The 66,113-nt window shown below is 44.8% G+C and overlaps 4 protein-coding genes across 6 annotated transcripts; 1 reads left to right on the top strand and 3 right to left on the bottom strand.

The window, feature by feature from the left end:
- Positions 1–1,865: 1,865 nt before the first annotated feature.
- Positions 1,866–2,627, bottom strand: LOC306937241 (nuclear transcription factor Y subunit gamma-like; the record flags this gene model as incomplete). Its single annotated transcript, XM_079520909.1, has 1 exon — positions 1,866–2,627. One exon carries the CDS (start codon positions 2,625–2,627, stop codon positions 1,866–1,868), a length of 762 nt encoding a protein of 253 aa, XP_079377035.1.
- A 4,109-nt stretch (positions 2,628–6,736) lies between these two features.
- adap2 (ArfGAP with dual PH domains 2) lies at positions 6,737–25,704 on the bottom strand. The gene is made up of 11 exons (XM_079521080.1): positions 25,134–25,704; positions 23,860–23,984; positions 23,232–23,323; positions 22,386–22,474; positions 20,916–21,028; positions 13,359–13,508; positions 11,767–11,850; positions 11,147–11,209; positions 10,145–10,222; positions 8,390–8,618; positions 6,737–7,465 (listed from the first exon to the last, which is right to left on the bottom strand). The coding sequence occupies exons 1-11, from the start codon at positions 25,219–25,221 to the stop codon at positions 7,437–7,439; spliced, it is 1,140 nt and encodes a 379-aa protein (XP_079377206.1). The 5' UTR covers positions 25,222–25,704; the 3' UTR covers positions 6,737–7,436.
- Positions 25,705–27,005: 1,301 nt separating this feature from the next.
- atad5a (ATPase family AAA domain containing 5a) lies at positions 27,006–49,267 on the bottom strand. Of its 3 annotated transcripts, none has more exons than XM_079520674.1 (22): positions 49,114–49,267; positions 48,061–48,124; positions 45,156–46,981; positions 44,682–44,766; positions 44,413–44,574; positions 44,136–44,274; positions 43,769–44,035; positions 43,022–43,185; positions 41,808–41,961; positions 40,776–41,108; positions 40,359–40,455; positions 39,941–40,023; positions 38,951–39,078; positions 38,379–38,547; positions 37,636–37,803; positions 35,988–36,248; positions 35,812–35,876; positions 34,244–34,487; positions 32,933–33,084; positions 30,453–31,423; positions 29,691–29,849; positions 27,006–28,367 (listed from the first exon to the last, which is right to left on the bottom strand). In XM_079520674.1, exons 2-22 carry the CDS (start codon positions 48,109–48,111, stop codon positions 28,289–28,291), a joined length of 5,757 nt encoding a protein of 1,918 aa, XP_079376800.1. In that variant the 5' UTR covers positions 48,112–48,124; positions 49,114–49,267; the 3' UTR covers positions 27,006–28,288. The 3 variants fall into 3 exon arrangements, with proteins under 3 accessions (XP_079376800.1, XP_079376802.1, XP_079376801.1); XM_079520676.1 differs by having other exon boundaries at positions 34,253–34,487; XM_079520675.1 differs by having other exon boundaries at positions 40,776–41,105.
- A 6,954-nt stretch (positions 49,268–56,221) lies between these two features.
- On the top strand, positions 56,222–62,423 carry LOC306937240 (uncharacterized protein; the record flags this gene model as incomplete). Its single annotated transcript, XM_079520908.1, has 6 exons — positions 56,222–56,252; positions 58,602–58,745; positions 59,470–60,023; positions 60,987–61,212; positions 61,416–61,622; positions 62,386–62,423. The coding sequence occupies 6 exons, from the start codon at positions 56,222–56,224 to the stop codon at positions 62,421–62,423; spliced, it is 1,200 nt and encodes a 399-aa protein (XP_079377034.1).
- Positions 62,424–66,113: the final 3,690 nt, after the last annotated feature.

The following is a 66,113-nucleotide window of genomic DNA, read 5'->3' as shown; positions in this document are numbered from 1 at the left end:
CCGAAGAAACAATGTGGGGTCACTGCAATCCAAAATATTGTAGGCCTACTATAATGCAGTCAAGGTCCCCACAAAAACATACTACAGTATGTTCTGCTCCATTCTCAACATCTTTTGGTTTCCAAAAACACTAACTTATTGTAAGTAAACCAAAACAGTAAAAAGCAGTTTCATGTGTGCTTATTTTAAATTACTTTAATTTGCTTTGATGTGAAAATCAAATACAACAAATAATAATAATACCCATCTGTTAATACATGTGAAGGGCACAATACTGGGTTTAAAAACACAGCTGAAACATGAAGTGGAGTCTGTCAAATCTCGCAATTTCCTTCTTCCCATTGCGCTGCAACGGAACTAGGATGAGCCGCCCGAAGGGCGGCGAAATTCTAGTGTTATACAAAGAGGTAACACCGAAAAGGTCTAGGAAGCCGAAGCTTATTTTGCCTAGCCTTTTTCAAGCCTTTGTTAGCATTTTTTCGACTTTGTGTGTCATGACATGTCACAAAGCTGTGCTAGGAGGCCTTCAAAAAGAAGATTGCATGAAATACAATATGAAATAAAATTGCAATAAAAGTATTAAAAATCACACCCATGTGAAGTGAGGGGCGCTCTTATCATTATACATCATCTCATGAACAACTGCATTTATGTGATTGGTTGGTTAAATGTACGTCATATTTGGCGGACATTTGACCTCATTTCTCCTTTCATTGTCAATGGGAAATATTGAGACGTGTGGGGACAAAAGCCGTATATAGGAGAGGCTAGCGCCCCTCAAAAAAATCACACTTGTGTGAAGTGAGTGGCGTTTTTACCATCATACATCACATTCCGTGCTCAGCCAATCAGCTGGGCACATTACGTGCTCATGCAGACACACAAAGCTGTGCATATGCAGGAGCAGCTAGTGCCGCTCAAATACTATAAGACAGAGAGAGGCAAACATGCCTCTGTCATGCCTCTGTCTAACAAGCTGATCTACAAGCACTGTGAGCTTGTAGATCGGCTATTTTCACAATATTTATCTGCGAAACCGAGTCAAACTAAATGTAATGCCTCAACTCCTTTTTCTTTTGGGAGGTCCTCAGTTGTTTTGGGGGGTCCCTAGTTCAAATATGAGGGGGTTGTGGCCCGAAAAGGCAGAGAACCATATTGCACTAAACTGAGTGGGGCTCTGTCAACACAAAGTCCTACTCTACAATGAACTCGAACCGGTAGAACTCCTGTTACGAAACATTTGATGTGATGGAGGACAGGTCCAAGTGGGTGAAGCCTCCGGCGCGCACACACACAGATCAACTACATGGTGACGGCCCACCAGGGGTCCAAATGGAGCCGCAAGAGCTATACATTTTGGGGATCCCAGACATATCCAAGGGTATCAAACGGGGGTCCGTGGCCTAATGGGGCGGCAGTGACTCAGGGATAGAGTGGCCAGGAAGAGCAGCCGGGTGGGAACCGTGAGGTTCCAAGTTCGATCCCGGGCTCCCCCAGAGTTAGCGTCGAAGTGTCCTTGAGCAAGACTGGTTGGTGCCTTGCATGGTTTCCTCGGCCATTGGTGTATGAATGGGTGAATGTAATGCACAATCGGTGTAAAGCACTTTGGATTGAAGCGCTATATAAATGCACCATTTACCGCTTTGAATGCATATCAAATTGGGGGTAATTCAAATCAAAAGGGTTGAGAATCATGCAAACTGTTCTTAGAAGGCCTCCACTCTACTGGGTCTTTCGGTTCGTTCAAACATCACTGAAGTGACCCAGCTGTTTCACTGACAACCTGTGTCACTTTTGCCCATCCGCCTTCTGGCTGGCAGACTGAATGATCATGGACCGGATCAGCTCCTGCCCCGCTGGCATCGTCACTTGTAGTTCTGCCAGAAGTGCTGGCCTTGTTGATCTGTCTGCGTGATCTGCTGCATGGTGTTGGCGGGCTTCTGGATTTGTCCTCGGAGGTACTGCAGCTGGCCCAAGGCGTTGTGCGGCATAGGAATGTGCTGATACTGCTGGCCTTCACCCACCGGAGCGCTCGTGTGTGTGCCCTGTGACAAGTGCTGTCCAATGATCACCTGTCCAGGTTGGACGGTTGTGGCTGCTGGCATGTTGACCTGTTGACCCTGGTGTTGGCCGTGAAGCGGCGGCATAGCCCCGTGCTGCTGGCCGTGACCCGGCACAGCCCCGGGCTGCTGGCCCAGACTGAAGAGGTACTGGGTCAGTTCTGCAGACTGACGAGGCTGCCCCTGCTGTTTGGGGGGCTTCAGCTCGTATGAGGGAACAAAGTCGATCAGGAAGTCAAACTGGTCAAACTTTGTTATTGCCATGGCAATGTCACTCCTCTGCATTGTGCGCCTCCTGCTGTCCTCTGTGTGGATCCAGGATCTGAGGGTGAGCTCGGTGATGAAGATCTCAGCGGCCTTGGCAAACATCATCGGAACTTCGGCACTGACCAGCCTGACATTGTCGTCCATCTTCATGATTTTCTTGATGCGTGCAAGAGGTAACTCCTGCGGCTCTCTGAAATAATCCGGGGAGATGTTTTGGATCTCCTCCGTGACATTGGGCCAGAAGGACTGAAGGGTCTGCTGGGCTTTGGATTCCCGGGTTTTGACCACATCTGAGGCCATCTTAGTTGATCTCACACCTGTGGTCAGCGGCCTCCTTTATACTTTCTATTAACCATGGGTGTGATGTCACCTGTGATGCTGTCCCACGGTCATCTTCTCTTTTCCTGCGAGGTGACAGTCAAAAAGAACCCCATCAATGGTTATGACTGAGTCATGGTAACATGAGTGTGACGTCATTATGTCCGCTCGCCAGTCCTCCCATAAGCCAATTTTAATATAGGATAATCTAGAATGTATGGGTCATGCATGTCAACATGCAGCTTGTGTTTGTGTCTGACGTCAGACCAAAGCTCTTGTATAAAAGCAGTCTTCTCTGGTACAAATCTATTCTGAAAAGACGTCACAGATCCTATAGAGCTTTTAAAACCAGTTGAAATGGTTACAATTAGTTCTTCGGATGGAATTGACATCTTTGAAGACCTGAAGACGTATTTTTCTCACGCAGAGTGGAACCAGCTGGCTGACGCTGAGAAAATCAGATACAACAACATCATGAAGAACCATTTATTTACGACTTCCATAGATACGAAGTCTGTCACTCCAGATTTTATGAGGAGAGGCAAGACAAGTGAGGGAGTGAAGGAGGAGAAGGGAGGCGAGGTGAGGACTCCCCCTCTGTCCGGTGGTCACATTGAAACAGTAGCAGTGCATCCTGGTGACAGAAAGTCCAGAGGACAACCCAGAATTGATAACAAAGAACAAACAGGGACAGCCGACCACCGCTACTCCCGAACGCCATCCAGAACCGATACCACAGAACAGATCGTGCCAGAAGACCGCCACTATTGTGATCAGTGTGAGCAGTTCTCTTCAGAGGAATGCAAGGTCCATCATGGACCTCCGGTGTCCATGGCTCTCGGAACCATGGCTGACAAGACCCCGCCTCCTACATTTGAGATTAGACAGTCAGGTATTCAAGATGGTGGTCTAGGGATGTTTTCAGAGATTTCTGTCAGGACTGACATTGGTCCGTATGAAGGAGTGAAGACAGACAGAGATGTAGCTATACAGAGTGGTTACTCCTGGGTGGTCAATGAGGACTGTGCTAATAATGAAACTGGACAGAACCTGATGGCATTCCAGTGTATAGGCGTGGGAGAGTTGCTACTCGTCTCACGTGGCGATGAATACGCGAATGACTTGGCAATCGTTTTTGATACGCAGCAGTGGGACAACAGTAGCTCCGCTCAAGGACTGGTGCCTCAGTCCTACCCGAATAAGGTCTTCTCCTGTTCCGAGTGTCAATATTCCTTCACTTCTCAGGACTACCTCCATAAACACATGAAGAGCAGGCACAATGACCTCTACTTCCAAATGCTAAAGAATGGAGAGATCCCCCAGTCAGCCCAGCGAACCACCAGCTCTGGAACCAGGCAGAAACAGGGGTCTCCTTGTTTATGGCTGGTTACAGATGAAGCAGGCACTTACGGTCATCAACTGTTCACCAACACTTTAACTCAAGCAGAAGTAAAGACACACGGGGTGCCTTACCCAGAAAAGAAAACCTTCTACTGTAAACAGTGTGACAGGGCCTTCCTTCAGCAAGGCGATCTGAACAGACACCGGCGCATCCACACGGGAGAAAAGCCCTACCGGTGCACGGAGTGCGACAAGAGTTTCAGTCAGCTGAGTAACCTCAGGCGACACGAGGACCTCCACACTGGAGAGAGACGTTTCCACTGCAAACAGTGCGGCAGGAGTTTCAACCTCCTGGGTCACCTGAAGACGCACCTGCGCACCCACACCGGGGAGAAGCCATACCGCTGCAAACACTGCTACAAATGTTTCAGTCAGTCGGGCGACCTAAAGAAGCACCAGCGCGGCCACACAGGAGAGAAGCCCTTCCACTGCAAGCAGTGCGACAAGAGCTTCAACCGACTGGACACGCTGAAGACGCACCAGCGCATCCACACGGGGGAAAAGCCGTTCCCCTGCAAGCAGTGCGACAAGAGCTTCAGTCAGTTGGCCAATCTGAAGTCGCACGAGCGCCTCCACACGGGGGAGAAACCCTTCCACTGCAAACTGTGTGACAGGAGTTTCAGCCAGCTGGGCGTCCTGAACAGACACCAGCGCAGAGAGCTGGCGAGGGGGATGGGATGACATGGAATAAACTCTCGGGTCAGATACGGACCCAATGCAGGAAGGGCACAGCCTTCTGAAGTCGTACGAGCGCCTCCACACGGGGGAGAAACCCTTCCACTGCAAACTGTGTGACAGGAGTTTCAGCCAGCTGGGCGTCCTGAACAGACACCAGCGCAGAGAGCTGGCGAGGGGGATGGGATGACATGGAATAAACTCTCGGGTCAGTTACGACGGACCAGATGCAGGAAGGACTATATAGCCTTATTATGTGGTTTGTGGCCTTTGTTTTGTTTTTTTACGTTTTCTAGAAATGCATTGTGATACACACATACATGCACACAGGCCCGTATAGGCTCCATTCTATACTGTAGGAGCAAAGTAAAAAACATTCCCTTCCTCTTTTTTCTCCTTTTTTTTCCATCAGACAGCTGCTGGGCAAGAGACGCTCAGCCAGAGACACTCGTCCGCCAGACTCCAGAGGACCTTCTGGTGGTTCTGAAGGCTGAGGAAAAGTTCCTTCACCGCAGAGCACAAGCTTGAAGCTGTGGAGGAACGAAACATGCTTCTTTAACGGAAGGCAATCGATTGAATCTCAGGAATGACATGGCTGCCAAGGAGTGCACATGTGCTACAGTAGCATGAGGAGGGAAAGGAACACGTTTTGTTTTTGTTTGTTTATATAGTCCTACTCAAATAAAGTAGATGATGTTGTCTTTCTTGTCTGAAATATCTCCCCAAGGGATAGAACGAGGATCTCTAGTACTCTCCTCCCTTGACAAGTCAATAAATGTATTTAATGTAGCACATGCATATAGTTACATTACATCAATATGACTTAGAAGAAGCGTATTCTGTGAACACCTGTTCACTGCATGCCTTGTTGACCTAGTTTAAGTTACCATGGTTAACAAGTGTATATATTGCTGTTATTTAATTGCTTTAAGTCTTACCTTTTAAAAGTGCACTGCTGCATTTCCAGTGTGCTGTTGTTTACTGCTAACGTCCAGTGACTAAACAGAAAGAAGCTCAGTGATCTGGAAGTTACAGGGGTGTCGTTGTCTTTATATCACCCTGGCTAGTGCATGGCTCCACTTCAGAGCATACCTATTTACACCAATAGAGGGTATATGCATGCATAAAGTGAATGGGAAATCGAGTGGCAAATCGAGTGGCAAAGTGAGTTCAACATTGTTTAATGTTGTTTAATGCAATTAGATATGACTTTTATTGAAAAAAACGACAAGGTTTCGGTCATACCTGACGGAGATCCATTAAGATCGATACGTTGTCGTTTTTCCAATAAAGTAATCCTTTACCAAAAGAATGGTGTGCGGGCCCTGCCTCCTTCCCGAATCAGAAAAATCACACCCGTGTGAACTGAGTGGTGCAAGGTCTTATATAGCCTGATCAGCTGTGGTCTGACGTAATGTCAGTGACCATAGTAACCATGCTCATTCATTTGGGCCCCACGTACAGGTACAAACATAGAAACATAGATACAGACAAAGCTGGTTATTGGAGTGGTTTGCACCACTCAAAAATATAACAATTTAACAAATATTTGAGTTTAACAACAAAACAAAAAATCACACCTGTGTGAAGTGAGGGGCACTCTTATCATCGTACATCATCCTGCATCATCTCATACTGGCCAATCAGAATGCATGTTGCCTGTGATTGGTTAGCTGATTTGGCCGTTTACATATGACGTAAATCTTCCCTTCAATGTCAATGGCGTTTAATGTTTCATTTACGGAATTCTGACGTCATTTCTACGTTCATTGTCAATGGCAAATCTTGAGACGTGCTAACGCCCCTTAATACAAAAATCTATGGATAGACCACCATGTAATGTACACTCAGTATCATTGGTTAAGATGAAGGAGAAATGTGCATATTACTGATTTAGTAATACGAATACAAAATAAATGCATTCATCTTTTGTCAGGAATATTATACATATAACCTATATATACTGTATATGTATGTGCATGTGTGACTTAAATTACAATAATGCTGAGATGATGTGCTTTACTCAAAATATAATGTTTTGTTTATTGTAATAGGATACCATCACTACACACCAGAGCATACAGTGCCCATATAGTTCTTACATTATTATTATTATACAGTACTTTTCAGTGTCTATCTTCTAACAAAACTAAATAGTTTTTTCCCTCCAGGTTCAGACACATTGCTGTCAGGTATAGGCTACAAGTGAGAAATGGACAACACACACTAGGGCTGGGATATGAGAATTAAGAAATATTACACGAGAGGGTGTGCTTCACCGTCATTAATTAACACATCAACTCAATTTCATTAGAACTATAAGATATTTGCTATAAAATCACATTTTTTTTAATGACATATTTAGCCAGTACCACTACGACCGAAAATGTCCCCAGAAAATCGCTATAGCCTAGTAGCAACCCTCTCTGGGAGAGCAGCGTGGAATCAGCACAGCTGATTTTTATGTTTTGATTAGGCGTTCCATGACTTCCCCATCATGCTCGTTTAAGCACGGCTAGATGGCTATTTCAACAATCAGATCGCTTCCTCGAAACACCCTGTTGTACAATAGACATTTGTCATGATGTAAATGTTGTCTTTTCTGTCTTTTCCAGATCCATGGTCCAACATCGAGGAGACTGTCTGTTCTGTAGTGACCCAGTCACTTGGGCTCTGGAACATTGCAGTACTTTTGCTGGTGGTAGTTCATATAGTTCATCTTTTCCTTCTGATGTTGGCTTCAACTGGAATAAGAGCAAAGTATAGTGATCTGTCTGTCTGTCTGTCTGTCTGTCTGTGACTGCGTGCGTGCGTGCGTGCGTGCGTGCGTGCGTGCGTGCGTGCGTGCGTGCGTGCGTGCGTGCGTGCGTGCTTGCTTGCTTGCTTGCTTGCTTGCGTGCGTCTGTAAAACCACGGTCTGTCTCAAGTATATAAATCTGCTATTTTGTATCTTTCAATGTTAATCACATAGCCTGGCATGGCCAGACTAATATCATTGTGTAGCTATTAATCTGGAACTTCGTTGTGGAAGATTAATTTCCAAGGGGCGGTTACAAACAGATTCCGACGTCAAAAAAGCAAAAAAAGTCTTATTTAGATTAGTGGTCTCTGATTGGTCACCCACAACTCCGGGGTGAGTGAAATGTAATTCAAACTGAGGAGTGTGCAGACCTAACCTGACTCCGCCAGATGGGGCAGCAGAGAGTACACTGGGTTCCCCCCTCCTGCTCCCATCTGGGAACTCTCAGGCAGACTTGATGCCCGGCCACAAAACGGCCTGGCCAATCAGCAGCAGCTTCTAGCAGCTTCTAGCAGCAGCTTCTAGCTTCTAGCTGCTGCTGATTGGCCAGGCCGTTTTGTGGCCGGGCATCAAGTCTGCCTGAGAGTTCCCAGATGGGAGCAGGAGGAGTGTACTCTCTGCTGCCCCATCTGGCGGAGTCAGGTTAGTGCAGACCAACCTCCCCAGGGATTATATTTTTTTCCCTGTGGCAGTTTTGTTTGGTTTCCAGGCTAATAATCACAGGATTGGGAGGCCAGCTTGGAAGTGGTTAATCCATTCTGGACCGGAACCCCTTTTGGTGTTTTAACTAAGCATCATGTTATACTTTTAGCTATTGAAAAATAGTCGGGTTAACGCTTGTGCGTATAAAGTCAAGTCATGCACTTACTTGTGTAGTCCTGCGGCGACATGGGCCTGGAGATGACCTGCCTGAAAGCCTCCAACCACTCCCGCTGCTCCCTCTCCTGTTCACACATGAAGACGAACTGGCGGTCGGGGGTCTCCACCGCGAGGCCGCACTTGAACTTGTTGCCCCGCGCGCTCTTCGGAACGCACGTCTTCACGGAGTAGCCGTTGCTCTCCGTACCAACGAACACTACCCCCAGCTCCTCTGCATCCTGGGTTAAAAAATCACACCCGTGTGAAGTGAGGAGGCGCTCTAATCAATTATTGACCATATACCGACCTTGAAACATACCTTAGTTATACGTCAGCAAGAATGGTGGTCCCTTATTGGCCAAGGGTTTCCACCGACATATATACCGACAGACATACCGACATGCCGATTTTGCTCAGACACAGGACATAAATGCTCCATTCACCGTTAATGGCATTTAATGTGTGTGTTAAGACAGAATCTACACTATAGCTGTTTATAGGAGGGGCTAGCACCCCTCAATAATGTAGAATAACAGTTGTTATAGAGCAGCTTCAAGCCTCATTTATACTTTGTTGCGCTGATTTCTTACGTGGTAAAAATAAAATGGTAAATGGTGCATTTATATTGCACCTTTATCCAAGGTGCTTTACAGAGATTGTGCATTACATTCACCCATTCATACACCGATGGCAACGGAAACCATGCAAGGCACCAACTAGCACATCGGGAGCAATTAGGGGTTCAGTGTCTTGCTCAAGGACACTTCGGCAGTAACTCTGGGGGAGCCCGGGTTTGAACTGGCAACCTTGCGGTTACCATCCAGGCACTCTACCCCTGAACCACCGCCGCCCCCATGGTCGTGCATGAGTGTCGTGCCCCTATATATAGAATAGCCTATCTACAAGGTCACTGGGGGCCAATTCGAAACTGCCCCCCGTAAAATCCCATGCCTTTTACACCTCACTGTATATGTTTTTCCCCCTTTTCACCTCCTTTATGATGATTTCCTGTTTTTGGCTATATAGAAGTGTATATTTGTACGTCTCTAAATGTTATGATGAATTGAAAACGGTGGACCCTCTTGTAAACAAGTGTAATGCTTTATGGTGTCGTCCACTCACAGTTAACAGTTTTTATATTGAGTTGTGCTTGAAATGTACTGTAATTCTGCAAACTGTTAATATATATTTCAATCAATACTTAAATCAATCAATCAATCACAACTCAGCGGATCGCCACACGTTGTGAGCTTATGGATCTGCCATTGTCGGCGCGCGACACCTTGGTGCAACAAAGTACAACATCGCCATCAGTGGTGCAAAACTTAGTACATTTACTTTACTAGTATTCCCATTGCCAATACTTTTACTTCTACCCCACTACATATCAGAGGCGAATATTGTACTTTTAGTACTTTCAGTAGAAAACTTTAGTTACTTTGTAGATTTTGATTATTATTACCGAACATACCATAACCACTTCAGAACTATATACATTTCGGCCATTTGAAAATAGCAAATGTGACGCATTGTGAGCTTGTAGATCTGCTATTTTCAAAAGATTTGAAAACTTGAAATGGGACATTCTGCATAATGAGTACTTTAAGTACATTTTGATGCCACTACCTTTGTACTTTTACTCAACTATATTTTGAATTCCAGACATTTACTTGTAACGGAGTAATTCTACATTGCAGTATTGATACTTTTAAATGCGAGTACTTTTTCCACCACTAGGGGCAGTCAGAGAGGGGTTGTTGCTCACCAGCTGGCCTTTGAAATACAGCAGCTTCCTTTCTTGGGAATCCAAGATGAACCACCTCTTCTTGAATGGCTCCCTCTGCTGTTGAAAACATAATTCAACATGGAACCTGAATCATTAACCTGAAAGTAGTGGGACGAGTTACAAAAGGGGCAACCGTACCTGTTATACCTTCATGATGTCCCACTCCCAGTTCTGGGATTTGAACCTGTGTCTCCCTTATGAACACATTCCTACCACCGCCAATAAGGCATAACCCATGGATTAAAGCAAAATAAAATATCACCACTGAAAAAGTCCTGCACTCCACTGGACATGTCATATATTATTTTATTTCGTTAAATGGGGATTTTGTTCCACCGGAAAAAAATACTTTTAGTTACTCCACTGCGCCTTCTACCAATATTGCAAAGAAAATTGCCTCAGAGAGAATATTCTTCCTCCGGTGAAAAAAAATCCCTTTCTGGCCAAATAGCTCTAAATGCAACGCATTAGAGCTATGGACCAGAGCTAGTAGATAGGCTGCTTTCGTGCACAACATGCTTCCGTAGAAGACACGCTGGCTAATCCAAATGACTGAAATCAGTCGTGGCGACTGAGAACTTTAATCCATGCATAACCACTGGGTCTGGGGTTATTATATTATATTATATTATATTATATTATATTATATTATATTATATTATATTATATTATATTATATTATATTATATTATATTATATTATATTATATTATATTATTGATCTACGAACTCACAACAATGCTGTGAGCTTCTAGGTGAGATATCTTCGCTATTTAAAGATTTATAATAATAATACATTGAGAATTGTTTTAAAGATTTTGGAAAAAGTGCCCAAAATATGGTTGTTTAAATGTGGTTAACATGCATTCTTAATTAAATTGTAAAAATGTCATATTATTATCAAACCATCCCCCCCCCCCCCCCCCCCCCACCCAACAAATCAAACCTGGATCATTACTATATATAGGATCTATCAACCCACCATAGGACCTGTCTTTTCCATGAACCCCTCTTTGAGGTAGTTCCTTGTTATCTTTGGTCTTAGCTGCATGGGAAAGAGACAAAAACAGCATTTTAAAAAGCAAAGTTCATGACAATCAAGAGGGGTTTATCCGTCATTCACTCGTACAGGTAGAAGCAGCAAGATGTTAATTAAGCGATATTACACGAGAGGGTGTGGTTACGTGATTATTGCCACGACAGGGATGCGGTCAGGAACGAGACGAAGTCGAGTTCCGCAAGTGTCACTGAAGTGGCAATAATCACGTTAAACCACACCCTCGAGTGTAATATTGCAATTATACAACAGTTACCCTTAAAACTAAGAAAATCGCTGAAAGAATATATTCTTTTAATGACAGATGTAGTCACTACGACCACAAATGTCCCAAGAAACTAGCTAGCCTAGCCACCGAGTTTTCTAGCACTCTGGAAGAACAGAGCAGCTGAATTATTTGTTTTAATTAGGTGGTGAATGGTGCTGGTTTAACCCACGGCTAGAAGGCTGTTTCAACCAATCAGATTGCTTCCTCGAAACGACCTGTGGTATAAAGATTCTCGTACTGTAGCTGCAATTATCCCCAAAAAGTATAGAATTCTTACCTCTTTGTCGCTTCCAGTTGGGTATGCCGTCTTCAGGTAGGCATAGCGAGCAGCACGGATTGCATTATACCAAGTGACTATCTCCTGGGATGGGGAACAAAAACAGAATGTGTGATTTACAGTACTTTCTTGGTTGCGCATCATGTTGCTCACCGAAAGTAGGCGATCTACAAGCTCACATAGTGAGCACAGGTCGCAGATTACTATAAAAACCTGCAAAACCTGTCAGTCCGTCCGTCCGTCGATCACGCATTGTGACACGTCACGCCACCATATATGGTCGTCAGTCTGTCATGCCTCTTGACACGCTCCATATATGGCCGTCTCATACTGTATATGAAGATCACGACACTGACCTCATCAAACCCTGGATAGCCATACATGGAGAAGACTGGATCATCACCTATAGATCTGCATATATGGAGCCGGCCAGCAACTCTACATCTGACCTCAAACCTCAAACCCTAGATCTCCATATATGGAGCTGACCTGTTCTGACATTCCCTATGTTGAGCCCTCCCCACCCGGCATTCCTCTTTGATGTCTCCCTTTTGGCCCATCTACAAACTGTAGATGGGCCTGCCCAAATGTTATTAGTGCAGCGGCGCCCGGCAGCCGGCGAAAACCTGAGTGGAATAGTAAGAGAGTGGCGACATGCTTTGATGTCGCCGCAAAGCGGGTGATAGAATGAGCACTTCCGCATTCCATTGTTACAGTGGGAGTCAACGCTAGTGTCGCCACTTCTCTTACTATTCCACTCAGCCCTAACTGGGCTGGCCTGAGGCCCCCCCTGGCCTTACATTTTACGGCCTACCAGGCCCGAAAACGTCAATTAAAACAAATACCAGTATGGGCATTCCCAGACCTGTTGTTTTAGCGCGACCTCGCCCACAGGTCTTACTGGTTATTATTACAAAGCATGCATTAACCACTTTATACCATACTTTGGCTAGTTTCAAAAGGTTTTACAACATTCTGCATAATGAGTACTTTAAGTACATTTTGATGCCTTTTGTACTTTTGCTCAAGTAGCCCACATTTTGCACGCAGATTGCAGTATTGATACTTTTACTTATAAGTAAAACATTTCAGTACTCTTTTGTTTCCACCACTGTAATCATCATCAGCAGTGAGATGAAAGCGTGGCCCCACCTCAGCACTCTGATGGTACAGTAAGTAGATCAGTGGTTCCCAAACTTTTTCATGTCAAGGAACCCTAAATCGACATTGATTAGCCCCCATTTGAAGAGATATGCCAGGGACCCCCATAAGAGAAGATTTTTACGGCTCTAGCAGTGACTCTCAACCATTTTAATGCACAGGACGCCCAGTTTGACATGCCTATTAGTCTACAGAGTACAGACCCCCATTTAATGGCATTTCTATCTCTGGGAATTTATATTGTAAAATTAATGTTAATTTAACTCTGAGAGTGTACAAATGGACACTCTCAGAGTTACAGACCCATAAGGATCCATTTGGTTCCAAACTATCGGTTAGCTGGGGACCCGCTGGAACTCCCTCAAGGACCCCTGGGGTGTCCCCGGACCCCACTTTGGGAACCACGGACGTAGATGACAGCGTGGCCCCACCTCAGCTCTCTCGTGGTGAACGTAGATGCTCCTGGTGTGGTCCTCGTCCAGGTATGTGAGCTGCAGGCCGTGGGCGTGGCCAATCTTGTCAGGTTCAAAGGTGGCGTTCAGGTCCTTGATGGGGATCACAGCCTTGGGGCCTTTGGACTCCTGCGTCGTGAAGAAGTATAATTTATATGTGTAGTTTCATTATACAGATATTCCACTGTTACGCCCTTAGCTTACATGTTCATTTTCATGAACTACTTTTTATGTATGTGATGTAATGCCATGCTTTTTGTCTTTTTTGCTTATTGTAAATCGCTCTGGATTAAGAGTGTCTGCTAAATGCCTAAATTGTAAATTGTAAATTGAAGAACAGATTGGGTTTTGGCGTATAATCTGTGGATTTCAAACGACTAATATCCCTGCTTTCATGAATAATCGCATTTAAAGATGGCTACTATCTATGTAACCTGACTCCGCCAGATGGGGCAGCAGAGAGTACACTGGGTTCCCCCCTCCTGCGAGAAGCGTCTGACTGCAGAGTCCGCTCAGGGGACCAGGAAGTGCTGCAAGGGGGGGGGGGGGCGGGGGGAAGTCCGCTTCAGGGAGCATCTGCCAGAGGAAAGGAAACAGAAAAGCGGAAACGGAAACAGATAAACGGAAACAGAAAAGGGGCGTTCCCTTGTTCCCTTCAGTCCGCCGTCCCGGACGCGCTCCCGGGGGTCTCGTGCCCAGGTGGGGGTCCGCGGGGGTCCGCGGGGTATCTCGGCCGTCCCTGGGCCGTTTCGTACGGGGGGAATCTCGTTCGAACCGGGCCGCCGTCCCGGACGCGCTCCCGGGGGTCTCGTGCCCAGGTGGGGGTCCGCGGGGGTCCGCGGGGTATCTCGGCCGTCCCTGGGCCGTTTCGTACGGGGGGAATCTCGTTCGAACCGGGCCGCCGTCCCGGACGCGCTCCCGGGGGTCTCGTGCCCAGGTGGGGGTCCGCGGGGGTCCGCGGGGTATCTCGGCCGTCCCTGGGCCGTTTCGTACGGGGGGAATCTCGTTTGAACCGGGCCGCCGTCCCGGATGCGCTCCCGGTGGCCTCGTGCCCAGGTGGGGTCCGCGGGGGTCCGCGGGGTATGCACGCACACGCACACGCACGCGCGCACGCCGCACACACACGCGTGTGTATAGAGGGAGGGCAGGGGGTCTCAAGGTTCGGGGACCCCTGTCTCGTGCCCAGGTGGGGGTCCGCGGGGGTCCGCGGGGTATGCACACACACGCACGCGCGCACGCCGCACACACACGCGTGTGTATAGAGGGAGGGCAGGGGGTCTCAAGGTTCGGGGACCCCTGTCTCGTGCCCAGGTGGGGGTCCGCGGGGGTCCGCGGGGTATGCACACACACGCACGCGCGCACGCCGCACACACACGCGTGTGTATAGAGGGAGGGCGGGGGTCTCAAGGTTCGGGGACCCCTGTCTCGTGCCCAGGTGGGGGTCCGCGGGGGTCCGCGGGGTATCTCTTTCATTTCTCAACCATTTTGTACGGGGGTGGGTTCGTTGGAATCGTGTCACCCCCCTGGGGGAGCTTTTGGGGGTCTCAAGGTTCGGGGACCCCTAGGGACCCCCAGGGACCCCCCAGGGACCCCCACATGGTAACTCTCTCATTTCTCTACCATTTTGGACGGGGGTGGGTTCGTTGGAATCGTGTCGCCCCCCTGGGTGCGTTTTTGGGGGTCTCAAGGTTCGGGGACCCCTAGGGACCCCCCAGGGACCCCCACATGGTAACTCTCATTTCTCTACCATTTTGGACGGGGGTGGGTTCGTTGGAATCGTGTCACCCCCCTGGGGGAGTTTTTGGGGGTCTCAAGGTTCGGGGACCCCTAGGGACCCCCAGGGACCCCCACATGGTAACTCTCTCATTTCTCTACCATTTTGGACGGGGGTGGGTTCGTTGGAATCGTGTCGCCCCCTGGGGGTGTCTTTGGGGGTCTCAAGGTTCGGGGACCCCTAGGGACCCCCAGGGACCCCCCAGGGACCCCCACATGGTAACTCTCTCATTTCTCTACCATTTTGGACGGGGGTGGGTTCGTTGGAATCGTGTCGCCCCCCTTTGGGGTTCTCAAGGTACCTATGTAGACTCACTTTTTGACGCTGCATCCAATGCACATATTGCTGTTGCTGTGCGACGTCTAGAAAGTGGTGAAATAGCAGACGGAAGGGGAAACACATAGTATAAAAATGAACATGTACTTATCTAGACTTACTTTTCGACGCTGAATCCAGATATCATAATGTTGAGACTGTCTGATCCCAGGAAAGTGGTCAAAAATGGCACCAAGGTTTTGTAAAAGTGTCACAAATGCACCCAGAAACGATATATTTCCAATGTTTTAAAATAATCAAGGGGTATGTATCCCCACTTACTATTTCGACCCGATTCCAACGGTGGTGGTCTTATCTCTCTACGATGTCAGAAAGTGGGTGTAAACGCCTCCTATCGGTCCCTTGCCCTCGAAACACGTCTGGGAAAAAGTGAGACAATTTTCGGACTCAGCACGACAAGCTGAACACGCTGATATGTGTTTCCCAGCACACAGACTTACGGTTCTCTTAATTGGCTAGTGTTAGGGTTAGTTTTCAACGCGCGATAGCTCGGGAACGATAGGTCCGTCAGCCAAGTAATTCACATGGGCGCGTACAGCTCTCCAAGATCTACGCTCCGATAGGTCCGCCATTCTCGTGCGAAACCCGTAGCAAGAGTTCGCCAACTCTGACCTGTAATCCACAAGCCATAAAGACATGATAAACCGTACATTGTATTGAATGGTAAAATGCTAACCCTAATTTTGAGAACCACACGTCCGTGCGCGGGGAGACACATATTGGCGCGTTCGTCTCATGGATAGCTATGCGTGGATGTAAAGCACGCCCATTTTCGACCTTTGTGGGAGGAGCTATCGCGCATCAAAGTCCCAACCCTAGTTTTCTGAACCACATGACCTTGTGTGGAGAAACACATATCAGATTGTTCGTCCTGACAAGCTATATAACATACTAAAAGATGGGCCCCTAATATCCAATGGTTTTTGACTTAGAGGCCTTAGAGAGGCTAGGAAAATAACAAAACATTATTGTTCAACGGGACCAATTCCATTAAATCCAGCGTGAAAAAGTGAGTTAGACTAAGTAGTTTTTGTAAAAAAAAATATATATATTTGTGTTTGTGGGGTCCAAAAAACGTGTCTAAAAAAATATCTAAAATATTTAGAAGTGTCGTAGAGACTTGAAACCAATTCCATTGGAGTCCCTGTGCTTCAGACATGGATAAACACCCTTTGTTTTAGAAAAAATGGTTATTCCCTGTCGATTATAGCCTTAAAGGGCCTCGACGCCATACAAAGGTCACGGGCGTGACCATTGATAGTTAGAAGTGTCGTAGAGACTCAGGACCAAGTTCATTGGATTCAGCTGGATGAGAAGAAGAAAAAATTTGCCTGCTCAAAACAAACGGACACATTTTGGATTTTTAATTGATTTTAACGCGTTGGAGGCCACTAAAAATCAATTTTTTTAAGGATTCCTCTAAATACACTTCCCCCCCCTATGTCAAGTAAGGGAAATCTAATGGTGTTAGTTTTAACTGTCTAGAATACTTAGAAATGGGTCAAATTGCTGTTTGAAAGTTTAAAAAATCATATTTTCTCGAATTTTAGTCAGTTTGCTCCAAAACTCCTTCTACCCCCACTAAACCAATGGCGCTGAATCAGAAGTGCCTTAATTGGCCCTTAGTTGGCTAATTATACAGTTCGATTTCGCCTCAGATTGTTCATCTCGACGAGCTCTATAACATATCCAAAGATGGGCTTCTAATATCATTTCCCCATGGAGATATAGCCCCTAGAAGGTTTACAAAATAGCCGATCTACAAGTCCTAGAAGAATTGCACTAGGACAGCCAGGATTTTGGCTACCCCCCCCCCTAAATCAAGTGCACTGAGTTCGATGGATCTGACAAACCGGTCAAACTGGTTCTCAAGGTATTTTGAGGATGGACATTCAACATTTTAAAGTTCATAGAATGTCAGTTATTTAATCATGATGCATTTTCTTTGTTTAACAACATTTTAAAAATCAAATCCTCTCAAAGATAATTTAGACTAATTGTCAAGGCAAAATTGTGTTCATATTTATTTATATATTTAAAAATCACACCCGTGTGAACTGAGTGGTGTAAGGTTTTATATAGCATGATCAGCTGTGGTCTGACGTAATGTCTGACGTAATGAAATCATTATTATTATATAAGGTAAGGTATTATATAGCCTGATCAGCTCTGATCTGACGTAATGAAATCACACCCGGATGTGATTTCACAACTGGCCTTTTTTGTGCAGAAAAAATGACCATGGTTGCTACGGTCATCCAGTTCACCCGGGTGTGATTTAATTACGTCAGAAATTATTTTGAACATAGCAACCATGCTCATTTTTTTCTGCACACAAAAGCCAGTTGTAGGAGTGGTTTACACCACTCAAAAATATGTGGGGGTCCCTGGGGGTCCCTAGGGGTCCCCGAACCTTGAGACCCCCAAAAACGCACCCAGGGGGGCGACACGATTCCAACGAACCCACCCCCGTCCAAAATGGTAGAGAAATGAGAGAGTTACCATGTGGGGGTCCCTGGGGGGTCCCTGGGGGTCCCTAGGGGTCCCCGAACCTTGAGACCCCCAAAAACTCCCCCAGGGGGGTGACACGATTCCAACGAACCCACCCCCGTCCAAAATGGTAGAGAAATGAGAGAGTTACCATGTGGGGGTCCCTGGGGGGTCCCTGGGGGTCCCTAGGGGTCCCCGAACCTTGAGACCCCCAAAAACGCACCCAGGGGGGCGACACGATTCCAACGAACCCACCCCCGTCCAAAATGGTAGAGAAATGAGAGAGTTACCATGTGGGGGTCCCTGGGGGTCCCTAGGGGTCCCCGAACCTTGAGACCCCCAAAAACTCCCCCAGGGGGGTGACACGATTCCAACGAACCCACCCCCGTCCAAAATGGTAGAGAAATGAGAGAGTTACCATGTGGGGGTCCCTGGGGGGTCCCTGGGGGTCCCTAGGGGTCCCCGAACCTTGAGACCCCCAAAAACGCACCGAGGGGGGCGACACGATTCCAACGAACCCACCCCCGTCCAAAATGGTAGAGAAATGAGAGAGTTACCATGTGGGGGTCCCTGGGGGGTCCCTGGGGGTCCCTAGGGGTCCCCGAACCTTGAGACCCCCAAAAACTCCCCCAGGGGGGTGACACGATTCCAACGAACCCACCCCCGTACAAAATGGTTGAGAAATGAAAGAGATACCCCGCGGACCCCCGCGGACCCCCACCTGGGCACGAGACAGGGGTCCCCGAACCTTGAGACCCCCGCCCTCCCTCTATACACACGCGTGTGTGTGCGGCGTGCGCGCGTGCGTGTGTGTGCATACCCCCGCGGACCCCCACCTGGGCACGAGACAGGGGTCCCCGAACCTTGAGACCCCCTGCCCTCCCTCTATACACACGCGTGTGTGTGCGGCGTGCGCGCGTGCGTGTGTGTGCATACCCCGCGGACCCCCGCGGACCCCCGCGGACCCCCGCGGACCCCCACCTGGGCACGAGACAGGGGTCCCCGAACCTTGAGACCCCCTGCCCTCCCTCTATACACACGCGTGTGTGTGCGGCGTGCGCGCGTGCGTGTGTGTGCATACCCCGCGGACCACCGCGGACCCCCGCGGACCCCCGCGGACCCCCACCTGGGCACGAGACAGGGGTCCCCGAACCTTGAGACCCCCGCCCTCCCTCTATACACACGCGTGTGTGTGCGGCGTGCGCGCGTGCGTGTGTGTGCATACCCCGCGGACCCCCGCGGACCCCCGCGGACCCCCACCTGGGCACGAGACCACCGGGAGCGCGTCCGGGACGGCGGCCCGGTTCGAACGAGATTCCCCCCGTACGAAACGGCCCAGGGACGGCCGAGATACCCCGCGGACCCCCGCGGACCCCCACCTGGGCACGAGACCCCCGGGAGCGCGTCCGGGACGGCGGCCCGGTTCGAACGAGATTCCCCCCGTACGAAACGGCCCAGGGACGGCCGAGATACCCCGCGGACCCCCACGGACCCCCACCTGGGCACGAGACCCCCGGGAGCGCGTCCGGGACGGCGGACTGAAGGGAACAAGGGAACGCCCCTTTTCTGTTTCCGTTTATCTGTTTCCGTTTCCGCTTTTCTGTTTCCTTTCCTCTGGCAGATGCTCCCTGAAGCGGACTTCCCCCCGCCCCCCCCTTGCAGCACTTCCTGGTCCCCTGAGCGGACTCTGCAGTCAGACACTCTTGGGCCTCCTGCTCCCATCTGGGAACTCTCAGGCAGACTTGATGCCTGGCCACAAAACGGCCTGGCCAATCAGCAGCAGCTAGAGGCGGGATAGCTGCTGCTGATTGGCCAGGCCGTTTTGTGGCCGGGGCATCGAGTCTGCCTGAGAGTTCCCAGATGGGAGCAGGAGGGGGGAACCCAGTGTACTCTCTGCTGCCCCATCTGGCGGAGTCAGGTTACTATCTATGGCCCTTTATAAAAAAAGGACCTGGGAAATGTCTGCCAGCCAATGTACCAAAGGACATGTCAAAATGCGTTACTGAACACACACTCTAGCAATGACAGTCTGCTATCAGAATATTGTGTGTGTGTGTGTGTGTGTGTGTGTGTGTGTGTGTGTGTGTGTGTGTGTGTGTGTGTGTGTGTGTGTGTGTGTGTGTGTGTGTGTGTTAGTTAATCAAACTAATCGATTTAATCAATTATCAATCAATCATAATCAATCATTTAATAACATAATTGATTAATCTATCTCTACTTTAGGCTTGTCACTATAGGTGACTATAGGTGGCGTTATGAACTTTTATATGTTTTATTTTTTATTTGAAGACTTGCTTCTCGATTCTTGGTAAATGGTGCATTTATATAGTGCATTTATCCAAAGCACTTTTACTGTGGCGACTGTGGCTCAAGAGGTAGAGCAGGTCGTCCAATGATCCATGGGTCGGCGGTTCGAATCCCGGCTCCTCCTGGCTACATGTCGAAGTGTCCTTGGGCAAGACACTGAACCCCAAATTGCTCCCGATGTGCTGGTTGGTACCTTGCATGGCTTCCGCCGCCATCGGTGTATGAATGTGTGTGTGAATGGGTGAATGTAATGCACAATCTATGTAAAGCGCCTTGGATAAAAGGCGCTATATAAATGCACCATTTACCATTTTACCATTTACTTTTACATAGATTGTGCATTACATTCACCCATTAACACACACATTCATACACTGATGGTGGAGGAAACCATGCAAGGCACTAACCTGCACATCGGGGGCAATTAGGGGTTCAGAGTCTTGCTCAAGGACACTTCGACACTAACTCTGGGGGAGCTGAGGATCGAAACTGGGAACCTTGCGGTTCCCACCCGGCCGCTCTACCCCTGAGCCACTGCCGCCCCCTCAAAACAGTGAGCGATAATCGATGGGCGTGGCCCTATACTCTGTGCATCATTAAGTTGGGTTTAGAATGACAGGTTGACTCACATCATCCTTGTTGTAGTAAATCAGGGTGAATTCTCTCTCTGACAGAACAAACTTCCGTTTATGAAAGTGTCCATTATCCTTCCCTTTCTTCCACAGAATCCCTTCATAGAAACCTGGAGACGACCAAAGACATGCGCTCAGTCACATTTCCTTCAACACACAGCAGGCCAAGCACGTCTACGTCATTTGCCAAGGTGTGCGAAACACAATATAGTCTTTCATTAGTGTGCTTTTTGGGTACAGAGAACAGGTTGTACCTGTATAGCCTGTGGGGAATGAGGAACTGTACTGTTAATGTGAGAGTTTGAGTGTGGCGCAATCCGGTGATTCTTCAAAGCTTTATGTATTTCATTTTTTATGAAAATGATGATGATGAACCACTTTCATTTTGGGCATGGCATTATAGATAGAAAAAAAAAAGATTCAAAGAGATTCAAAGAGATAGTTACATATGAATTGGCAAATACCCTGAATAATAATCTATCTATAAATACACCATGTCTGGTTGTCTGTCCATGTGTACGTCTGTAATGCACGTAACTCGAGAACCGTTCGCCCCACCGACAATCAAATTTGACATGCGCGCTCCACACCCCCACAGGGAATGCAGTGCCCGGTGTCGAGTCGGTCGGACCCACGGTTGTCCGCCACAAAAGGCCTCTCCCCGGGCTCTGGACAGCCATCTAATAGAAGAGTTACGATATAGAGGGGGCAGAAACTGAGAGCTCAAGTGCTGTTCATGCAGCCTGAACTGAGACAAGCTGGAGTTGGAAGTATACATTGTAAATAAGAGCTATTTTAAGCATGTGTGCAACATGACAACTGTTTTAAAGTATTGTACAGTAACAACTAAAGTCTCTTTAATGTTTATGTTGTACTATTACCACAAAACAATCTAAAATAAAGGGATTAAACCTGGGCTGTTGCCTGAGTCCAATGCATTTCTCGATTTCTGCCTACTTCCGGTCCCAGTTGTCCCCATTCTCAATAGAAGTCTATGTAGGAGAGCAGCCATTGGACTGGCCCCATGAAGTGAGCCCAGTTTGCGTAACTCTGTCTATATCTAAGGCTCTGGACAGGGCCCCTGCCCAGTGTCCATATATGGAGCTGGCCTGTTCTGACATCACAACACTCCATATTTGGGCATGTCTGACACAGAACTCCATATATAGGAATAAAGGGACACAGAGAGACAGATACAGAAATCTCCAGAACCGCCTCTGCCCGGGCTCTGGACAGGGCCCCTGCCCAGGCTCCATATAAGGAGCTGGCCTGTTCTGACATCACAAATATGTTCTGACATCTGCATAGACTCCATATTTGGGCATGCCTGACAAAGAACTCCATATGTGGGCATAAAAGGGACGCATACATAACTGGGTGGGGCATGCATGTCCAACTTGCATCGTTCCAAGTAGGCCAGTGCCCAATGGGCACCGCTTTATTAAAATAAAATGAAAGTCACTTCACCTGTAGTGTAGCCAAGTGGAGGGTACTTGGTTTCTCCTGTAAACTCCATCCTCTCATATTTAGATCGTATCCACTGCTCTCTCAAGACACTTGGATAAAGAGAAGGGTAACCAAGTTAATGAACGTTTAGTTAGTGAACAACACAGGGTCTTGGCGAGTGCATGGGTCCAAAGGGACATGGAATTATTATAGGTTTATCTTTTTTGTTTGTTTGATTACGTGTTTGTTTATCATGCTCAAATTGGGCAGTATAGCCTACTGGACGATCCTAAACCAAGCATATGCTTTAACTTTAACTTTTATTTTCTCTCTCTCGATTTTGTGGCATCAAACGATTTATTCCGTTTGTGCTCCTATAGTTCCACTTCTCTCTATTCAATTTCCTTCCCCTTCACGCTGCCTACTGTGCCTAGTGGCGATAGCCTTCTGACTTCTCAAAAACCTTGACAATGATTCCAACACGTGGATGGCTGAGCATAAAAACAACATGAATGCAATAACATGAACTGTTCTGATTTCTGAAGAGATCACATAAGTGGCGCAACAATAAACTGAATTGCTGGGTCTTTTTGAAGGTCATCATCAGTGAATGAAAAAGCTAATAAAATACGCTCATCTCTTAGTAGAGGTGCTGGGTTCAAAAGTGACATCAGAAAAAGAAAAAATAACCCGCACACTCATCTGCTCCAAAAGTTATACTTTATTGACGACGTTTCGAGCCAATGCTCTTCATCTGGTCAAACTCCGGCCAAGAGTTTGACCAGATGAAGAGCCTTTGGCAGATGAGTGTGCAGGTTCTTTTCTTTTTTTCCATCAGTGAGTGAAGGAATGGACATTAACACTTACGCACAGTCATCTTGCTGGGGCCGATAATAGTACGCTGGGACAGCTTTCTCGTAGTGAGTGCGGGCGACGGCGTTGCCATTGGATTTCATGAACTTCAGAGGATGCATGTGACATGTCCCAGAAAGACACAAATACACAGTTACTGTATGCTGTGACTGTGAGTGTATAGTCAAATCCTGGCTTCAGCATAAGTTATTATTTGGTGTCTGAAAAGGGACACATGAGTGCAAACAAGGATGTTTTCAAGCAGTCCTGCTTAGATGTTAGACTAGGTCAGTGCATGGTTGTCAAGTGGAGTCCATGGGGACCCTCAGGGTGCATAGCAAATCATGTTGCTAATATTATACAGCAACACAATTTATTTATTTTATTTTATTTGAATAAAAAATAGAAGATTTTCTGAAAACAGATTAGGAATTATAGAAGGCATTTTTTATTATTATTTTGGCCTCAGGTCTAAATGGGTTAAAATGTTTGAGAACCACTACTGGAGTAGTAGCCCCGATACGTTCCCTCAGTCCCTACGCTCAGAATGAGCGTATAGGGACTGAGGGAACATGGAATACTGGAATAGGTGTTAACATGAAGAACATATATGATTATTACAGTTGTCCGACTCCATACACACCTCAACCAGCTCATCCTCCCAGAAGTCCAGCTTTATGGATTTGACACGGCTGGAGAGGTTGCGATGCACACCAGAGCAGTTCAGACACAAAAACACACCCAGGTTGTAGGAGGCCCAGTCTGGGTCTGGGGGTGTGAAGAGGACATTCCAAAACAGAGCAATTCACTAAACTACTGAGGGCTTAGTTGTGGTCAACACTACATAGGTCATTTGAGACGGCTCTTAATGGGATAGTTCAGATTTTTTGAACTTAAGTTGTATGAAATACTTGCCATTAATATAGTGGTTGCAACTGTATTAATTGATTGCCCGAGTCCTGTGGTGGGAGTTCTGCTCTGGTTTTGGTCAATATTAAGTAGTTCCGGTCATTTTGTGGGGGGCACTGGGGCCACGCAGTAAAAGTAAATTAATCCACAAAACGAACGTAATTTGTATTGTTGACCTATTTCTAAAATATTAGCGCGACTTTCGTTCAACTTTGACCCCTCTATCACATGGAACTATTTTTTGGGCGTAGTGATATGGACACAAAAAACATAGTTCTGTGTGATAGAGGGGTAAAAAAGAACGGAAGTTGCACTAATATTTTAGAAATAGGTCAACAATACAAATGACGTTAGTTTTGTGGATTCATTTACTTTTACTGCGTGGCCCCCAGTGCCCCCCACAAAATGACCGGAACTACTTGATATTTCACCAAAACCAGAGCAGAACTCCCACCACAGGACTCGGGCAATCAATTAATACAGTTGCAACCACTATATTAATGGCAAGTATTTCATACAACTTAAGTTCAAAAAATCTGAACTATCCCTTTAAAACGTCAGTGACATATTGGTGTCCACTGTCCAGTGAAATCAAACTGATTCCATTACCATGACTTCAGTTGTTCTCAAAGTGGGATAAGGGGACCCCCCAGCCCAAGGGGGTCAATGAGGGGGAAAATTCATAATAGGGCTATAGCATCAAAATAAGTTGAACAATTTTAGCATACTGCCATTTTCAAAATATTATTTATTTTTGGTTTATTTATTTTTAGGCAAATTTAGGGGGTACGTTTGGGAGTCATACATTGACAACATGAACACATTTGAGAAACATTGGCCTAAATGAAGAAGTAGCATGAATTGCAATGACTTTTCCACCAAGAAGGTATATTAAAATGCAATGTCGCAGTACTAGTAGTAGGCGCCAAGTAGGCTACAGCATCAATTGTTTCAGGGTTGAATAAATAGGCAGCGGCTTTATAAATATAAAATCCAGTGAACTCTTACCAGACGCGCAACAATCTGCACATCGATTATTGTCCGGCTGTTTCACCAGTTCCAGCAGAATCTTTTTGTTTCGCTCCCGGTTTGCCATTGTGTTGTTTACTGCAGTAACGCTATCCAACACTCGCGAACTTTTGACTGCCTATGAATGTATAGTATCCACTGTATCCTCGTGTTCTCTAAAAAATAAATATTCGCGGAACTCACCATGGTGGTGCTCGCACATTTCACTCGAGGCGAAATACCTAAGCGTGTCAAAAAAAAGGGATGACACGTAAAACTGGAACTTGTGACATGATGGAGTGTTTATGTCCCCACACCACAGTGACCACACACATCTGACTGTCTACTGTCACACTGTGACCTCCCACTGCCGCGACCGCGTCCACACACACACACACACACACACACACACACACAGTAGACTGCTACTCATCTAAAATAATGTTAAAACACACAAATATAAAAGTAACTTAATTGTCTCCACCAGGCCGAAGGCATGGGGAGAGAGTATGTTTTGCACTCCGTCCGTGTGTGTGTCCGTGTGTGTGTCCGTCCGTCCTTCCGTCCGTCTGTTACCAGCTAATCTCCGCCACCGTTAACCCGGTCGATGCCAAACTTTGCACACACACTCCCTGGATGCCAACGATGAACCTCTGCCCCACATTTTCCAGAACGGCCTGTTATAGCGCCACCATGAGGCAGCTTTTCACATGTTTTACCTAAAACTGCACCGATCTGCGTGAAACATTGCATGCACACTCCCTAGAGGCCAAGGACAAACCTTTGCCCTGCATTTTCCGCATCTGCCTTTTATAGTGCCACCAGGAGGCCGACTTTTGTAAAACACATTTTTTTATATTACTCCTCCAGATTCTGTCCAAAAATCTCACAAATCGTTACACAGTATCTCTATGGTCATGTGCGCAAGTCGGATCTGTCCGATATTTCATATTCCATCCTAATTGGCTATAATTGGCTTTCACAGTTTGCAAGATTGCCCCGTTTTGAACAAAAGCCTCAAATCATGAACGCAGCGTGCAATTTACGTGAAATCTTTCACACATTTTCTTACTAGGCTGAGGAATATATCCCACCCTTTTCACATTGGCCTGTTATAGCACCAACAACAGGTTGATTTTTGCAAAACGCATTTATGGAACAAAATGCCTCAAATCATCCAATTGCCATCAAAAGCGTATGAAGAAATGGCACCCTTTTCACATTGGCCTATTATAGCGCCACCAGGAGGCCACAACCTGCCCTGGTGGAGACCTGTGCCCCGAGGGGCACTTTTTCTAGTTTCTTATTATATTGTAATATGTAGTCTAGTTCTAGGCTACTATAGGCCTAATTATATATTCAATACGCCTCATTAGGCTGCTAATCCGCCTTAAAAAATAACTCAATATATATTGTAAGTTAATTTCTTAGCTTATTATATCGTATAATACTGTATATTACTAGTCTATCAATAATATAATGAATATGCCTCACAAAGATGCTACTCCTCATATATTAATGTAACTTATTTTTGAGTGGTGTAAACCACTCCTACAACTGGCTTTGTTAGTTTACGTGTCTGTCTGTCTGTGCTCAAAAAATGAGCACGGTTGCTATGGTCACCCAGTTCACACGGGTGTGATTTCATTACGTCAGACATTACGTCAGACCACAGCTGATCAGTCTATATAAGACCTTACACCACTCAGTTCATACGGGTGTGATTTTTGTATTATAGCCTACCTACTGCATATAAGTCTATTATGAAATATAATCAACAACACAACCCCAAGTTGCATTTCCCAGTTACAGGTAGGTAAACACTGACTGATAGCATCTCTCAAAAATACACAATAATGTATAATGAAAACCTTTTTGTTACAAACCTTTATTTAGGGGGGAGAGAGAAAAAGAAAAACCTAAACACCCGCTGAAATTAACGTGGCAGTGGTTTGTGAACAAAAACAGTGTACATTGTGGACCAGGAAGTCGTTTTCAAAAGCTGTGCCTGCTTTTGGTGTGTTTTTATTAATTTATTTTTAGAACAGAGATGCTCCTCCATGCAGGACACTCTGAAAGGTGTAATTGAACAGCCTGTGTGTGTGTGTACATAATTAAAATCAAAGTGTATTTTACAGGTTACACAAGTGTTATCAACGATACACAATTTCTCTCCAAAAGCAATTTACCATTTATAAAAAATGCTTTGCACGCTTCAAAGCAAAAATGTAGCTACAAATCTCACTGAACTTAAAATTATTTTACAATACACGCATACCATTTTATATTACAAACCTAGATGAAGCAGTAATAATTACAGCGATCTATCGAAGCACCAGAAAGATCGTATCAAAAAGGTGTTATCATAGGGAACAGAATAAAAGCCAAACATTGAGTGAACCCTTGTTTGTTTGTCTGTCTGTCTTTCGACCACTGAAGGCCCACTGTATACGACCAAGAGTGAAAAAAGCAGATCTGCAAGTCCACTCCACAAAGCATCACATACAGGTTTCTTATACATCAATTTGGTATTCTTTTGAAAATGTTTCCATTTTTATAAAATGTGTTGTACGATACTAAGCAATGGAGGGGTTTCAGATCGGGAAGAATCTGTACAACTTGGCATACGCAATAATGGTTTGGACTAAACCCTCGGTTAGCATGACTGGTGGCTATACACAGAAATGCATGGATCCATCCAACTCACCTGATGCCAAGGTCTGGTTCACAACACAAACATTGTATATTCAGGGCTATATCTTGCGCCCTTATCCCTTAACTTATTTTCATTTTCTTTTACTATTTTTTATCTATTTTAAAATAGTTCAAATAGTCGATCTACAAGTTCACAACGTGTCAATGGAGATTGGCTAGTTCAACTATTTTATAAGGTTTTTCAAAATGGTAAAAAAATGGCAAATACGTTTAGGGATAAGGGGTAAGGGGTGGCACAAGACAGGGCCCACAGTCTGTAGTTGTATCTTTAATAGCCTCGTAAACCATCCCAGTGGCAGAATTTTCATTCAGCTGTTGTACTTTATGCCAGTTCGCAATGTTTGTTCATGAGAGGAGCGGACCCTCAAACACATGAGGACACAGAAAGGCCCAAGTCTCACTTAGGGTTTCTGTATGATTGACTACAAAGACAATGGTGTTCAGGGGAAGTCCTCAGCCAGGAGCTGGACTGTGCTCTTGGGAAGACCCAGGTGGATGCCATCCAGGTAGTGCAGGAACCTGCAGGAACAGAAAATGTTCATCAACTGAATTTTGTGTAATTTAACCCATTTTGACCTGAGATTCTAAAAATGTCTTCTACATCCTGACAGTTTTCTGAAAAAGCTATGTTTCTATGTCAGTCGTTAAAAAATAGCAGACCTACAAGCTCGTAGCGCGCCACTCGGTGGCGCGCTATGAGCTTGTAGATCTGCTATTTTTCAATAGCTAAAGCATAACATAATGCTAACACCCCTTTTGGTGTTAGCATTATGTTATGCTTCCCGCCCAAAATGGGTTAAACAGACTGCCTCTGTGTCCTTTAAAGAGGTGTGTGTGTGTGTGTGTGTGTGTGTGTGTGTGTGTGTGTGTGTGTGCGCCCGTCCGTGCCCAATGAATTGAATATGAAGATGAAGGACCCCAATGGAAACAAGCCATAGTGCTTTCTTGGGTTTTAAATCCTTTCATTAGCAGACTGAACTGTACTTTCCTGTGCTTTTATTTCTGCAAACTGTTAATAACGCCCGACGCCCAGGACGAAGTATTGTCCAAAAGACGAAGTTTATTGATACGAGAACAGATCGCATGGCTGTATAGCCCAGACGCGCCTCCTGGGCTCTCCTCTGTGACGCGCAAGAGTGAGACGTCATCGAAAAACTCCCTCCTCTGTTTAGCTGATGAAAACGAAAATCTTAAAACGTTCATAACTCGCAATCTAAATCATCCCGTCTTTTTATGAAAAAAAGATCCTGTGTTAGACGGCACTCCGCGGTCCAGTCGCTAGTCTCGATAGATTTATTCTTGTCTCCCGTTGTTGTCGATCGACTCTAGAGTGGTGTGGCTATTGTTAGCTGCTACACACACATCATCAACTTCCGCCGGTCCGTCCGGAAAAGGCGTCCGTGTTTATAAATCGACTGGGCGCATGAATTTAATGGATTAAATAGTTCCGAGAAATTAATGTGTTAATAAAGTATTCAACCATTCAATCAATGTGTCAATACAACTTCAGTTGTTGTAGTTGCCTGGCCTACTTGCTCTTTTAGTGAGAAATCCAGATCCTGTGGCCATGTAGGATCACTAATGTTTGACATTAGGTATCGCATGAAGGCTAAACGGGGCTTTCCACTATAACGCAATAGTGGAAATGTCAACGCTCGCATACGGAACCTGTGTCATGACCTGCAAAATCACTGTTGCACTGTGACATATTTTCATACACACATCGTCTTATGATTCAACCAGCGCCCGCTAACAAAGACGATCCGGCCCGCAGTGCAACGCAACACAATACCTTCATACACCCCTTCCACAAGATGTGGTGTTCTGTGTGCTGCTGCTCACCTCCGTTTCACCTTGTCCTGTTCTTTCCGTTGTTCTGATCTGCATATGGCGCGTAGGACGGGTAGGTACTCCACTGCAGCGGCAGGCCTGTTGCCCAGAGTGCCGAACGCTCCTCTGGAAAGCAGGCATTCCATCAGCTCCCTCCTCTTCTGGAGCTTGCTGGAACGCAGAACAGCCAACAGCTCTTGGGTTAAAATGGCCAATGTGTTGTTCGACTGCCATATTAAAATGGCCAATGTGTTGTTCGACTGCCATATTAAAATGGCCAATGTGTTGTTCGACTGCCATATTAAAATGGCCAATGTGTTGTTCGACTGCCATATTAAAATGGCCAATGTGTTGTTCGACTACCATATTAAAATGGCCAATGTGTTGTTCGACTGCCGTATTAACGGTTACTCATCTCATCTAAGGTTAAGTCGGACACACACTTCAACAGATTATTGATCCCATGTGTGATCGGGGTAAAGCAAGCATCAGCTACTACTCTTAAACACGATGACTGCGCCGAAAATTACATTAAATGTTTGTTTTTTTTTGGCAATCAATCTTCAATGTCGTTTCAATGGTCCTAAAAATAGCATTAGAACCTTCTGTTACTATTGCAATATTCTACAAAACATTCTCTTTATGGCTTATCAAATTGAACCATATATATATATATACCTAGTTGACGTGAGTCGCCCACCTTTCTGCCTCTACATAAAATGCCTTTGCCGAAAATAGCCCACCTACAACAAAGCAAATAAATAAAAGACTCACTTGGGCTGACAAGGGCTGTCCTGAGTGAGGCTGAAGCCCTCTCGGTGTGGAGCCACGGGCAGCGTGAGCTCTGCTGCAGCCTCCTTCCCAAGCTCTCCACCCAGCTCCTGGGCTTCCCTCCACGCCTCCGCCACCCCGCTTTGGCACCTCCGGAAGCTCAGCGCTTCCACGGCGGCCTGGACCTCTAGCGTCCGCTCTCCCTCCACCCAGCTGTCAATCTCCACCCGGGGCTCGTCCGTCATGCCGGCCTTCACTTCGGCGGCGCAGGCCGGGAGGCCGAGCATCCTCCTGTGAGTCTCGACGCCCTCCAACGTGTGGCGGGACAGGCAGGAGTCGAGGTAGGACATGTCGTCTAGGAACTCGGCTATGGAGCCCAGACAGCAGGAGATTGGCACGGCCTTCCTCTTCTCATCGGGCGTCAGCGGCACCCTCTTCACCGCCACCCTCTTCACCGGGGACGATTGCGTGTCGCTCACATCTGGAACGGCCGGCTCTGGTTCCTCGCATGCCTGTTCCGTCTGAGAAGCGTCCTGCGGTTTGCGGCGCAAAGAGAGGAAGCCATCCTCAGAGTCAGAGTCGGAGTCCAGCGGGTCCTGTTTTTGCAGACAGTGCTGTTGCCTCTTGTTCTTCATCCTGTTGGACACTTTGACCGGACTCGCGTCGTCCAAACCGTCGGAGGACTCCGACGCCTGCAGTAGCCTGCCGCCGGACGGTGGGTCCAACTCCCGCGGCTCGACGCTAGCCTGGTCTCGAGCGGCAGAGGCCGTGGCCTGGTCTCGAGCGGCAGAGGCCGTGGCCTGGTCTTGAGCTGGTCTTGAGGCCGACTGCTGTGGTCCATGGGTGCGGGGGGTGAGCTGTGACAGGGGCAGGGGCAGAAGGGTCTCCATGTTGGAGCGGAGCAGATCCACCGCTCTCCGTTTACTGTCCATTAGCAGTTCACAGCAGAGAGACGCCTCGTCTGAACACGGACTCTGTGGATGCAGAACACGGCGGTTGAATTAGAATAGAGTAGACATTTGTAAAGTAGAAGAAAAACAAGAAGAAAAAGAGGCTTACACAAACATTTATGTTCTTACACAATAACTACAATCTGAGGTTTACCATCGTAATTGCAACAACGTTCCATTTTCGATTACGATCGTGTTGCATGTCTTTCCTTCTCTGCCCTTGCTCAATTTCCTGTCTCTCTAGTCTACACTGTCCCGTCAGTATAAAACAGAGTAATTTGTAATCGTCAAGGTGCTCGTGTGGTGCAGTGGTAAAGTATCTGTCCACCACCAAGGAGGTTGAGGGTTTGAATACACCGTGGTGCATTCGGCTTTGTTGAGCGTCTATGCCAGGGGTTCCCAAAGTGGGGTCCGGGGACCCCCAGGGGTCCTTGAGGGAGTTCCAGGGGATACCCCCAGCTAAATGATAGTTAGGAACCAAATGGACTCTGAGGCTTCATACACACATAAAGAACAAATGTTCTGTGCTCTGCCTGTGTTTCATGGCCGCCTCAATGCTTTTCCAATGGAAGTCACGTGGTTTGACCAAACACTTGTGTTTGATTGGGTGGAGGGGGCAATCAAACACAAGTGTTGGGGTGGCCATGAAACACAGGCAGAGCACAGAACATTTGTTCTTTATGTGTGTACGAAGCCTGAGTGTACAAATGGAACCAAATGGACCCTAACAGGTCCATTTGGTTCCATTTATACACTCGCAGAGTTAAATTAACACTGATTTTACAATATACATTGGGGTCCCAGAGATAGAAATGGGGGACCGTAGCCTAATTCAGGTCAAACCGGGAGACCTTGAAATGAAAATGGTTGAAAATCACTGCTAGAAAACCTTGAAAATCTTCTCTTATTGGGTCCTTGGCACATCATATCATCATCATAATCATCATCATCATAATCATCATACTATAATCATCATCATCATCATATCATCATCATCATCATACTATCATCAGCATCATACTATATCATCATCATCATCATCTCATCATCATCATCATACTATCATCAGCATCATACTATATCATCATCATCATCATCTCATCATCATCATCATACTATCATCATCATCATCATCATCTCATCATCATCATCATCTCATCATCATCATCATACTATAATTCAGTCAATGTCTGAATTCATACTATAATTCAGTCAATGTCTGAATGTGTGTCTGTGTGTCTGTCTGTCAGAAACACAGCCGTAGCTCCTCACTGCCTGCACCAATCACTCCCACTTTTCACACAGGCATTGACCATAATAATATAGAGGTCTTAACGAAGCCCTTTCTTCAATTTAACAAATTATAGATTAATAATGAATGTATTAGTGCATTAAAAACGCACCCAGGGCGCAGTACCCCCCACGGCCACACGGGTAAGGGCTAGTATTTTCAAATGGGGGTCAATTTGGGGGTCCTTGACATGAAAACGTTTGGGAACCACTGGTCTTCTATGCGAAATAAAGAGACATCACCTTGAGCAGCTGCTGTATGTCTCGGTCAGGTTGGATATTCAGCAGGCCGAGCATGCTCTCCGTGCAGCCGCTCTCACAGGGAGGCAGCGGTGTGGACATGGCTGCTTCCACCGCACCATCCTCAGGCTTCACCTCTGCAGTCGTGTCGGATTCTAAGGCAGGGAAAACGAGCAAAGTGAGACCTATTAATTTAAAATATTCATTCAAGTTTTATTTATTCTCAAAATTACACTGAGTAATCAAACTAATTTTCGTCGAGTAATACAATCACATAGAAAAACATCAGAAGATCAGGAAAAGAAAAACAAAGGGTATACGTACGTACATGTGAATTAGATAGGTTTACAAATAAAGAAAGCCAAGACAAATTTCAAAACTATCTAAAAACGGTTACATATTGTGGGGGTCTTGTGGGGGTCTGTGTGTTTAAAACGGCCACAGAAACTAAAGGCAGATCTACCAAGTTCAGAGTTAACTGTGTATATGTTTGTAATATAGACCAAAAACCACCATGACATCACTATAAAGCAAAAAGCTATTTCCCGCAGCAGAGGATCAGGACACTTATGCCACTGTTATTGCATATTAAAAAATGTATTTTGTTCTAAAAATCGGCAGGTTGACAAACTATAAAATAAAGTCAATGGAAGATTAGATATGTCTATAGTATAAATATCCATGCATGGACATTCAACCTGGAAATACTGCTCCAGACCAGGGGTTCCCAAAGTCGGGGTCGCGGGACACTGATGGTGAGCTCGCGAAATTATTTTGGGACATAATTATATATATATTTTTACTCATTCAACAGAATTAGTGAAATACAATGTAAAAAATGATTACAAATACATATAGAGGGTATGCGCATGCATAAAGTGAATGGCAGACCGAGTGGCAAAGTGAGTGGCAAAGTGAATTTAATGTTGTTTAAAGTCATTTAATGGAATCAAATAGGACATTTCTGTTTGGATGTATGGACTGTCAAGGCCAGAAAGTATTTTTTTTGCCACTCAGTAGGCGTTCCCGCATAACTTCTGGGTTTGATGATGTCACACGCATACCCTCTATTAAGTTACAAAACCCCTACATAGCCCTAGGCTTAAATACATTACCCCTATTGTGCCGAATATAAGACGACTCTGATTATAAGACGACCCCCATTTTTCAACTCATTTGTGGAAAAAGAACATTGAATGTCAAATAGTCTAGTCTCCGATTATAATACGACCCAGTTTTTTTTTAGGATATTTCCTTTAGAAAAAAAAAACATAAGTCTTATATTCAGACCAATAGGGTACTTGCTTTACGTACGCAAATTACCTCCGGGGATAGGTTGGGGGTGTGAGTGAATCATGTGGCTGGTGGTGGTGGTGGTGGCTGGTGGCCTCCTGGTGGTGATGTGGCGCCCCCCGGCGCTGCGCGTCCAGAACTGCAGCTGCAGCAGGCTCTGTCGGATGTCGCAGCCGTTGAGCGTCAGCAGATTGCGCACATCCTCGGGGTCCGTGCGCACGCCCTCGGCCAGACACAGCAGCTGCAGGTAGCTGCCCACGTTCACCTGGAGAAGAGAGAAGAAGAGAAGAAAGAGAGAATGAGAATATGCACACGCGCCATTTTGGAAAAGAACTCGGGGCCCCTTTCTGACTTCCTTCACAGGTGTTATGGCGGGGCGGCAGTGGCTCAGGGGTAGAGTCACCAGAAGTCACCGGATGGGAACCGCAAGGTTGCCAGTTCGAACCCGGGCTCCGCCAGAGTTAGTGTCGAAGTGTCCTTGAGCAAGACTTGCTCCTGGTTGGTGTCTTGCATGGTTTCCTCCGGCATCGGTGTGTGAATGTAATGCACAATCTCTGTAAAGCGCCTTGGATAAAGGCGCTATATGAATGCACCATTTACCATTTATTTACCATTTATCGATGATACTAATACATTCTGGTCAAACAGAGTCCGGGTGCTGCTTTTGTGCGTTTTGGCTCACTGGAAACACCATTCGCTACACCAGTCGGTCTCAAAGTTTCCTTGCTCCGATCCGATTCCGATCATTCCGATTTTTATAGAACACGTTTATGCCATATCACAATAATACAATATCCAAAATCACAGACAATATCCAGTCTAATACCATGATATGTATGATTGATTGATTGATTGATATATTTATTAACAGTTTGCAGAATTACAGTACATTTCGAGCACAAACTCAATACAAAGTAGGGATGCCGCCGATTAATCGATTTTCCGATTAATCATCGGAGTCTCCGAAATCGATTTTAATATTTCATAATTTTTTTTTTAATAGCCAAAAGTACTTAATACCAGCCCCTTATGAAACTACTTCTCCCCAAATCAAAATGGATTTCATTTTCCATCCTGAATGGCAGTAACTAGCATATAATGAGAATATAATCTCCACAAAGGTTTACTCATCAAAACTGTAACCATCAAAGCATGCACTCAACATATAATGGTTATGTGACCATGTGCATAATATAAAATCTTAAAAGTTTTATCTGATATTGATTGGGGGGGAGGGGGTTCAATTAATCGATTATTAATCGGCAGAGCTGTCGAATATTCGATTTGGCTGATGGTCACTTTCTGGCATCCCTAATACAAAGACTGTTAACTGTGAGTGGACGACCCAATTAAGCATTACACTTGTTTACAAGAGGGTCCACCTTGTTCAATTCATCAAAACATTTAGAGACGTACAAATACACTTCTATATAGTCAAAGAACAGAACAGGAATTAATCATAATGGAGGTAAAAATATAATATATATTATAGCAGTATATAATATTGATACTATAGGGATGTCCTGATCAAGTTCACTGATGTTGGGGAAAGCGTAGATGTTATTTACAAGTTCATGAAGTTCACTCACCACTGAGGGCGCTTTGAAATGGATCTCTTCGAGGAAGCCGTCAAACATGGTGCTGAAGTTAGGATCTAAAAGCAACAAAAAACATATGGTGTAAGAGTCAAGAGCCAATAAAGTACGCCAATTGTACGCATACGACCAGGACCAACGCTGTCAAGACTGTGTGTGCTGAAACCGACCGCTGGTGGTGAGGATGACCGGTCTCTTGGTGGTGGTCATGAAGGTCTTGATGGCCGCCAGGAACCCATAGTCGTCGTCGAAGATGACGTCCACTTCCTCAAAAAGAATCAGAGAGGTTGCGGCGGTCTTCTTGCTTTGCTCTTCGGTGGGCGTGGCCTTAGCGGATCCCGTGGGTTTAGCAGTGGTCGACGGAGGTTTGACAGGGAGCTCTTTAGACTTACTGGCCGTCTCCTTCTCTTTCAATGCTTTCTTGGGGGGGACTGTGTGGGGAAATGGAAGATATGTTTTACATGACTATTACACTTTTACAGACCAATTCAGGCAGTAAAACTAAACAATAACAACCTTTGTGAACTTCCCGTTTGGAACCGCTGCCCTGGGAAACAGCAAACTACCCGTGAAACAGCTGTTAGACAGTCAGCTACATAACACAACTAACTAGCCTACAAAAATGTCCATAAGACAGTATGACTGATTAATGGAATGTCAACACTCAACACTGTCTATGAGGTATCATTACCATACCGTACATACAGTACGTACATCTAGTAGTAGATCAAATAAAGAGGTCAAAACATTTTAAAGGACAACTTTGTTTTTTTTCAACCGAGGTTCATGTTTTAGGTTGTTATTAGAGAAAGTATAAGATGAATGTTACATTTTTTTCATTTGCCGCTTTCTTTCGTTTTAGCGATTTTAGATATTTTTGACAGGGGGCCGGGGGCATTCGAGCATGGGGCTAAATATGGCCCCATGCTGTCATCCTCCTCCTTCACATTCAGTAGATCCTGTGATCTTTTGTGGCCAGATATAATTTCCTTGGGTCTAGTAGGACTATAGTAAATAATAAATAATCGCTATAAAATTGTGTAAAGAAAAATACATATTTAGCCCCATGTTCGAATGCCCCCGCCCCCCTGTAAAAATAGCTAAAATGAAAGAAAGCAGCAAATGAAAAAAAAATTAACACTCATCTTTTACTTTCTCTAATAATAACCTAAAACATGAACCTTGGTTGAAAAACACTAAAGTTGTCCTTTAAGTTCCTTCCCTTTGTAGTAGGCTGGTCCACATTGAACCCTGATGAAGGCCCTCTGAGCCAAAATGCGTTGGTCAACGACCTGTGTTCAACCTTTGTCAAGCAAGGCATGACAAAATAAAGACTTTTTAACTCAACCGAACAGTGCCTTGAATTCTTCTTAAAGTTCACCTGATTCTATCACGTTGTTGTCAGCCTACTACAAGGGTAAGGAACTTTAATGTTTTGACCTACAATTGAACCCTCTCCAAAGAGCAACCGTTTCAGTTTCAGATAATTACGGTCCCACGCAGTGCTTCCTCATCTCTGAATTCAACGGTTCAAATAAACAGTTGACTTTGGTAGTTTTTGGACTACATTTTAGATTAGATTATCTATTTATAGGCCTGGGCCATGGCTCAGCGGTCCAGGCACCTTGGCTGGTAATCCAGTCTGGCAGTGTGCCGCGGGTTCGACTCCCGATCCCTGATGGCCTTTACTGCATGTCACCACCCCATCTCTTTCCCAATTTCCTGTCAGCCTACTGTCTATCCCTCTATAAAATATATATAAAATAAAGGCAAAAGCCAAAAAAAAAAAAAAAAAGATTATCTATTTATACATTATACCCGTTTTCCTAGTCTTTTCTGTGTTGTCAGGCTCCTTGGTGACTGGCTGTCCAACTTTGAAGAAGTTCGCCAATTTGGTGGGGGCCAGATTCCCTCTCCTGGCAACTCTGGGGGACTGGGGGGCTTTCCTGGGAGAGGAGACCACCCTGCGAGGAGAGTTCACCTTCCCTGGAGGATTGTGAAATGGATGGAAATGATTTGAATTATTATTTAAGATCAAATTATTTCTCGATCCTTTTCAGGATCGCCTGTTATGACCTGATCATAACCAACTGATACAGATTCAGGCACTGAATGGGGCAAAATTAACATAAGAGTAAGTCCAGTTCTGCAAGAATGCCTTTAACCCATTTAGGCCTGACGTCGAAATTTTAAAAATGTCTTCTAAATCCTGACATGTTTCTATATCACTGGTGCTCAATACTTCATGTCAAGGACCCCCAAAAATATATGTAATAGGCCGCCGACCCTCTTCTGAAAATATGTTGTTCCAGGGACCCACCCAGAAGCAAAGATTTTAGTTAAAAACGTTTGCTCTGAAAGAATATATATTCAAAGATTTGCACCACATTTTAACGATTTTTCTAAAATAGCAGATCTACACGCTCGTAGCGTGCCACGAGCGTGTAGATCTGCTATTTTTCAATAGCTAAAGTATAACACAATGCTTAATAACAACAGTAATATGAACAATAATAGCAACAGTAATAGTAATAGTAATAATAATAATAAGGTAAACGTACTGGGAGAGGAGCCGGGTCTGGCGGAGCTGCTGGCCCCGTAGCTGTTGAAGTAGGTGGGCTTGTAGGCGCTGGCCCCCTGGATGTCCACCTGGTGGGACTGGGTGGCCTCCTTCAGCTGGGACAGGATCAGACGACCGCTCCGCTGGGACGACGAGTTCACCTCAAACACCTGGCCAGAGAACACGCCGCTATCAGATACTCATGCCAATTAAGCCTCATTGAATTGAGGTGGGGGTGGGGGGGGGGGGGGGGGGGGCAGTAGCTCAGGGGTTGAGTGGGCCACTTGGGAACCGCAATGTTCCCAGTTAGATCCCAGGCTCCCCCAGAGTTAGTGTCGAAGTGTCCTTGAGCAAGACGCTGAACCCCTAATTGCTCCTGATGAGCTGGTTGGTACCTGGCATGGTTTCCTCCTCCGCCATCGGTGTATGAGTGTGTGTGTGTGTGTGTGTGTGTGTGTGTGTGTGTGTGTGTGTGTGTGTGTGTGTGTGTGTGTGAGAGAGAATGTAATGCACAATCTATGTAAATCGCCCTGGAAGAAGGGCAGGCGTTGTGAAGCTAATAGTTATTAGTACCTTGAAGCCCAGCTCCTGGGCGCAGGCGTACACAGCAGCCGTCTTGCCAACTCCAGTGGGTCCGGTGATGAGCAGCGTGTTGCACGTCATCATGTCCTCTCCATCCTCTCCGCCGTCCCAGTCAGAATCTGGACACACAGGAAGGGCTGAGCATATACTGTACATGGGCCAACACCTACTGTACAGTAAGGCTGAAACTATCCATTATTTTAATACACTGACACCACGCTAGACAGGAACGCCCAAAAACGTCACATCCGGTTTTAGCCTGGGGTAAGAATGGCTATGGCTGCCAATGCAACTTGGTCCAATCCTTAATCACATACGGACAAACATCTATGCCGATGCTATCTAACTTGCGGAGGTGGCGTGCCTTGTCCACGGGCAACAGATCTTTCAACGTATGGCATTGCAAATGTTTGATAATTGCTACTCTGCTCAATATTGTTTTGAAAATGCCGCAAATTGCATTGCAGTGAACGAGCGCAAATCACAACTTCCCCCGGTTGTGGGCGGAGTCACAGTTTGAGGCGCTGTTTACGCGTCGTGGTGTCAGTGTATAGCCATTATTGTATGGATTAATGTCCGATTAAGCGAATAATCGAGAAGCGCATTTTTTAAATACGTCCGTTTTATTTTATATATCAACAAATCAACATGACAAAATTCTATTTACTTTTTTATAATTGACTGAATAAATTACTCTGACTAACCCATTAAGGCCTGAGGCCTATAAACATTTTCCAAACAAAAATATGTACCATTTTTGAATAGCCGAATTTGAATAGATTAATCTAAAATGACAGACTTTCCTGGTCAACCACTCACGCATTATTTTATACTTAGTCGTACAACCTGTGTCACGCAAAAATAGTGACAATAACCAATCTACAAGCTCACAACGCATCACATCACTAGTATTTATGGTCAAACCTAACCCCTCCCCCTCAATTAGTATATTAAAATATTTTTTTATGAGAGTATTCTTACCATTGCCGCTCTCCTCTTGTTTCTTGTCCTTCTGCTTCTTTCTTTCTTCTCGGTCAGCACGGAGTTTCCATTCCTTTAACCAACTGTTAAAACGGGACACATTTAGTGTTATTAATGCACCGTCACATTGGCTAAACCTTCAGAGTACATTGTCTTTCTTTTATTCGTTTTTCTATCCCACTAGTAAGAGTGCGGGGCTCAATGTATGGCAATGTCAGTTGGTTTAAACCACTGTTGTATGGCTGGAGCAGCACTGAGGCTCTAGGGGCCACTAGAGGCCTCTAGTTTTGTTTTTTGTCGGTCACCAATAATGTCAGGAATGGCAGCAGTCTGGGTTATAAAGTATGATAGGACTGAAGTTGCTCAAAATGTGGGTCCTACACTTAATTGTACATACATCGATATCAGAAGCACTTACCTGTGAAGCCTCCTAACCGAGGCGGTGTTTCCTATGATGTCACTGGAGTGCTGCGGATGATACTTCTCAGTCCAAAGCACGTCGTCCTTCACGCCCGCTAAATGAACAAAGCAGCATCATTTAATCACACAGAAACTGTCATCTAAATGCTAACTAACTGAAAACCTCCAAGAGGCACAGGCACATTGGGTAGAAAGTGAGCAAACAGTCATATGTGGAGTCACATTGCCCTCTTCTGGCAACAGTGGTGTACTGCTGCTACTGCAAAACGGAGCAAAATATGACTCTTACGATGAGCTTAAGAATAAAGACCACAGCCTCCCCCCTGGTCAGCCTTCTGGTTACATTTCTGTAACATCCCAACATCCCAGGTGCTTTAGTGTGCTGATTGGGAGGTTGTTGTTTTTTTTAGCTCACCTTCTTTCCCTGCGCTCCCTGCCACAGGTGAGGAATCAAGCACAATCACAGAGTCATCCGGGGAGGAGAGGGGGGTGGACGGTTTCTCTTCTTCCTCCTCCTCCTCCTTCTCCTCCATCTGGAGCCTCTGGACCCGGCTCATACGACCCCTCCTCTTACAAGGCTCTGGTTCAGGCATTGAGGCCTCCTGCGGCTGCTCCTCCTCCACCTCCCCTCGGCTGGATCTCCGCTTCTTGGCCCCCTTGCCCGTCGTTTCCCCTTCGTTGAGCCTCTTCCTCTTCCCTCCTTTTGTCTGGGCTGGCGCTGGGGCGACACTGGCCACTGCCTCTGCTTCTGAAGCACATACAGATCGGCAGAGTTCAGACTAATAGCAAAGGCAATTCAATTTGAGAAGAGACTCAATGCTTTCCCGGCTGAGCAAGCATTTGGCGACAGCGTCAAGAAAAAGTTTCCCCCTTAAATGGAAAGAAACCTCGAGCAGAACCAGGAGGCCCTAGGGTGGGAGGCCTTGACCGTGTGAGAGAGGACAGAGAGATGGAGGGGAGACCAAACAACACAACGACGATAAGAGCAGCACAACAATAGGACCAACTATAATAACAATAATAGGCTGCAGTCGTATTCCATGGAAACCCTCAATCTGTAGCTGGGGTCTGCAATAAAGATCCAACATTACAGAGTTGTCATCACGCCGATGTCTCAACCCCCAAAATACTAGTCGATCAAAGGCTCGCACTGTGTCGCACTGAAGATAGGGTATTTTCAGTATACAAAACAAGTATTAAATGTTGAGAATGTGATCAAACTGTGTAGGATATACACAGTTGCCAAATACCAATACATTGTGAGCATAGTGCTCACAATTGTTATTTATTTTACCATAAATTGGCTCTAGGAGAAACACAGTTAAATTAAAAATGACTGACACAGTTCTAAAGTGTACTGCTAGATACTGAGATTCCAAGTGGGAACGACGTGAAACTAAATAAATTCAACAGAAGCTGGTCCGACGTCTCTCCTGGTCATGCTGACCTGAAGCTGTGCAGTGCTGCTGAAGATGGTCGCTGTGCCTCTTCAGGAAGCGAGTGAAGAAGATCTGGACGGGGAACGGGGGGTTAGATGCTCTGACTTCCTCCATCAGGAGCCGTCGGACACACTCGGAGAACTCTGCTCTCCAGCCAGAACCCTGATGAAAGACAGATAAAGTTAATAAATGTAATACTAATAATAATACATAGTAAGTAGCCTTGCCGAGCCATGAGGCCCATAAGGCAGGAGCCTATCTCCTGTTTCTGTAGCGTGAGGCAGCTTGATGTACAAGTACACCCCCTGGACATGACGCTAGTATGTTGCAGGGACTTACCCCCAATCCAACCCTTGATGCTGAGTGTCAAGCAGGGAGGCACTGGGTCCCATTTTTTTTTTTTTAGAGTCTTTGGTATGACCCGGCCGGGGATTGAACCCCGACCTCCCAGTCTCAGGGCGGACACTCTAACCACAAGGCCACTGAGCTGGAAAAGTAATAATATTACATACATACAATTTATATAGTGTGTTTCTGAAGATTAGGCCACGTGGGCTTTCCACCAGAAGAGTGCATTTTGATTAGGCATGTAACGATATATCGTATATCGATATATATCGATATTAATCCAGACGATCGATTCATTGAAATAAAAAAATCGATTAAAAAAAAAAAGAAATCTTTTTTTTAGGGGGGCTAGTGTGTGATGTGAAATGTGAGCTTTAGTCATATTCCATCATATTCAAGTGCTTTTGGAGAGAAATGATAGTCACTTTCAGTAGTAGAGCACTGTAGAGGGGAGCTGTGTGTGTCTGTGACTGTGCCCAGGTGATGATGGTCGTTGATGCTCATCAAGGAAGGCAAAAGGCAAACGTAATGCTACTTCTTTTGCAATAAATAAAAAATCTCAGGGGGGAAGATAAATTATATAAAATAAAATAAAAACGGTAATTTCTCTTTAAAATATATATTTGTTTTAATATCGTGAAACATCGTATCGTGAACCTCATATGATACGAATCGTATCGTGAGTTGAGTGAATTGCTACATGCCTAATTTTGATGCAAGCTTGCCTGCTTTTCTATTACACTTTGACTACACTACAAAGTTAAAAACTACATAAGTAAAGGGGGATTAGGTAGGGAAAGTTAAAGAGTAGTCCTTCAGTTAATCAAGATGATTTCAATAAAGACAACTCTTGGTACAAGTCATTTGCTCCTACCCTTTGACAGACTGCTGCTGCTCTGGAGGCTGGTTCGGTCTTCCAGCAGGACGAGAGTGGTGGCAGAGACGGGTGCGGAGGACGAGTTACCAGGAGACACCAGAGCTCCTTCAGATGGCGTAGGAGAGAAGACTCGGGCCACAGAAGATTCCACACAGAGCAGTCTATCGAAGAAGAACACAAATCAACCAGCAAAATAATTTGAACAATTCTTCATAATAGGAAAACACTAACAGATTTGATTTTGTATTTTTTGATCATTTATTTAGGGCAGTCATTGTATTCATTTTGATAAGGTAGTAGGACAGCCTATAGAGGGTATGCGCATGCTTAAAGTGAATGGCACATCGAGTGGCAAAGCAACATGCAAAGTGAGTTTAACATTGTTTAATGTTGTTTAATGCAATCGGATAGGACTTTCTGTTTGGATATAGGGGCTGTCAAGAGAAAAAAGTCGTTTTTTGCCACTCAGTAGGCATTCCTGCATAACTTCCGGGTTTGATGATGATGTCACGCGCATACCCTCTATTGAAGGTAGAGAGGGGGAAGGACAAACTACTACTACTAGATGCTACACAGGAGATCTTCAGTCTGAATCAAACTGCCGATGCTGCAGTTACATGTGTGTTAACCAGTAGTCGTACTTTCTACTTTGCCCTTTATACTTCATCCACTTTTTGATGCTATTTTTACAACATAAACATTATTTATTGACATGCCCAAAATAGGCGCTCCTGAACGGCCTACCGTCCGGCGGTTGCAGCACGTGTCCAACTGGCTGGAAGTAGGAGCAGGACAGGGAGTAGGCCTCATTGGTGGCGGTGGTCATCGCCATCTGCTTCTTGAAGGACTCGGGCAGGCCACTCTTCAGGAACTCCCGGCGTGCTCTGAACTGCTCGTTGTCCTGCGAGTTGTCAGAGCCCTCGTGGCTGCTCTCGTCAAAGATGGACACCACCACCGGCGCAGATGGCTTTGGTGCCTTCTTCCCTTGGAACAGCGGAGCCACTTTGGAGCCTAGTGGATGGAATGCAACGTTGGGTTTGGTTTAGCAAACGCCTTCCACAGAACGATGATGTTGAATGCTACATGTTGTGAGGCGGACCGAAAGGCTTACCTGTGGCGGGCTTGCCGTCCTTGCCGACAGGTGCGGGTTTCCCCAGGACGTCATTCATGCTGCGCATCCTTTTCTGGGATTTACTCTTCTCCGGTGTTATCTTAGGAGTAGAGTCCTCCTCCATGCAAATGATGGAATTCTGACCAAACAAATTAGCAACAAGTTAAAAACGTTTGGTGAACAAGCAGCATGCAGACGGATACAAATGTACTCGTTTCATTTGCGTCCCGATGTCGCATTCAGTTGCCAATTGAGTGTTTTCGTCTAGTTCCAGTACCTCGTCGTCATCGTAGAAGATCTTCTTGGTGGACACCTGAGCACGCGAGGACCGGCGTAAGGTGCTGGTGTCATTGGCAGCGAATTCTTTGCCCTGCTGCATCACTTTGGCCTTCTCCACCAACCTCTTGGCCCGTTTTCTCCTCTTAGAGGCTTCCGATGTCTGGATTGGAAGAGAGAGAATTATTGTATGAACTGCATGCATTAAGAACAATAACATTTGCACTGAATTAAAGAGGTCATCACCTGCGGTATTAAATAAATCCTTACCTTAGTAGCTAATGGACTGAGTATTTCAACGTCACTGCCACCCTCCGACACAGATTTATTTCGAAGGACTCTGGTGAATTTCATTCTATAGGAAAAGTAAACAGAGGCTTATTGTTGGAACAGTGACACACAAACACTGGAAATGCTTTTCGACTAATGGCAAAATCGGTGTTTCTTAACCTGGGGCCCATGGGATGTGAGGGCATATTGCAAGTGGGCCCCCAAATAATTGGTCAAACGCTAAGATTTTAATGTTAATCCAACATTAATATTAATGCATTTCATTATGATGCTGATAAATATGAATTTGAATGTCGGTTTCATTGATCCAAGCTGAAGATGAACATGCTCTGAAAATGTACACGGTCCACCCATCTGACCAATTTGGTGGTCATGGGTGGGCTGCTTTCGAGATGTTGGACCTTGATCCAGAACGGGTTGGGAACCGCTGCTCTAAATCATTGACGTTCTCACCTGATAGGGCTGCACTGATCATCCGCTGGGCAGACCATCTCAGCCTTGAACCTGGACTTGGGTGTTTTTGGAGTAGACATCTGGACAGGGCTGTCCCGGGATGATGCAGCGTCCTTAGTTCTCTCCTTGCTCCTGGTCTTCCGGGCAGGGGACGGGGACGGGGTGGACGCCTTGGCCTGAGGAGGCGCTTCTCTTCTGGGTCTCTCTCTCCTCCTCACAGCTTTGCTGGAGGGAGCTGAAGGGCTGGCTGGCTCCGTCGCTTCACCATTATCAGCCTGCTCGTTCAGGGCAATAGGTTCTGCAGATGCAACAGGAGAAGCAGGGTCTGTCTCTTCATCTTTTTGGCGCCTCCGCTTCCCCTTTCTCAACGCTTTGTTTTTGGCTCCCTTCTTCTCTGGACCAGCAACAGGGGGCTGCTCAACGGAGGGCACACTTATGACGTCCTCCTCATCGTCCTCCTTTCCAACCGCTTCGGTGCTCTCCTCTGCGGGCTGCTTCTGCTTGCTTTGCCCCTTCCCGGGCTTGGCTTTGGCTCCTTCTAGGCCGGGCTGCTTAAAGGCGGACATGAATTGCTTCCTCTCTGCCTGACTACATTTGGCCGTGGCCGTGGACTGGCTGTCGACCTCTGCAAGCTCCAGGTCTTCCTCTAGGAGAACCACGTTGGATTTCCGCTTGACTGTCGGGGCGGCAGCGGGGGGCTCATCGTTGCTCTGAATCGGAGGAGATGACGCGAGCTGAGCTGGGCTTATAGACCCTTTTCTACTGCTGAACATAGAGGCCATCTTTCCTGCAGGCTTGACTGGCTCGTGTTTGTGCGAGACAGTGTGGACTTCGGCATGAATAGTGAGCGTACGGGGCGAGACCTGCTGAAGTGATGATGGCGGCGTGCCAGAGCCCTCCTGTCCATCAGCTTTAGAAACACCTTGCTCCATCTCCTCTGGCGAAACGTTACTCTCCTCTCCTTGTCCTTTGTCCTCTTTCTCGTCCTCCCCCTGGCACTGACTCTGCAGGAAATCCTCAAAGGAGACGGTGACCATGCTGCCATTCAGCTGAGAGGCATCGCCCATATTGACCTCCATGCTAACATTACACAAAGACCGCTCCGTCTCGGTCACCTCCGCCTCCGGTGGCGGATCCTCCTGTTGATGCTTTTTGCTGCGTTTTGTTTTTGCACGCTTGGCCGTTTTCAACTTATCTTTTGGAGGTGCAACGGGTGACGTGCCATTACAGTTCGATTTGGACTCGAGTTTCACGTGGTCCTTACTTTGTGGTGAATGTTCATGTTCATCTTTTTTGAGCTTCTCGATGCCGACACTCTGAGAATGCTTCCGCGGCCGCGAGCTGGTGTATCCCACACAAGCCTCTGCGCTGAACTGAGCCAGCAGCGCTGCCGTGTCGCTACCCAGGATGCCACAGGTGCTGACCGACTGTCCTACCGAGTCCGGGCCGTCTCCTCTGGACTCCTCTGTGTCCTCTATAACCAGACAGTCCTCGCTGCAGTCAACAGCCTCAGAATCCTGAAGTCTCCTGGAAGCCTTGCTACGCTTCCTTCCTTGCTTCTGGGCGGCCTTGCCAGGCTTTTTAACTTGTTCCACTTGAGCGGTAGGCTTTTCCGCGGACTCAGGCCTTTGACAGTTCTCCTTGGACTGCTCTGGCGTAGTGGTCTTCTCTGTGGAGGACGGAGTCTTTCGGCTGAAGTAGTCCATGATGTTGTTGGAGCGGGGCGGAGAGAAAGGCTTCTCCACAGGCTTGGGGACCGGTGAGAAATAGTTTGTGATCGTCTTGACAACAGGACTGCCGCCATCTTTGCGTGATTTCTTACAAGGCTGTGGAGATAGCAGAAGAGAATGTCAAATATAAGCATAAACAATTTACAATAAAAGATTATAGCCACTTAGCAGACTTACAAGTGTGAGATTGGAATAAACAAGAGTAAGCATGAACTCAATCAATGAACACTGAACAGCAAGGTAACTATTCCCATCAACAGTGCAGAGAACAGTGTAGCACCTCAAAGAAGTTTAGCAGGAGGATACCAGCAGGTAAACAATTAACCTAATGTAGCAGCTGTCTATATGGTAATCACATCCTTAACATGTATAGTGAAGGAAAACAAAACAAAATGCAAACAAGCAGACTGGCATCGATCTAACGACAAGACGGCAACAAGGCATACTGTATAATTGTATAGAGCGTCGCAGTCACGCCCCCTTTCATGACGAAACAAATAATTACAAAGAATAAAAACAACAAAGTGTTTTTTTTCTTCTTTCTAATTCTTTGTTTGGCCCAAAACATTGTGTTATTGTCATGATGTGTCACAACTCAGCTTGGCTTTGTCCGCAGCGTAAACGTCTTTAAATAAATACTTTTTGAAAAGTCTATGAGGAAAATGAAGTGAACGGGGAATTCTTTTCCGGGTCTCTCGAGGGGGGGCGGGACTGCGACGCTCTATAGGACGAGTGAAGTGTTTGGGGAAGTGAGGTGGGTGCTCAGACTACAGCAGGGACACATGAAGATGCTCATACAAGCAGTGAAATGTTGGCATGGCAAAATTCTGCCAGATCATACTGTCCAACATATTGAGGTATAATACATTATATGTAAGGGAATAAAAGGTTATAATCAAGGGTACTAATTAAGTAGTAATAAACAAAGTGGGGTGTGTGTGTCAACTAGTGTATAACATGCGTACTGTAGTGTAAAGTGGAAAAAACAAAAGCATCAACATACAGCCATTGTAGAGAAGAGGAGCACCGCAGACTGCCATAATACAATTTAGAATGGCATCTTCCCTGGATTTCTGAGGTCAGATTCATAATAATATCTCGCAGCCAAAAAGGGGGGCAGCTGCAATGCATTTGCATTACACACAATTATTAATAAAGGTAACTTATAAACATACCTGAGACTCAAAGTCCTCGATCCCAGATGCCATCGCCACAACACCTGCCATACTTTTAACAGACCTAGTGAAGTACACAACACAACACAAGAAGAATGATTGTCTGGCTTACATCAGCACACATAACAGGAGAATTAGATACCAAATCCTATTCATAATAATATAATAAAACACTTGATTTGTTTGTATAGCACTTTAAAAGAACCGTTTCACAAAGTGCTTGACAGAAGAATCCACAATACAAAGACTATACATGACGATAAAGAAGAAATAATTTCATACATTACAATTAAGAGTACTGGGGGGTTGAATTGAAAACAGCTTTATAAAAGGCGAGGTTATTAACCCTAGCAAAACAAGGTGCCCTAGCTGAGCAAAAAAATGTGCCCAAATATCGGGCGGCTTCACATTTGACACAAGAGCCAGCCACACACATTGTACAAATCAATCATTCAGTGACATACTGTAGCAGAGCTCCTAACAAGCTTATATATAGCCCCATATGTGCCCTCTCCCTACGCTCATTCTGGAGAGGGCACATATGGGGCTAGCTTATATACTGATATTCCAGAAACACTACAACCTTTCTAAATAAGCAGTTAATGTGTTAGTGTGGCACTGCTGGCTCAGTTAGCGGTTAGCTGCTGCTGTGGTAAATGACAGCCCGTGTGTCAGTCAGAGCACAAACAGTGCAAAACAAATGACAACTTGCCAAGTTGGAAGTGCTGTAACTTCCACAGAAGAACGTCCTCGCCTTCCCTGTGTGTGTACGTATTAAACACCGCAACGCGTTTACAGTTCAATGCTGTGTAGTTGAGTTGTTGTTCGATATGTTGCTGTTAAATAATGTACAATATGAAATGTACGTGGAGCTACAGTAGCACTGCTAAGCTCACATCCCTCTCAATGAATGCAGCGGACTTGGTCAAGTTGGTCAACAACACTCAACTTCGCTCCTGACAACAAACCGTGCCCCTCGCACCGCACGGGGACAACACACACAGGTTACAAAACACCCCCCCCACATGTAAACAACACTTAAGATGAAGTTACCGTCCGAGGCGTTGCGGTCACATAGTCCAAATTATCCCGGGAACGGCCATTATACATCCATGTTATTCTGACTGTAAGCTTATTCTTTGGAAAAACCGCGCCAGCCCCGAGAGCGCCAAATATACGTAACCTTTGACTTCTCCCTTTCGACCAATCAGGAGAAAGACAAACCCTCGCGTCATTTCCCCCCCAAACAAAGACTTTAGCACAAGGCGGGGGGAGAAAGCATATAAGGGAGAAAGCAGTGGAAGTGGGACCCCTGCTGGACAGGGGTCCATAGACACTTGTCAGGTAGTAGAAAATAACTTCATGAATAATGACTTCCTTAAACTTCGCAGGGAAAGGTTAGTTTGTTTTAGTTTTTAATTGCAATAAAGCTAAAGAAAGAGTCGATTGGGACTGTGTGTGTGTGTGTGTGTGTGTGTGTGTGTGTGTGTGTGTGTGTGTGTGTGTGTGTGTGTGTGTGTGTGTGTGTGTGTGTGTGTGTGCGCGCGTGTGCGTGTGTGTGTGTGTGTGTGTGTGTGTGTGTGTGTGTGTGTGTGTGTGTGTGTGTGTGTGTGTGTGTGTGTGTGTTGATTTGTATTTGGGGACAATTTTAGCTTGGTTGCCCAAACTCTGGTAATTGGCATAATCCAAAAAGGCCACTGAGCGGCCGCAGCGGCGAGCTCATTGGATTTTCATATGTGTAGAATGCATTCCTGAAGCTATTTTTCTTTTATATCAGGTCAATCTCACATGTTAAAGGTCTGGTCAATGCTACATTTCACCTATGGGAGAACAACAAATCAGAATCAGAATCAAACTTTATTGTCACATCACATTACAAGTAACATGGGTGAAATTCTTGTTGTGCAGGCTCATCATTGCAGTTAAAAGAAGACATAAAGTGCATAGTACATGACTAATCTACATGGTACAATATGTATGCATATATAAAAATAAATAATAGTGATGTAGCCTATGTGTATATATAAAGTAGTCTCTACTAAAAGGAGACCAATTCAGTTCAGTCTGTGCGGCGTCACCAGTCCTAGTTCTTGTTCAGCAGTCTAACTGTTGACAAGTAGAAACTGTTCAGAGTCTGGAGGTGCTGCTCTTGATGCTCATGTAGCGTTTGCCCGGCCGTGGGCGCGGCAGTGGCTTGAACAGGTTATGGCTGGGGTGATGGATGTCCCTGATAATGTTTTCAGCCTTAGCCACACAACGTCTCTTGTGTATTTCCTGGAGTGGGGAAAGCTCCCCTCCCACGATGCGCTGTGCTGTTCGCACTACTCTCTGCAGTGCTTTCCGTTCTGCAGCGGTGCAGTTCCCGAACCAGGCAGTGGTGCCACTCGTCAGAATACTCTCGATGGTGCTCTTATAGAACGCTCTGAGGATGCGGGGGGGGTGCCTGAACTTCTTCAGGCACCTCAGGCAGTAGAGCCATTGTTGGGCTAGGTCCCTCGAGATGTGTATCCCGAGGAATTTGAAGTCGCTGACCTGCTTCACTGCAGCACTCTCTCTCTGGCCTCCTGAAGTCCACGATCAGCTCCTTGGTTTTTCTGACGTTTAGAGCCAGGCTGTTCTCGTGGCACCACTGTGTCAGCGTTCGAACCTCTGCTCTGTAGGCCGTCATCGTCGCCGATCAGGCCCATCACTGTTGTGTCGTCCTTGTATTTGATCACAACGTTGGAGCTGTGCGTGGCTGTACAGTCGTGTGTGTACAGTGAGTAGAGTAGAGGGCTCAGCACGCAGCCCTGGGGGGCTCCTGTGTTGAGGGTCAGGGGGTCCGACGTGATGTTGCCCATCCTCATCACCTGACGGCGGCCGGACAGAAAGTCAAGTATCCAGCTGCACATGGTCGAGTGCAGGCCTATAGGTCCTTGAGCTTCGTGTCCAGTCTGGTTGGTTTGGTATGATGGTATTAAAGGCAGAACTGTAGTCCACAAAGAGCATCCGTACACATCTGTTCTTCCCCCTCTTGTCCAGGTGGGAGAGTGCAGAGTGTATATACGGCCAAGGCAACTGCATCGTCAGTTGATCGATTTTGACGATAAGCAAATTGTCATGGGTCCAGCATGGCAGGCAGTATGGAGCACCAGTCTCTCAAAACACTTACTGACAATCGGTGTCAGAGCGACCGGTCTCCAGTCATTAAATAGAAACAACTATTTCTATAACAACTTAAATTATAAAAAATAACTGTCAATAACATCACAAGAACTGGTATTTGTAATAATAGCATAAGAAAATATGATAATATTTATCTTTTGCAACTACATTCAATATCTGTAAGCTTCAACTCATAATCAGGATCATAAAATCAACCCACCACATCCCCCTAGACCTCCTGATTGGCAGCAATATCTTACCCAAATCCTGGTCTACCTCATCGTCAAAAGTATATCCTCTTTATTATCAACATCACTTCTCGTTTGTAGCTTGAACAGGTGTCAGGTCACCCTTAGAAAAATGTGGATCTCCCATCCAAATTGTGTGACATCACCCGAACTTTCAAATTGAGCTTGGTGGTCTGCCACATTCCACTTGTATATGAGTACAACTGTCGTGGTACAACAGGAGCAACAGATTGTTACATTGTGACACCCAACTCACCCAGCACAACAGGGTAGTCTGGGGAGTTCCCTGCCAGTATTTTGTGCTCTGATCTTGCCTTTGCACATGGATATGAGGTTGCACAGGACTGTCCCATTCTAATGCTCTGTACTGTATACTGTAGGTCCACCCGATACACCTCAATACACCAACAAGGCAAGCACATCAGTTTATTCACGGAGCATGCGTCACGGACATATGATGCCTGCCTGCCTCATCATGACCAAATGCATTATCCATCATCAACACTGAAGGTGTTTTTTTTCCTTTCTTCCTTGCTAATGAAAGTTACAGGTATGGTGTGTGCAATATGAAGTGTGAGATTACCATAATGACAGTAATCCTGAATCATATTCCATCATATTCAAGGGATTTTGGAGAGAAATTACTCAAATGAGACAGTCACTTTAGAGTAGAGTACTGCAGAGGGGGTGGGTGGGGCAGAGGGTGTGTGTGTGTGTGTGTGTGTGTGTGTGTGTGTGTGTGTGTGTGTGTGTGTGTGTGTGTGTGTGTGTGTGTGTGTGTGTGTGTGTGTGTGTGTGTGTGTGTGTTGCTCATTGAAGGTCGTTAATGTCAAGGCAATTATATGTATGCACTGTCAAATAGGTCTACATATATCTTAGCTAGCATATAGCTGTATAGACATATTATCCTGCTCATTACTGTGCACAAAATCTTTGTGTTTGAGCACAACATTTATTTTGAGAACCCCCACATTTTCAGTAAAGCGTGCACGCTGTGCGGCCCCCCACACACCATCATTCTACAGTTCAATCTAGTTGAATACCCCTGCTGTAGGTTACAACAACAACCAGCTGCATATCAATGGTAAGGTGAATACTGTGCATGTCAACCAGTGGGTTACCATACTGTATCTGCTGCATGCTTGGACACACCTGCTTATGAGATAGACATTGACCTGACCTTTAGCACATGAGATTAACAGCAATTAATTATATCGGATATCGATATCGGCCAAAATGTCTTATCGGCACATCCCTATAATTAACTGATCACTTTCACTGATTCAGCCACATTCCTTTAGCCCTAAAACCCCAAATAATGATGAATTAGTATTAGTTATAGCCATTTTAAGCTCCTGGCAGCCATATTGGACGCCATCTTGAAAATGACGCCTTTCCGGAACATATATTTTCCTAGATTTTCAGTATATTCTTAAACATGCCTAGAGGTACCAGAACCAATTGGAAAAACCTTTTCTATCCTTTTTGGGGGGTGTAATGTATTACTATGTTTTTTCATATTGATCCATGCAATTTTCGCCTAGTGTTATAAAATAAAATGCATGATAGCACTCATAAAGCTACCACTGGTGCAATGCTATCACATCGTTTCTAACTCTAGACATGTATACCTTCACAAAAATCACTATGAGCCTTATTCAGCCAGATGGTACAGACCAACCCCCCTGGCTCACGGTCTACATATCTGCTGGGCGAATTAAGTACGACAATGTGCAAACACAGCAGCAATATTTGTGAGTTGCTGTGATAGGAGAAGGATATCAAATGGAACACAACCACCATAAAGACTAATCATTGTGTATATTCCTGCACTATACCATGCATCGAGTGATCTTGGTACATATAAATTGATCTATTGAAGATGATGACTTTCGGGGTGCATACTTAGTTTAGACTAGTCATTGGTTAGACATGGGTTAAGGTTAGGTTTAGGTGTGCTGCCCCTTGGGAGGTTAGGTTTAGGGTGAGGGTTTGAGATAGGTTGTAGATGTAGGACTAACACTGGTCTAACCAATGACTAGTCTAAACCAAATAGGCCTACTGTCTCTAAACTAAGTAGCCTACTGCACCCCTGACTTTCAAATGACATAATTTTTGTTTTGAGTGGTTGTATTGTTGCTTTCTGCGTTGGCAATGTAAACGTATGTTTTCTCATGCCAATAAAGCCCTTTGAATTGAATTGAATTGAATTGAATAAGTGTGTGTGTGTGTGTGTGTGTGTGTGTGTGTGTGTGTGTGTGTGTGTGTGTGTGTGTGTGTGTGTGTGTGTGTGTGTGTGTGTGTGTGTGTGTGTGTGTGTGTGTGTGTGCGTGCGTGCGTTTCAGGGAAGTGAAAAAGAGGGGTGCAAGTGTGGGACCCCATGCTGTCAGATATAATGGGTTAGTATTAGCCTGACACTCAGTCTGAATTTTCATTTCGTTTCACTTCGCCACTACATATTTTTTTAATGGTAGCGATTCAGGGCTGGAGCCAGGTTAGGTTAGTATACTCTTTTCAGCAGTGTGTCTCAGATTTATGTTGTTTTTTGTTTGTGAATTTCCAGTTCACTCATCTAGTATATACTTCCCAGTTTGAAATAACCATTTTCACTGACTGTTACGCAATGTAAGCTAATCTAAAGTGTGTTTCAGTTCACGAGGTGTGTCAGTGTGTGCCAGCCAGACTACATTCCCAGGCCAGATGCCAAACATTGCAGCAACAGGTGATAATGGCATGTGATGTGAGCTTCTTGTGCTTGTGTCCAGGCAGCACCTGAAATGTAATTGTTTGGATGTGCATGTTTTGTCAACCTTTTACTTGACAATTTAGAAGTGAACGTGACTAATTCAAATGACAATTTAGGCATTAATACATTGCAACCGACTTACAGTAAAGATATCACAAGGTAATACATTATACATCAAATGCATAGACATATAGTAATCTATGATCATAGCCAGGTAAACCAAGAGTAAGAATGGCTAGCACTGATTTAATATCCAACTCTGTTAAGCAACTTAAGTTATTATTTTTACAATATTTGATTAATTGTGTTAATGTTATTCAGAGAGGGCACAAGATTCAAGATTCAATAGGCCTACGTGTATAAGAGCATAGCCTACACAAGAGTAGAATTCTTTGGTTTTGGTTCACCAAATGTAGGCTACAAAGCTATTTGTACACTGTCACTGATATTATAACACTGAGATTTGTATTAGGCTACTGTATAACACCTTGGTGGAAAGCCTGGTTAGGCGAGGTTAATAACACCTTGGGGCAGTGCAGCAAGTGTACATTTGTACAACACAATGCATTCAATATATTACTGTTAAGAACAAAACCAAAGTGTTTTTTTTTCTTCTGTTGAGGTGAATAACTATACTCGTAGTTTCAGACTCTAAGTGGGACAAAGGTGCATGTTGCTTTCAAGTTTCACCACGTGATGCATGTGTTAGATGTTTAACCCACACAAAAATTCTTCACATTTTTATGTCAGAAGAGCGTTATGTCAGAAGAGCTTTCTCTTGTGTGTAGTCTATTGTGTTTATTGCGACCGCAATAAACACAATACACCGTTACACCGTACGTTACTACTATCGTTACTACTATTGTGCGTTTTTGTCAGTCAGTCAGTAGGTCAGTCAGGCAGTGTATCACTCAAAATACCCATACATGGGGAAAGCCCCCATACAGGTCTCGTGACATCACGTGACATCATCAGGGATGGAGATCCCTGATGTCATAGTAAATGCGACCTGCTGTCGCAATTAAGCCCATATATGGAGATCCCTGGTGTTTGGCCAGCAACTCTACATCTGACATCAAACCTCAAACCCTTAGATCTCCACATATGGATATATGTCAGAAACTGTTCTGACATTCCATATGTTGATCCTTCCCCATCCATCCTTTCTCTTCGATGTCTCCCTTTTGACTGATACCTGTCCATTCAAACTCTAGACGGGCTCTCAACAGGCCCAGAAATGAAGGCCCTGAGCCCTCATAAAACCCTGTACACTCAAAATACTGCCCCAGGACGCTGCCACCCTTAGATCTCCATATATGGAGCTGACCTGTTCTGACATTCCATATTATGTTGATCTGACCTCATTAAACCCTGTACACTCAAGACACGCTTCATATATGGCCAGTACAGAATTCATTCCATATGTTGATCTGACCCCCCATTCCAAAGGGCCAGTGCTCGCCCAGCAGTCTGCTGTCACCCAGGCGGATATGTTGATCTGACCCCCCATTCCAACGGGCCAGTGCTCGCCCATGAGTCACCCAGGCGGATGCGTGCACGAAGCCTTACTGGTCTTGTTGGTCAGTTCTTTATTGAAAGTGACCATCATGCTATATGTAATATAAATGAGGCTTTAGGCTGTACTTCCTTGTTTCCTACAACCGTCCTACCCAAAAGCACCTCTACCTTCTTTTACGATGTCATATAGGTGAAAATGATGTGCGAGTCCTTGCGTGTGGGCGTTTAACAGTTGTTTACTGACTGTACTGTATCTGTGTTATACAACTGTTTGTTGCTTTTAGAGAACTTCCCACTTCATGATCATGGGAACTTCCCAGTTGTGAACTTCCCAGTTGTGTTGGTTGTTAAGCAATCGAACAAGTCAAGTCAGTTTGTCTTGTTCATTACTTGTATGAGGTGTGTGTCCGCCAGGACTTCATTTTTATGAGATCTATTGTACAAGTTATGTCTCAGTAAACAGATATTTCAACAACAGGTCAAATAGAAGGCGCACAGAGTAAAAATGGCTAGCACAGATTTGATCTCCAACTCTGGTAAGTTCTTCTTACTTTTATGATATTTGATTAATGTACTATACACTGAAAATGGTGTTAATTTAACTCGGAGATAAATGAACATTGAGGATTTATAGTACATCTTGGAAGTTGGCATTGCAGCTTTGTACAACACACGGCATTGTCTGTTTTACGATTTAACCACTTTTAAACCATCTATACTTGGTCTACAGGTAGTTGATTGTGGCTGGCTTTTTACTTACACTGTTCTTTTCTCCCTCTAGTCTATGTCTTAATTCAAATAAAATAATATAGCCTATCTACAAGTTAACAACTCAAAAATAAGTTTTTCTCTTATGTACCTGTACAATACACAAGATGTAACAATTGTAACAAATAAAGTATAACCTTGAACCTTGTGAGCTTGTAGATCTGCCAGAATATGGAGACTATAGGGTTCAAGTGTCTAATCGTTTATCATTCTTATCATTTTATACATTTTGTCATCTGAAAGGCTCTTGAAATAGTGTAGCCTAGATATATAATTATAACCAATTTGTGATGATTTTAAAAGCTACTGTACATGTTACTTTTTTCATGAATACATTTTTATTTTGACCATGAATAGATTTTTATTTTGACCAATCTACCAATGATAGAGTATATAAAATACTTTATCTATCACAACTGTGGTGGTTGTATTTAATGTAATCGTCCTGCCCTTCAATTGAGAAATGTACATCCTGTGGTCTGGTAGTACCTCTACTGGTTGACATGTGGTACTGCCTGAAGTCAAAATCCATAGCAAGCAGGCAGGCTCTACTTTCCCCATTTAGGCCTGACATCGAAATTTAAAAAAAATCTTCTAAATTCTGACAGTTTTCTGAAATACTAACATATGTGTGGTGTATTATGAATCATATAGCATTAATACCTACATGGTTAGTCATAATTGTACATATAACTTTAACTCTGTACTTCTCTATCTGACATTCTGACAAGGACCACTTCACCACTTTTCAACCTTTCTTCATATAATAGGTCCTCACTAATAATCATGATAAAATGGCACAATTCTTTTCTACTCAGTCTGTGTCTCATAGGAGGGCTGTGGGCAATTCAGAAACCCGTCCACCAGTGACATCATCGTTAGGCAGAATTTCTTTAAACAATATTTTTTTTACAAAAATGTTTAGATTTTTATTTTCGTGAGAAAGATGGCTTCCATTTTCGCATTGCAACTTTTCAGAACTATAAAAGCCTGCAGTTTCTATTAGCTTGGATTCCCCATCGATGATGTCACTGGTGGACGGGTTTCTGAACTGCCCACAGCCCTCCTATGAGACACGGACAGAGTAGAAAAAAATGGTGCCATTTTATCATGATTATTAGTGAGGACCTAGTATATAAAGATAGGTTGAAAAGTGGTGAAGTGGTCCTTTAACTGAAGGTCTATTTGCATACAATTGTAGGCCTACCACAGACAGGAGGCTATCTCTGGCTGAGTCATTCCAAATTCTATAGGTTTACTCTTTGACTTCTCAAGATAATTCTTGGAGAGAGCCAGTTTGCCAAAGTGATCTTTGATCTGATATTATCTCATTCAGGCATTCATTTGTGTAAACAGCTGTGTAAACATCTTTTATCAAAATAGACAGTCAGTGGTTCTCAGACAATTTCATGTCAAGGACCCCAAAAATATATGTAATTGGCCGCCGACCCCCATCTGAAAATATGTTGTTCCGGGGACCTCCCAGAAGCAAAGATTTGAGTTAAAAACGTTCGCTCTGAAAGAATATATATCCAAAGATTTGCGCCACATTTTTATGATTTAAAAATAGCAGATAGCTACAAGCTACGAGCTTGTAGATCTGCTATTTTTCAATAGCTAAAGTATGAAAAAGGAACAAACAACCGCACACTGTCTTCAAATGCAGTGACCAACTTTTATTTAGGGAAACAGCAACGTTTCCCTAAATAAATAAAAGTTGGTCACTGCATTTGAAGACAGTGTGCGGTTGTTTGTTCCTTTTGAATTTTTGGGCACCGTACCCTCTCCTACGCACCTGTCGCCTCTACGCACCTGTCGCCTGTAGGTGTGCAAAAGCCTTGCTTTTTAATAGCTAAAGTATAACATAATGCTTAACACACCAAAAGGGGTTCCCACCCAGAATGGGTTAAGTTGCTTAGTTGTCAAATCTTCAGAACTTGTACAAGTGACCTGGGTTCAAATCTGTGGTATGGCATGAAAGTTACAGAATGCAGCCTTTATGAAAATATCATGTGAAAATTTTAAAAATGTTAGATCATGAACTGTTCCCTGTGACACTAAAATACTTTTCACCTTAGACAGTGTGACTGTGAGTGTACTTGTGTTTTTTGTGACAGGGCAAAGTCACCAGTTGTCCGAGCGGAGGATTGTGTTGATCGGTGGGAGAGAATTACTTGGCATATCGTCAAGTAACAGGAGTGCAACTGGGAACACCATACTGGGTAAATATGTGTTCGACACCAACAAAAGAACCACCCAGAGTGTGATGAGACAAGAGGAAGTGCATAACAGACTGCTCACTGTGGTTGATACTCCAGGCTGGTGGTGGCACTACCCAAGAGAAAATACTCCAGTGCTGGATCAGTTAGAAATCAAGCGCAGTGTATTTCTGTGTCCCCCAGCCCCTCATGCCTTTCTTCTGGTCATTCACATTGGAGCAACGTTTCTTAATATCTTCCAAAAATCTTTGGAGGAACACCTGCAACTTTTTCACGAAAGATTACTTGATCACACAATTGTGCTGTTTAGTACACATTTCCCATGTAGTCCACAAGCACTGCAGGACTTCATCGAAGGGTGGTCAGCAATGAAGTGGCTTCTCCAGCGGTGTGGAAATCGATCGCATGTTCTTGACGTCAGCATCAGACGGGATGGGACCCAAGTCCAAGTGCTGCTTGAGAAAATAGAGGAAATGTTTGCCAAAAATGGATGTTGTTATGATGTTGATCCAGCTGCTGGGGAAATTCTAAGGAAGCAGATACAGGCAACGACTGAAAGAGCTACAATGAGGCTTTCTGAAGTCACAAGAGAAAGAACAAGACTCAGAACACTGATTGAAGGTGAGTCACTGAGGTGGTTTCATATCTCTTTTCAGTAGTGCAACTCATTTGGGGATCGACAGCTTACCTGTAAAACCAATGACTCAATCTTCAAATGCAATTGAATGTATCCTAATTTGTTTTTGTATTTTGTCATCCCCAATAGGTGGCAAGAAAGCCCCAGCACATTTAAAGCTGGTGATGATTGGCTCACAGTGGTCTGGCAAGAGCTCAGCAGGAAACACGATTTTGGGGAAAGATGTGTTTCCCGTTACTCATGGTAGAACAACAGTACACTGTGAGACCAAACATGGCACAGCAGCGGGGAGGCACCTCACGGTGGTGGACTCACCTGGCTGGTTCTACAATAACAGCCTAGAAGACACCTGTGCATTGGATAAACAAGAGATTGAGTACAGCATGTATCTATGTCCACCTGGACCCCATGCAGTGCTCTTAGCGGTTGGCCTGGCATCTGCTTTTAACGCACCCTGTCAAAGAGCAGTCGAGGAGCACATGGGTTTGTTCAGGGAGGAAGTCTGGGATCACACCGTTGTACTGTTCACACGAGGTGACATGCTGGGAGAGAAAACCGTGGAGGAGCGCATAGAGAGTGAGGAGGGCCTCCGGTGGCTTGTCGGGAAGTGTGGGAACAGATACCACGTTCTGGACAACACAGACCGTGCTAATGAAACGCAGGTGGTAGAACTACTGGAGAAGGTAGAAGAGATGTGGGTGGAAAATGGCGGTTCTCAGTATGCGATTGACCTTGGCCGTGCTGCACTGATAGAAGCCAAGAAGCATGTTCAAGAAAGGAAAGCAAAAAATAATAGGCTGAAGGCCCAAAGACAAAAAAGAGTTCTAAGGGAATTGTTCAGAGGTGAGCAAATGCAAATCAATTATCTAAATGACTGATGATCTTCACATAAATTGCCAATGTTCATGATCAGCAATTCAGCATATTGATTTGTATCTCATTTTCTTCTGCAGGGGAGGAGCATTATCTCACTAGATTGAGTGTTGTTCTGGTTGGGAGAGGAGACTCTGGGAAAAGCATAGCAGGAAACAAAATGCTTGGCGGAGAGTACTTTCAGATGAGGTCAATGAAGAAGGTGAGTCAGATACTCAAAATACTCCAGAACACTTCAATATGTATGTGTACTGTGTGTTGTGTACCTGTTGAGCTGCAGATTTTCTAAAAATGTTGCATAATTGCTTTAATTATATCCTGACATTTTATTTTAGGAATTCGAGCATCAGAGGAGAACCATGGTGCCTGAAAAACATTTAGATGGGGTTGCAGGGTTAGAGCTCACAATTGTTGAATGTCCAGGCTGGTCAACAAACACAACGATGGATGAAATACAACTGTTGCGCAGTGTCTCCATGTGTGCACCAGGTCCTCACGTTTTTCTCCTGGTTGTTCCCATTTCCAATCCGTTTACAAAGAAAGACAGGGACGCTATGGTGCAGCACTTGATGCCATTGAAGGAGAAAGTCTGGAAACACTCTATGGTGCTGTTTACCTGGGGGGACTGGCTCGGAGACAGATCCATTGAGGAGCATATCGAGGGTGAAGGAGAGGCTCTCCAGTGGCTTGTAGAAAAGTGTGGGAACAGATATCAAGTTTTGAATCACCCTGGTTGGAACACATTTCAGGAAATAAATTATTTAATGACACAGAACAAGGGTCGCCACTTTTCGGCGGAGAAACAGAGCCAGTATGAGAAGCCATTGCTCTCTTGGTTAGCACGAAAGTCTACTTTGACGGTGACAGAGGAGGAGTGGAGCAACAGGGAAGAGCAGCTCATAGGCCGGATGCTGAAGGCTTTGGCAGCAGAGCCAGGAGAACCATCACAGCCACCTGTGAGGAAGATTGCCAGCTTAGATGGTGCCTTCACCCCAAGCAGTGAGTCCCATGTAACCAAAGCGACCTTGACGTGTACATTTTAAGCCCAATATATACTGCACAATTCAGTTATAGAGCTGGGAGAGCGACACCACTGTCATGTGATGATCGTTTAAGGCTTCAATTAAAGCCTTTTTACAGTGTCTCATTCCTCTGAAATACATTATTTAATTGTTTAATTGTTTTTCTTTTCTTTTTTACAGTGAGTGGAGATGCTCCTTCTGAAGTTGAGAGCTTTTCTGGGATTGACGGAGCTGCTTGTGACAAGGTGAAGGAATGGTTGACCCAGAGGGTCGGAGGGAGCTCTGACCTGACCTCTGGCATCTGCAGCATCGTCAGTGCTTCTGCCATGAGTTCTGTCGAGAAGTTTGATCGGATGTCTCTGGTGGACGAGGAGGCCATGGAAAAAAGTAAAAATGTAGCAGTCAGAGTTTCCATAAGCAGGGTAGAACCGCGGGAACGCAGAAATTCCTGTTGAGGACAGTAAAGTGGGATTGGACTCTAAAAAGACATTGCTGGCCTGGGCCATGGCTCAGTGGTCCAGGCACCTTGACTGGTAATCCAGTCTGGCAGTGTGCCGTGAGTTCGACTCCCGATCCCGACGGCCTTTACTGCATGTCTTCCCCCCATCTCTCTCAAGCCACAACATTTTTTTTTTAAAAAGACATTGCTGTGCAAAGTACACGCAGATGAAGGCCTGAGTAGCCGAAACGCGTCCGTTTGTCAGAGACTGCTGCTGTTGCCTCTGAAAAAAAACAAAAAACGAAGATAATTCACATTGTGAGTTATGCACTGTTTTTATAGACAAAGTGCATTTTCAACATTCACGATGTCATAATGTTGAGGATACAAGTTCCAGGGAAGCTGACATTCTAAATTCTGTCTATGGTGACCAACACATTTATTTATTCATTCTGTATTTATTCTTTTCAAAACGGTATTACTTTACAGTACTATACTTACACTGAATTCCTGTATCACTTAGGCCTATATTATTATTACACCGTTATTTTTTCTTAGAAAATATGTGGGACATTGTTAGCACAATCTGCCGGAGTCTGGCACACCAACATTTTAATGCTCATGCAATGTATGTGACAAATAAAGTAATTTTAGGTGAATTAACTTTGAGCCAATGTAACAACTTTTGTTGTTTTATGGTGTCTCTGACAGTGAACCTGATGGATGGATGGGGAAATGGCTTCATCTAGTTATTATCTGTCAGTCAGTCCGTCACGCCTTGTGACACGCTCCATATATGGCCAATACAGAATTCATTCCATATGTTGATCTGACCTCATCAAACCCGGTACACTCGAGACACTGCCACCCTTAGATCTCCATATATGGAGCTGACCTGTTCTAACATTCCATATGTTGATCTGACCTCATCAAACCCTGTACACTCGAGACACTGCCCCCGCTGCCACCCTTAGATCTCCATATATGGAGCTGACCTGTTCTAACATTCCATATGTTGATCTGACCTCATCAAAACCTGTACACTCGCACCAATAATGAGATTTGGAAAAAAAATACGTTTACTTAACTGTATATTAATTATACTGTATAATAGCCTGAAGACAAAGCTTTACAAAAAAGGAAAAAATAAGGTAAAGATGAATACGTGAAACTGTGTATTTACAAAACGATGAAATTAACTAAAGACGTATGGAGAAAATGTCCAAATATAGCTATTTTTCTGAATCTTGCCCCTGACTGAAATGGAGAGAAATTGAAAACAAAAAGTCCAAATTAAATAAAAATAAAAACGCAAAACAATAACCCTGATGTAAAAGGAGAGGCATACAAGTTTCATTCAATACATCCGACACAGTTATTTTAGCTTATCCTGTTCTGCTGCTAAGATGTTTTACTTTTGTCTTTTGTCTGAAGAAGGCATGCATTTTGTTGCCGAAACGTTGGTAATCTAATAAAAATGTTTTTAATCGTGACTACGAGCTGTGCTCCTTCCTATTTTCACTTTTGTATCAATCACCATTATTGAATAATTGTATTATTAAATAATACAAGACTTTAATGGCATGTTTTCTTAACAATAAAATGTCAATAGTAATGACTGGTTGCTTTCACCCTCCAGGAAAACTATTGTGAGGAAGAAGAGAGAGCTTCAGGAACGGGATTTATTTGATTTGATTTATTGTCAGATTTGTATTGAAGGGATAGCCCCTTGAGAAGCAGCGTGTCATTTTCGAGGGGGTCCCGCTTGATTTGATGTTTAGCCTATACTGTTAGGCCTACAGTATGTCCTCATTTGCAGTCAGGTTTTAGACCATTTAGTTGTTTATGTCAATTAATTCCTCCCCACACACACACGTCTGTGTGTTGGCACTGCGGTTGTATCTGTTAGAACTGTCCTTCTCCTCTGGCCCAACACACCCTTGCTGACAGCCAGGTGCGGCCCCCACCAGCCCGTATGAGTAGGCCTACCTGACAAATATCACCCGGGGAGGGGGGATATTTGTCACTGCACGTACACGGTACTCATACGGACAATAACGTTCTAACAGTGACCCTTTTCTACTTGGTTTCAACCCTTTTTATTTATTCAGCATGTGAGCCACGGACCACCATTTGATGAGATTTAGCCTCTCAGACCCAAAACTAAAGAAAATGTCCACATTTCCATGTTGTATTGATGTTGGTAGCCTACCTAGGAGAGATAACAGGCAAACATTGATCAAAATAACAACATGTGTAGACTTCTTAAGTAAGGCAAATGTTTAACAATAATTTAACTCATGAGAGCGTAAAATGAAACCAAAGATTGAAAGATCTAAGGGTCCATTTGGTCACCAACTCTCCATCATTTAGCTGCATGGGGACCACCTGGAATCCCTTCAAGGACCACTGGTTTAAAACCACTGATTTATTGATGAATGTATTATTAGCATGCACTCATTTCCGCAACAATGTGTTTCATAGAAAATGTGACAAATTCAAATACAATGTTTTGTTTTGTTTAGGAAACCCACATTAGAAATTGGCTACCATTGAATAATTATTCAGTGAGTAAAGAATATAGCAGAATCAGCTAAATTATCTATGGTGATTTGTTTGACTCGCTTAAACAGCTCCATGATTCACACAAAGTTTCATGAAAATCCACCAATACAGACGACTAACACATTCCAACCAAAGTTTTCCCATGCCTGATTCTGATTCCGTTATATATTCTATACCATCTATTTTACACTTTTTTTCAACAATTACTGGCATGCAATAATTTATCTATTTATCACCTAGTACTATGCCGGCCTGGACAGTCTTGACCATGCTTACCTGACCCACAAGTTGATCACCTCATGGTGGCATCTGATTTGGTTTATTCAGAGAATGAATAGTGTCATTTTGAGTATCCAACATCTATCGCAATTAATGGATCGGTACAATAACGTTTCCAGCCATGGTGAGACTACAGTACATGTGGTTATCAGGTGCTGGTCGACATATTCGAGAGAACACACAGTGTGTGAGATTGGTATCATCTAGTGATGCACCGAATATTTGGCCGCAGAAAATATTCGGAATGCATTTTCGGCCTATTCGGTTTCGGCCCGAATAGGCAGAAAATATATCACCGAATAGTTTATGCAATGAATGCATTCAAAAGAGCTGAATAAATGTTTTATGGACCCATAATAGTGATTATTATTGCCAGTTTTGCCATAATCATTTATTTTGCCATAAATCAGGTAGCTTTAAGGTACGGCCATGACAGCAATGGTAGGAAAAAAGATATATAATATTAATCATATTCGGATATTCGGTATTCGGTTTTCGGCCAACTGTTTCCTATATTTGGTATTCGGTTTCGGCCAAGAATGTCCCTTTCGGTGCATCCCTAGTATCATCAGAAAAGTCATCAGTGGTATCAGAAAAGTTTGATTCAAATCTTTTGGTTGAAAGCCCACATCTTTGCATTTTCTGTTTTTAGTTGTTTTTATGTTTCACAGATCATGATTGTGAACTGATGAGTTTTACATTTCCCCCTGTAACAAAATCCTAAGCGAGATAAGTTACCCAAACAAACCTAGTATAAATTAATATGAAGGGAGCTGGAGTGCTGATATTTGTTGAGTGGTGTAAACCACTCCTACAACTGGCTTTGTTAGTTTACGTGTCTGTCTGTCTGTCTGTCTGTCTGTCTGTCTGTCTGTCTGTCTGTTCGTACCAAAAAATGAGCATGGTTGCTATGGTCACCCAGTTCACACGGGTGTGATTTCATTACGTCAGACATTACGTCAGACCACAGCTGATCAGTCTATATAAGACCTTACACCACTCAGTTCACACGGGTGTGATTTCATTACGTCAGACATTACGTCAGACCACAGCTGATCAGTCTATATAAGACCTTACACCACTCAGTTCACACGGGTGTGATTTCATTACGTCAGACATTACGTCAGACCACAGCTGATCAGTCTATATAAGACCTTACACCACTCAGTTCACACGGGTGTGATTTTTGATATACTGTAGGCTACTCTATGTAAGATGTGATTGCTCAATGGCATATAGCCTACAAAGTAACAATTACATGTACTTAAATTCAGGACTAACAAATGTATTCGTTACTTGAGCCTAAAATATCCATAACTATTTACCACAGTTGGTTCAGTAAATGTTGTATTTGGCCCAGTCATCTGACCTGATCCATTAGTTATGAGGCGACATTTGGTAGGTACTGGAAGAACTTTATTATAATCAATATTTACATAAGGGCTGTACAATTATTAAAAACTAGTCAAAGATCATGATTTAAAGTTTCACGATTATGTAATCGTGGCAGTAATAAATTAATTCAAATGTCTCAATGGCTCATCTGTGTGATCAGTTAAGGATAATAACTAGATGAAGCCATTTCCCCATCCATC

The sequence above is a fragment of the Electrona antarctica genome, assembly GCF_951216825.1.
Source record: "Electrona antarctica genome assembly, chromosome: 14".
NCBI classification, from domain to species: Eukaryota; Metazoa; Chordata; class Actinopteri; order Myctophiformes; family Myctophidae; genus Electrona; species Electrona antarctica.
Note: the sequence above shows the minus strand (reverse complement) of the source record. Positions and strands in the feature narration are given on the sequence as shown.

Coding starts and splice junctions, on each gene's coding strand:
- adap2 (XM_079521080.1), bottom strand. CDS start 25,221: ATGGCAAACCGGGAGCGAAACAAAAAGATTCTGCTGGAACTGGTGAAA. Junction 23,985..25,133: donor TGCAGATTGTTGCGCGTCTG/GTAAGAGTTCAC, acceptor TCACACCCCCAG/ACCCAGACTGGGCCTCCTAC. Junction 22,475..23,231: donor CCCCAGCAAGATGACTGTGC/GTAAGTGTTAAT, acceptor TCTTTATCCAAG/TGTCTTGAGAGAGCAGTGGA.
- atad5a (XM_079520674.1), bottom strand. CDS start 48,111: ATGGCAGGTGTTGTGGCGATGGCATCTGGGATCGAGGACTTTGAGTCT. Junction 44,767..45,155: donor GATCAGTGCAGCCCTATCAG/GTGAGAACGTCA, acceptor CTTTTCCTATAG/AATGAAATTCACCAGAGTCC. Junction 43,186..43,768: donor CGTGCTGCAACCGCCGGACG/GTAGGCCGTTCA, acceptor CTTCTTCGATAG/ACTGCTCTGTGTGGAATCTT.